General features: G+C 37.3%; 1 protein-coding gene across 1 annotated transcript; it reads right to left on the bottom strand.

The window, feature by feature from the left end:
• Nucleotides 1-19,505: 19,505 nt before the first annotated feature.
• On the bottom strand, nt 19,506-69,868 carry IL13RA1 (interleukin 13 receptor subunit alpha 1). Its single transcript, XM_011380188.2, has 11 exons — nt 69,681-69,868; nt 64,007-64,146; nt 58,007-58,145; nt 56,142-56,262; nt 48,183-48,370; nt 45,745-45,896; nt 39,774-39,821; nt 39,361-39,493; nt 36,533-36,629; nt 34,389-34,473; nt 19,506-22,132 (listed from the first exon to the last, which is right to left on the bottom strand). The coding sequence occupies exons 1-11, from the start codon at nt 69,757-69,759 to the stop codon at nt 22,040-22,042; spliced, it is 1,275 nt and encodes a 424-aa protein (XP_011378490.1). The 5' UTR covers nt 69,760-69,868; the 3' UTR covers nt 19,506-22,039.
• Between the last annotated feature and the right edge of the window lie 2,221 nt (nt 69,869-72,089).

Below are 72,089 nucleotides of genomic sequence, written 5' to 3'. Positions count from 1 at the left end.
GTACACAGGCTCTGCAGCACAACCAACTAGGTTCAAATTCTGCATCTGCCACTTAGTTTTTAGATTCTCAATCCTCCTGTGCCTCGGTTTCCACATTTGTAAATATAAATGGAGTTTGTAATTGCTTCTAGCGCAAATGTTATTATGAAAATTAAAGGAGACAATCCTTGTAAAGTCTTGAGAATGGTTTTTGACATATAAATGTTCGATAACTACCATATGTTATTATTTCTTCCTACAGTTCTTTATAAGGTACATTAAATTAAATCTGAGTTCCTCTTATATGTCTGTTATTGTCCTATTTTTCACTTGTTGTAGATACATGGAAATATTTAAAGTGCATTTTAAAACACCTACAGTTTTTACTCTCTGCAATTTTAGACTTGTTCTGGCTCCTCAGCCGAAAGGAAGTTGAAAGGTATATTTATGGAATATTCCAATGTGCTTGGCATTATGTCAGGTGCTTTACATACACCAAGTCCGTTAATCCTCAAACCTATCCTGTGGGTTGCTACATTTAATAGAAACTGACACTCAGAGAGGCTAAGTAAGAAGCCTAAGGCTGCACGGCTTGGAAGAGATGGGGTCATTTTTTGAAAACAGGTCCATTTAACACCAAAGACGTTGAACATAACCATTAATCCTAGGGTATCCAAACAATTTTCAAAACAAACACTGCTTTATTAAGCTATTTACATGTCTTAATATTCAGAAAGCATATCCAAAATCCTGTGTGCTTTATATCCTGGGAAAGTTCACACAATGGGAGTATACCATTTCAGAGCAGACCTAAATCTTCTTGTGCTCTGTAAATAGGTGTTCCTAGAAGTTACTTAAATTGCAACAATCTAGAAGTCTGGCCAAGTCTCAGGAATACAGTGGTAAGATTTCCAGGGTAAGTCTATTACCGACAGGAGAACACAGGCCATCAGATCTTAGGGAGCCCAGTGTCAAACTTCTGATGAGGGGCGTGACATCCAAAACTTATTTCACCAGTTCTTCTTGCTCTGCCCCAGGTCTCTGAACACAGGAAAGCACTCACCCAGTCTACCACCATAGAGGGTACCAGATAAATGTCCAACCACATCTGCACAGCTGCAACACCTCAGAAAATGTTGATCAGCCCCTCCTTGCTGGTCTGGAGTGACTGAGGTAACTGAGGCCCAAGTGGCCCTTTAGGACCTATTTACTATGAAGTCACAGTACTGAGCTCTTAGAAAATCACTGCTGCCTGATTGACTAGACTGTTGCAGTGTAGACTAGATCTAGAGCAAGAGAGGGAGGAGGGTGGAGTGCAGAGGCAGAAGGCAGGCTAGAAAACCCTGGGTGCCAAACTGGCAAAGGGAGGTTAGAGAGAAGTAGATCATGTTGAATCCATGCAATGAAGGGAGCACTAAAACACAGCCTGGAGGCCTAGGCCCAAATGTCAGCTCTGCCACTCTCAGAACAAGTAATCTTTGAGTGTGTTAGTTTCCTCATCTATAAAATGGAGATAAAAAGAATAGTATCTATTTCATCTGATTGTCATGAGGATCAAATGAAGTCATGGATATGACAGCACTGTGAAAACTCTCAAGGTATATAGAAATATGAGGTCATGTGTTTACTCGTTTCCTTTGTGTGTATATCCCTGATACCTGGGCCAGTGCCTGGCGTATAGCAAGTACTCACTTCATTAATTGAATGAATAAATAAAATATGTACTAGATTTTGAGTAATGGCTATTTAGAATATTAGGTGTTTGTGATAAGCAAAACTATGAGACAAGCAAAAGTAGGTTCTTGTACATTTCCACTCTGAGCCCTATTCTATGTCCCCTGACAGAGAGGTGCTCTGGAGGCATTAAATATCCAGCGTCCTCATGCTACCACGTTTTCCTTTACCTGGCTCAGTTGACGCTGATCGTGAAAAGGATAGCTGTCATTCATTGAGGGCTTATGTTCTCAGCCCTAGGCTTCATATGCATATCCTCAGCTTGATCTTCAAATTCACCGCCATATTTAATGGCTATTTTCTGTAGGGAAAAAAAATACGTTGATAGCTCTGAAGCTTAAGTTTTCTTATCTAGGCTTTAAGGCAAATCCTGTTGCAAAAACTGGCATGGTTCCTGTTAGAGTTGCTGTCCCCAGGATTCTTCTAGGCCCAACTCAAACCCAAGCTCAAAATTGTGTAGCAAGGGGCCTGACTGCCATAGCTGTGCCCTGTGCCATCAGGCATGGCTGTGATTGACAGGGATAAGAATGCGGGCGGGGTTGAAGCTGCAGTCTTGCTCCTGAGGTAGTCTCCAATCTTCTGAGAGGTTGAGTAAGGACTTCTACTGTTGATTGATTCCAACTTGCACCATGGCACTGAGGCTATTCTATTTCTTTCACAATCACATTGCTGGGACACAACAACTATCATTCAAATCCAGGTAATCTCTTTTCAATGCTCTGTGACATTTAAGGGAGCAAGTGGAACAACTTGTCAAATGCGCGTCTGAAGCTGCTCACCTGGGCCCACGAATCCGTCCCCTCAGCCAACAAATTTTTCATAAAGGAGTGCTAATCTCTCTGGCTCACTGCCCTTTGTACCCTACAACCTTAGATGCTTGGGCCGTTTGCTAGATTTAGAACCTTATGGTAGGCTTTCTCATACCACCCCACCTCCATTCTTCGATCATAATTCTATCACAGAAAGAATAGAACTATTCATAGAATGATTTGATGACATTTGGTCTTCCTTAAATGCCCCCAAGTTCCATGAGAGCAAATGGAATTGATTATTTTCTCTTCTGTATCCACAGTGCCCAGCTCTGGGCCTGGCACAAAGCAGATGTTCTATTAATCTTTGTTTAGGAATGAGTGAATGAGTGGACAAGTGAGTGAGAGAGAAAAATAGAATCAAATATATGTGGCAATTGTGTGTGTGTGTGTGTGTGTGTGTGTGTGTGTGTGTATACACACACTCTAATGTTTATTGCAGCATCATTCACGATGGCCAAGACATGAAACAACCAAAGCACCCTTCGATAGATGATTGGATAAAGATGTGGTACATATATACAATGGAATATTACTCAGCCATACAAAAAGATGTAATACTGCCATTTGTGACAGCATGGATGGATCTTGAGATAATCATGCTAAGTGAAAGAATTCAGACAGAAAAAGTTGAGAACCACATAATTTCACTCATGTGTGGGCTATAAAACTGAAAGCAACAAACGAACAAGATAAACAAACAAAAACTCTTAACACAGATAATAGTTTAGTGGTTACCAAAGGGAAAGTGGGGAAGGAGGAGGTAGATAAGGGTAAAGGAGGTCAAATATATGGTGATAGAAGGAGATTTGACTTCGAATGGTGAACACACAATGCAATATTCAGATGATGTATTATTGAATCGTACACTTGAAATCTATGCAATTTTATTAATCTATGTCACCCCAATAAATTTAATAAAAAATGAAAAGGAAAATGTTAACTCATTATGTCTCCAAAAACCTCAGGATGTAGCTATTATTATTACTTCTATTTTACCAATGAGGAATCTGATGTTTGGGTAGATTCTGATATCTTGATTTTGTTCAAGTCGAATATGTTAGACTATTTAAGACATTATGTTCCAGTTCAAGTGAATATACATGGAGATTAAAAAAATGGTTCAATTCTTAGAAAGAAAACTAAAAATGAAAGAAAGAACTAAAACATAGTATTTCAAGGCTTCAAGAAAATTAGTATTTCTTTATCTACTTGTATCTATTCTTTTTCAAAAGGGGCAGTCTAATTTGGAGTTTTTTTTCTGTACTCTATTTCTGTGTTTCCTGATTTTTTTATTGTTTTTGTTGTAAATATTTTTATTTAAGACACATTCTTTTCACTTTAATTGATGTGCCTAAGTATAAAGGTTCTCCTATGTACTGTGTGTAAAGCTGTTGAATCTCTCTATTGCACTATCATCCTAGAAGACAGAGGAACCAGGAGGACGGCTCTTTCTTTTCTTGGCCTTGTGGGTTTCATATTTTTCCAGAAGAGTTAACTCCTAGATAATTCCTACTAATCCTTTAAATGTCAGCTTAAATGTCACATCCTCAGAAAAATTTTTGCTACCCTTCAAGACTAGGTCAGATTCCCCTGTTAACCTGCTCTCACTGCATCATAACCTTTCCTTCACAGCAATTACCTACCACACTTCAAACGATTGGTTTTATGTCTTTACAGTTAGAACGTAATACAACTTTTTGAGGGACCCCATCTGTTTTGGCTCCCCAATATATCTTCAGTACATGTAGCTACTTAATAAATGTTTGTTGAAAGACTGAACAAAAAGATGAAGATCCAGGTCCATTTCAGAAAAGGAGGCTGGCAAAGAAAACATTAATGAGTAAGTGATGTCCCTGGAGGCAAAAAGTAGGATATTCTAGTATCAAAAGCCAGAGTCAGCCAGTGAGCAACTCAGTGAAAATGAGGGATTTGGTGGGTCCAGCAGGAAGTTGTGATCCAGGTCAGAACCTTGCTCAGTAGCTACAGGACAGCAGCAGCAGCATGAAAGATCTCAATTCAGTGCTAGGATGCCATAGCTGACCAGAAGTAGTCTGTTGTCAAGGATTAAACCCTTCTTGATAGAAAAGATACTACAGAACACATGCTCCTATGGTTTTCTTCACTGGGGACAGAGAAATAGAGCTAGGCTAATAAAAAGTTCAAGAAAGACCTATAAAAGTCTTTTGAGAGAAGGAGTCTTGCTAGTTCCAAAATAATATCCCCTCTCACTAAGTGGATTTCACAATGCTACCATTACAATTTTTACATGTAGTCCCCAGGTGGCAGCAGTGTGTTAGTCTTGTTACTCAAGTTCATAATAAGTGCTCTGCATTGACAACATCTCGCTTGCCATCCTATGACTGTTCCATAGCAGGCTTAGACTTGGGGTTTCTTCATCCTGTGCCAAGAAGCCTTTTAACGTGTCATCTTCTGGGAGTGACCCCATTGGTCTTTTCCTGGCAGCTGGCTTTCACGACCCTGACATTTGAAGTTCTCTCGTTGCCACCCTTGAGTGCCTTCCAACCCTGTTGGAAATCATGACCCAATGGTTCCCTCTAACAATCTGTGGTCAACATGTCCAAAATGGAATTCATATTTCTCATCTACCCATCCCCACCCCCACTGAAGCCTGCGCTTCTCTATATTATCTTGAATATCTCCCATTCATTCATCAGGTCATGGTGCACCTTTCTGCATCTTTCTCCCCAATTCGTCCGGTATAGGAGATCCTAACCACCACCCAACTAAGCTGCTAACTCAACTATTTATCTCTATCATCTTCTTCCCACAATCCAACCTGCCACCACCATCTGTGCTTTTACTCAAACTCTTCCAAGGACAAGAATGCCCCATGTTGTTAATCTATTCCGAGTTTACTCACATTTCGAGGTGCAGATCAACTAGCACCTTGTTCAAGAAATTTTTCTGGCTTTACTCATTCTCTCCACTGCCTGTCTGCAGCACTTTATTTGGACCTCCTTTTACAGCTCTAATTTTTAACACTCTGCCTTGAAGATTATTCATTATTTATGTATATGAATATCTCCCTCCATCCCTTATCTCAGGATGGCAATTATGTGGCACAAATGCTTCGAGTCTACTCTTACCAGCACCCAACGAGAGACATCAGTAATAGATCTTAACTATTTTCCTACTGAGCCCAAACTCAATCTCAGAATTCTTCTTGAAATATTACTCCAGGTAGACCTGGTACACAAGATGAAACAAATTTTCCATCCATGCCCTGGATTATAAAAAAAATAATAATAATAAGACAGAAGACATGTCCTATTCTTTAAATTTATCACAGCATTTTACATATAATCTATAGTCATATAAAGGCTTCTGGAATGAGTAAATTAAAAAGTAATATAAAATAGAGCATACCATGACAGCAGGAATGCTGTTCTCAGACTCCAATATATCTACTATATCCTGCTGGTGATACTCACATTGTGTATATCATTATTTCCCAATGGTATTCAAGACAGCAACTTACCAAAAGCTGCATGACTAAGTGTACACTCAGCAAGTTTAAGGAGAACATACTTAACCACACATAATTATTCTCAGTCTAACATTTAGACTCATAAGCCTATTTTTCTACCCTGCTTTTAAATTTTCAGTGCATTAAAAAAAATAAATAAAAATAAAGGAATTGCACCACTTTGGTCTTAATTAATACATTCTGAAGTCCTTGCTCAATATCACATTTACAACATACTTATGTTGGTCCTTATTCTGAGGGAAAAAATGATGCAGCACAAATATGCTTTGTACTACTATTTGCAAAAACATTCCTTGACATATTAAAAGTTGGCATTTGGTTGTGTGTGTTTGTGTGTGTGTGTGCAGGGATTTATTTTTCCAAGGAAAACTATGAGTCGTTTGAGTAGGAATTTTCAAATTTCAAGGCCAAATTTGAGATTTCACTTGTTTCACAGACGTCTTACTGTTATTATAAACAATTTCTGGAGTCCAATGAAATACTGAACTAATATTTAGCCACAGCAATCTGGAAGAGTGAAAAAGCTGCTTTGTGGTGACAAGGTTGTATTCATTACTAGATGTCAACATAGTATGGCTTTGAGGGCCAAAGAATTGTTCCCAAATCCTTACCCACTTATCGCAAAGCATTAGTATTCAAAAATCCATCATGAGAGTTGTTAGATCTTGATTCAAACAAATTATAGAAAAAAAATTTATGAGCTAATTGGGGATACGGGAACACTAGATATTTGATAATATTAAGTAATTATTCTTAATTTCTAAAGTGTGATAATATTATTGTAGTTATTTTTTAATAAAAATGTCCTTAATTTTTACTTTTTTAACTTTTTTTTTATTTTTTATTTTTTTAACATGTTATTTATTTATTTTTTCTTATTCCCCCTCCCCACTCCCTCCTCCCTTCTGGGAACCATTAGTCTATTGTCCATGTCCATGAGTCTCTGGTTGTCCTGATCATTTGTTGCTTTTAGGTTTATGTCCTACATATAAGTGATATCATGTGATTTTCAACCACTTCTGTCTAGCTGATTTCGCTTAGTATGATAATCTCAAAGTCTATCCACGTTGTCGCAAATGGCAGTATTTCATCTCTTCTTATGGCTGAGTAATATTCCATTGTATATATGTACCATTGCTTCTTTAGACAATCACCTATCGTAGTACACTTCAGTTGCTTCCATGTCCTGGCCACTGTGAATAATGCTGCTATGAACATTAGTATGCAAATATCGTTTCAGATATGAGTTGTCAAGTCTTTGGGGTAAAAATTCCAGTAGAGGGATTGCTGGATTATATGGTAGATCAATTCTTAGTTTTTAAAGGAACCTCCATACTGTTTTCCATAGTGGCTGTACCTATTTGCATTTCCACCAGCAGTGGATGAGGGTTCTTATTTCTCCACATCCTCTCCAACATTTGATATTACTTCTGTTGATTATAGCCATTCTAACAGGTGTGAGATGGTATCTCATTATGGTTTTGATTTGCATTTCCCTAATAGCTAGTGATGTTGAGCATCTTTTTATATATTTGTCGGGCATTTGGATGTCCTCTAGGGAGAAGTGTCTTCAGGTCCTCTGCCCATTTTTTGACTGGATCTTTTGGTTTTTTGTTGTTGAGTCTTATGATTTCTTTGTATATTTTGGATATTAGGCCCTTGTCGGAAGCATTGATTGCAAATATATTTTCCCATTCAGGTGGTTCTCTCTTTACTTCGTTGATGGTTTCTTTTGCTGAGCAGAAGTTTTTCAGTTTGATGTAGTCCCATTCATTTATTTTAGCTTTTACTTCCCTTGCCTTTGAGGTCAAATTCATAAAATCTTCTTTAAGTCCAAAGTCCTTGAGTTTAGTTCCTATATTTTCTTCTATGCATTTTATTGTTTCAGGTCTTATATTCAGGTCCTTAATCCATTTTGAGTTAATTTGGGTATGTAGTGATAGATAACAGTCTAGTTTCATTCTTTTGCAGGTGGGTTTCTAGTTTTCCCAGTACCGTTTATTGAAGAAGCTTTACTTTCTCCACTATGTTTTTGGCTTTTTTGTCAATAATTATTTGCCCATATAAATATGGGTTTAATTCTGGACTATCGATTCTGTTCCACTGGTCTGTGTGTATGTTTTTCTGCCAATACCATCTCGTTTTGATTACTGTCGCTTTGTAGTATAATTTGAAGTCGGGCAGAGTGATGCCTCCAGCCTTGTTCTTTTTTCTAAGGATGACTTTGGCAATTAGGGGTCTTTTGTGCTTCCATGCAAATCTGATGATTTTTTGTTCTATTTCTCTAAAAAATGCTGATGGGATTTTGATGAAAATTGCATTAAATCTGTATAATGCTTTAAGTAATGAGGTCATTTTAACTATGTGGATTCTTCCAATCCAAGAACACGGAATATCTTTCCATTTCTTTGTGTCTTCTTCGATTTCTTTTAATAAATTCTTATAGTTTTCATTATATAGGTCTTGACATGTTTCATTAATTTTATTCCTAGATATTTTATTCTTTTTTGGTTCAATTGCAAAAGGAGTTATTTTATCAACTTCTTTTTCTGACACTTCGTTATTAGAGTATAGGAACGTTATGAATATTTCAACATTGATTTTGTATCCAGAGATATTATTGTATTTGCTTATTGTTTCTAGTAGTGTTCTTGTGGTGTCTTTAGAGTTTTCTATATAGAGAATCATATCATCTGCAAATAGTGACAATTTGACTTCTTGGTTTCCTATTTGGATGCCTTTTATATCCTTCTCTTGCTTGATTGCACTTGCTAGGACTTCCAATGTTACATTGAATAACCACGGTGATAGTGGACAGCCTTGCCTTGTTCCTGATCTTAGAGGGACAGTTTTTAGTTTTTCATCATTAAGTATAATGTTGGCTGAGGGCTTGTCATATATGACCTTTATTATATTAAGATATTTTCCTTCTATACTGATTTTGTTAAATGTTTTGTTCATAAATGGGTGCCATATCTTGTCAAAGGCTTTTTCTGCATCTATTGATATGATCATATGATTCTTACTTTTTAATTTGTTTATGTGATGTATTATATTAATCTATTTCCATATGTCGAACCATCCCTGGGCCCCTGGGATGAAGCCCACCTGATCGTGGTGTATAATCTTTTTAATATGTTGCTGTATTCAATTCACTAGTATTTTATTTAGGATTTTTGCATCTGTGTTCATGAGAGATATTGGTCTGTAGTTTTATTTTTTTGCGTCATCTTTACCAGATTTTGGCATCAGGGTGATATTGGCCTCAAAATTGAGTTGGGAAATATGCCTCCTCTTTGAATGTTTGGAAGAATTTGAGGAGAATAGGTATTAAATCTTTGAATGTTTGGTAGGATTCACTGGTGAAGTCATCTGGTCCTGGACTTTTACTTTTTGGTAGGTTTTTGATGATTGTTTCAATTTCCATACTGCTGATGGGTCTATTTAGATGTTCCAGTTCTTCTTGATTTAGAGTAGGAAGGTTATATTTTTCTAAGTACTGGTCTATTTCTTCTAGGTTATTAAATTTGGTGTTATATACTTTTTCATAGTATTCTTGTATGATCCTTTATTCCTTTGTATTTTTGTGGTGTCTGTCATAAATTCCCCTCTTTCGTTTCTGATTTTGTTTATTTGTGTCCTTTCTCCATTTTCTTTAGCGAGTCTAGCCAGGGCTTTGTCAGTTTTATTAGCCTTTTCAAAGGACCAGCTCTTTGTTGCATTTATTTTTCCCATTTTTTGTTTGTTTTCAATTTCATTTACTTCTGCTCTAATTTTGATTATTTGTTTCCTTTTGCTGACTTCAGGCTTCATTTGTGCTTCCTTTTCTACTTTTTTAAGATGAAGCATTAGGTTGTTTATTTGGGCTCATTCTTGTTTTTGGAGACAGACCTGTAATGATATGAACTTTCCTCTTATGACTGCTTTTGCCATGTCTCAAAAGTTTTGTTATGTTGTCCTATCATTATCATTCGTTTCTAAGAATCTCTTGATCTCTCTTTTTATTTATTCTCTGACTCAGTTATTCTTCAGTAGTATGTTGTCTAATCTCCATGTATTTGTGATTCTTTCCACTTTCTTTTTACAGTTGATCTCTAGTTTCATAGCATTATGATCAGAGAATATGGCTGGTAATATTTTAACCCTCTTATATTTGTTGAGGCTATCTCTGTGTCCCAGTATGTAGTCAATTCTTGAGAATTTTCCGTGTGCACTAGAGAAGAATATATAAGCAGCTGTTTTGGGATAAAAGGCTTTGTAAATGTCAATTATGTCCCAGTTGGTCTAATGTGTCATTTAAGGATGTTATTTCTTTATCGATTTTCTGTTTGGATAATCTGTCTATATCCAACAGTGGGGTATTTAGGTCCCCTACTACGATAGAGTTTTGGTCTGTTTCTCCCTTTAGTTCTGTTAGTAATTGCTTTATATATTTCGGGACTCCCTGATTGGGAGCATAGATATTAATAAGTATTATGTCTTCTTGGTGCATGATTCCCTTTGTCATTATGAAATGTCCCTCCTTATCTTTCTTCACTTTTTTGATTTTGGAGTCTATTCTGTCCGATATTAGCACCACTACTCCTGCTTTTCTCTGAACGTCATTTGCTCAAAATCTTATTTTCCATGTTTTCACTTTGTGTCTATATTTGTCTTTGGAACTGAGATGTGTCTCCTGGAGGCATCATATAGTTTGGTTTTGTATTTTGATCCAATATGAAACTCTGTGCCTTTTTATTGATGAGTTCAGTCCACTTACATTTAGGGTGATTATTGAAATATGAGGCCTTCTTTTGCTTTCTGGTAGCTCGATGTTTCCATTGCTTCCTTATCCTTGTGTTTCTGTTTTCTTTATTTCTGTTGGCTTTTGTGGGCTTTCTCTCTGGTTCTTCTTGTTTAATGTTATATACTTTGATTCTGAATCTTTCGTGTGTGGTTACCTTGTGACTATGAAAAGGATATATATATAGTCGTCCATTTTCTTCTGCAAGTGCCTTATCTCCTTTCCCCTTTATGAATTTCGATCTTTGAATCCTCCCCTTTTCAGTCATTGTTATCTCATTTTGTCCCTATGTATGCTGAACATTCATTACTATCTTGCTATAGCAATTCTCTTATTATTTAAGCTTATAATTCACTGTTCTTAGTAAGGGTTGCACTCCTCTGATTCTCTTTTCCTGATAGTCACTTTACTCCTAATTATGGTTGGGGTTTTTTTTGTCATTTTTTTTCAGGTGAGCTGACCCCTTTCAGTATTTCCTGTAGTGCAGGCCTCATAGTGGAGAAGTCTCTTGATTTTTGTATGTTTGAAAAGGTGTTTAGTTCAACTTCATATCTAAAGGAATGCTTAGCTGGATACATTATTCTTGGCTGGTAGTTCTTTTCATTTAATAGTTTGAATATTTGATTCCGCTTCTTTCTGGTTTGTAAGGTTTGTGCTGAGAAGTCCAATGATAATCTAATGGGTTTTCCTTTATAGGTTACCATCTTCTTTTCCCTGGCTGCCCCGAGAATCCTGCCATTGTCATTGATTTTTGATAACTTTAATACAATATGTCTTGGTGAAAGCCTTTTTAGGGTTGAGATAATTGGGTGTTCTGTTGACTTCTTGAATTCCAAATTCCGGCTCATCCCTTAGATTTGGGAAAATCTCTTCAACTATTTGTCTGAAAATGCTTTCTAATTCCTGCTCCTTTTCCTCCTCTTCGAGAATTCCCATTATTCATATGTTTCCTCTCCTGATGGTATCAGCTAGTTCTTGAATTCTTTTTCATTATTTTTCATTCTTTGGTTTCTCTCTTCTTCCTTCTGATTTATTTCTAGATTTCCGTCTTCGATATCACTGATCCTTTCTTCCATTTTGTTTACTCTATTTTCCAAACTTGTTATTTCATTTTTCAGCTCTTTATCTCCAGAAGGTCTATTCAGTCCTTTTTGAGGGTTTCACTCTCCTTGCTAAAGAACTCATTCTGCTCATCTAGTTGTTTTTTTCAATTCCTGAAATTGTTGATATAATTCATTTCTCCTTGAGGTTTTTTTTTTTTTTTTCAGAAGTATCATCCTGAATTCTCTGTCATTCAAGTTGCATATTTCTATGACTATAAGCTTATTTTCTGGAGATGTTCTCTTTCTTTCTAAGATGCCTTGTCACCTTGGTTGTTCATGGTGTTTAATGTACTATTTCTCTGCCTGGGCATTAATAAAAGTGTGTTCTGCTTCTTCTTCTTTTTTTTTTTTTTTACCAGAAAGAAGATTTATTATACAATGGTCCCTAGCCTGTTGCAAAGAAGGTGTTTTTCTTTTGGTTTCCAGTAGATGGTGTCTAATCCTCTTGGATCTCTGCTTTATATAGTCTTAATAATGTGCTTTTTTCCCTTATAGATGTTTAATCATGTTCACTACCTTCAGTCTCATTTCCTGTCAGTGTTAGCGACATTTTAGGTGCTCTGCGGTGATCAGTCTCAGAGTGTATGGGGCTGCCCTCAGTTGAGGGGTGAGGGTTGGGGACTGCGGCTCAGCCTCAGTTTTGCAACCGCGCCAGTAAAAATCAACTCTTGTTTCTTTGCCTTCCCATCCCACTTCTCTGCTTTCTGCTCTGATGACTGGGCCCTGCCACTGGTTGCGTGGAACTCACAGCACTCTCAGGCAGTGCTGTTCAGGGAACTCAGCGCACCTTCTCCTCTCCCCTTCCCGCTACAAGAAGCTCCGGTGGCTGCAAGAGGCAGCTTCTTTATTTCTCCCAGTCCACCGCCTGAAACCCGGGGTTCTGACCTTGGTAGGTCTTGTGTGCAGCTCCCACACTCAGATGTGTTGGTGTGCAGTTTGGGTGTTTTTTGTTCAGTTTTAGATGTTCAGCTTATTTTTGTTTCAAAGGGAGAGATCTTGGGACGTCTCTTGCTCCGCCATGTTTAATCCAATTCCTCAATGTCCTTAATTTTTAGATGCATACTGAAGTATTTACAGATGAAATGATACAATCTCTGGGATTTGCTTCAAAATCATTCATTGTTTGGGGGGTAAGGAATGGGTAGAGGTATAAATGAAACAAGATTGTCTACAATGATAACTTTTGAAGCTGGATGATGGGTATATGGTTGGTCATTCATTGTAATAGTCTCTCTACTTTTATGTTTAAACTTTTCCATAATAAAATGATTTCAAAACCTACCATTGAAGTGGTAGCATGGCTTGGGGGTGTCTCCTTGTAATGTGAATCTTATCCAGGAATAATAATCCACAAACATCTTAGCCTTCCTCAACCACATTACCAATGGTGAACTGATCAAACGTCTTATAAGGAGGCAGAGGCCAAAAGGAAGAGGAAATGAGGCAGGGAAAATCTGAGAAGAGAGTAAGTTCAGAAGGTCTTGGATCATGGACTCTTGCCAGAGTAGACAAGCCACTGCCAGCCACTGAAAGAGAGCATTTGGGGGTGGTAGAAGCTTGAGAGAGAATGCTAAAAGAAAGTAAGAGACTAAAAAGGAGAAGATATCTTGAGTATGCATGTTGGTGGGGACTGGTGGGAGGAAGTTTGAATGGCAGAGGTGTAAAACAAACTCACCCATTATGTAGAGCTATCCTTCTCTCCCTCCTAGTGACTTTGAAAACATTGTGGAGATAAGACATTTAGAATTAATTCTTAGTCAAATTTTCAAGTCAAACAATAACTCATAAATTATTTTCTGTTTTTGTCAATATTTTCAAATTACGAGTCTTGGGTCAGCAGCTGTTTTTCTATATCTTCTTCCATTATTTTTTAAAAATAATTAAAAGTTATCATTTTATTGATTATGAATGTAAGACCTGAATGAGCCCCTGTAAACTTTTTTTTTATTGGTGAAAAAACTGAAACTAAGAGTAAGAAATTGACTAGCCCAGCATTGTATGGGGCGGGCATATGGTAGGCACTTAAGAAACCCCTGTTGAATCTAGGATTAATACATACTAGTATGACCCTATCAAGAAATTACAGCTGGTATCAGATCTGATTGGTAAGTGCCCATGTTATATAGTTTTAATAACACTCCTGGTTGGAAAAAGATTGAACAAATAAATAGCAAAAACAAAGTTAGATTGTTTCTGACTTAAGAACTTCTTCCTCTGTAATTCTAGTTCTGGTCTCCATGGAGCCTTACTTGCAGGCAGGGCAGCTCTCGACTGTGAAGCACATGGCTAATCCAGGCCTCCTTTGGGGGCTGAGGTTTATCTATTGTCTGTTAGACTCTTCAGTGGCCCCAGGTACTGGTCAACCTTATTTGGGCCTGCATGGCAGAATGTACATTAATCTTCATATGTTAAAGGTTTGCACTGAACTCTCATCCTGAGAAAATGGTTAATTTGGACTCCAAACTACTTATTTTACTGTCAGGGAGCATTATTTTTCCAGTTTTTAATCTACTCCAAGGGTGAGGAGAGAGTAGATTTATGTTTGTTTATTTGCTTGTTTGTTTCCTGACAACTTAAAACGTTTTTAAAAATAGGAAGAAAAATAAACTACTTTTGATTTTTGATTTGAAGCATTTTTAGAATCATAAATAAGAGTTGAGATTCAAATCCTAACATTCTAATATCGCTAACTAGATTTATACTAAAACAGCACAATTAGAAAATGTCATTCCATTATAAATTCAGTACAATGGTTAATGGATGGTATAGGAGAATATTGTAAAAGCTAGCTTTATTGCTGCCACCAAGATTGTCATTTTCACATAAGAAGAAAGAAGAAATTGGTGCCAGAATAACAGCATGTGCAATCACAGCTTCCATTTATTGAAGTTCACTTTACATGGTTTATTTCACCGATACCATGCAATAACCCTAAGAGGTAGGTCCTTTTATCACCATTTACAGATGAGAACTGAGACTCAGATTAAGTTAAGGAACCCTCCCAAAAAGTAGAACCCAAAGACGATTAAATGGAACATGAGAGAAAGAGATTAAAATCAGAGAATCAGTCCAGGATATCAAATATCCAACTAGAAGTTCGAGAGTTCTAGAATTAGAGCAAATAGAAAGAAAAATATTGCATAAGAAATAATACAAGGTAATGTCTCAAGAATGAAGGACAAGTTTTTAGACTGAAAAGGCTCACAAAAACTCAGCCAGTAAATGAAACAAAATGCACAAGAAGGAAAATCATTGTTAAATTTTAAAATACTAGCGGCCAAAAGAAAACCTTTAAAGTTTGCAGAGAAAGAAAAAGTTACATATGGAAAACTAGAAATCAATAGGAAATCAGAATTCTCAAAAGCAACACTAGGAACAAGAACATATTGGAATAATGTCTTCAAAATTCTTAAAGGAAATTGTTTCTAATTATGAATTCTTTATCTAATGAAAATTTTAATCATTATGAAGATATATTCAGACACAGAGGGTTTTATTAAAATTATCTCCCATTCAATCTTTTTAAGTTAGTGTAGGGTGTGGTCCAGCAAAACTAGGTCATTAAAGCAAGAAAGAGAACAACCTGAGATCTAGCAAATAGAATCTATTCAGAAGAGTATCAAGGAGAATTCCCAGGATGACAGCTGGGTGGCAGATCCAGAGGGCAACCATTCCAGAATGGATCAGGAGGGCAGCAAACTCCATGAGCATTGTCTCCAAGATAAAGAAATGTAACTCATAGATTACCTAACATATCTGACCATACTGAGTGGAGTTTTATGGTTCTGTCAGAAAATTTGGGGCTAAACTCATGACAGGTACACAGAAAAAACAATCAAACTAAAAAAGGGACAATTTGGGAAAAACAAAATAAAAGAAATATAATTAATGGTACTCTACATAGATCAACTGTGAGCAATAATTACATGGTATAATGTAGCAGTCCACTACCTTTTTGGCACCAGGGCTCCTATGAGAATCTAATGCTCCTATGAGAATCTAATGCCTGATGATCTGAGGTGGAGTTGAGGCAGTGATGCTATTGCTGGGGAGCGGCTGCAAATACAGATGAAGCTTTGCTTGCTTGCCTGCCACTCACCTCCTGCTGTGTGGCCCGGTTCCTAGCAGGCCACAGACCAGTACCTGTCTGCAGCCTGTGGGTTGGGGACCCCTGGTATAAAGCAAATGTTGAATATTTTAACCAAAATTTTTTGTATTTGTGGTAGAGAATTGTGACTGCATGTGACATATGCATGTGTGTTGGATAAGAAAGCTAGTTCCTCATCTTCTATAAATGTAAATAAAAATAAAAAATATCATTAAGTATTAGGGTGTTATTGAGAAGAGTTATACACTAAAATAACAGCTAAACACATTAAAAGTAGTTTAAAACAATACAAATTTATTATCTCACTTTTTTTCTGTAGAAGTCCAGCACAATCCAAATTATATTTCTTTTCCCAGTAATAAAAGTGCTTTTTTCAACTAGATTATTCATTTCTCACTCCTTCCTATTTCTTACCTATCAAGGATGTGGTGAGATCAAAATACTACTTTTTTTTTCTTAATAAAACCATACAAAAGTTTGCTTATTTGCTAAGATCTTAAATGTATACTATTGTGACAAGATTGAAAAAATGTTAAGATGTTGTTGAAGACTGTTAGTTTGTGCACGTATTATACTTTTATAGGTATTTTAAAAAATAGATTCTATCTTCCCAATCTGGCCAATAAAAATTCAATTAAAAAAAGGAAGAAGAAGTCCAGCACAGCATGACTGAATTTTCTGCTCGGATTCTGAAATCATGGGGTTGGCAAACTTGGAATTCTATCTGGAGGCACTGGGACTGATGCTTCCAGGGTCCTTCTGGTTGTTGGCAGGATCCCGTTCTTTCTAATACTTCCCACATGGCCTCTTTTATCCTCAAGCAAGCAATAGCACTTTGATGCCTTTCTGTACTTTGGATCTCTCCTCCTCTCCTTCCTCCAGTTAGAGAAATTTCTCTGCTTTTATGAGGTCAAGTAATTAGATGGGGCCAGTCCAGATAATCCAGGATAATCTCTCCATTTAAGGGTCTGTAATCTTAACCATATCTTAAAAGTCCTTTTTGCCATGTAAAATGACATTTTCACAGGTTCCAGGAATTAAGGTTTGGGCTTCTTTTCTGGGAGCAGGAATCAGGGCAAAGAGGGGTGTGGCAGGGTTCTTTTGTTTGTTTGTTTGTTTGTTTTTACAAGTTTCGTGGTACTCTTTGACTTTTTAAATTATGTTCATGTTTTTTTTTTGATCAACCAAAAACCACAAGGTTAAATTCAATAATCAAATTTGCAAGTATTGAAATCAAATGGACACCATTTTAGGTAATGTATCAAATGTAGTCATTATACAAGCAATCTATATTATACAAAATCCATTTTTATGTTTCTAGGCAAAACGACCTGCAAAACTTGTTAAGAAACATTTGTTAGGTACAACCTTGGCTGGGCCCTTGTGGAAACTCTAATTTGAATGGACCACAAGGTCATTCAATGTATTGATTTCTTTTATTAAAAGACCTAGTCTGGTTATTTTTGGCAGTTACTGCTAATAGCTAACTACTTCCTGTAGTAAGAGTAAGAGATGACTGTAAACATGTTTTCTCGATATGTAAAACAGAAGTCATCTTAGTTTTTGTTGGAAGTCAGAATAGAGCTAATCTAGTCCAATCTCTTCATTTTACAGATGAGAACACTGATGCCCAGAGAGAAGGGATCTTCCATGGTCCTCACTTCCAAATGAGCTCCATAACTTATGGTCACTGTTATGAGCCTTGGGCAGGATGAGAAATCGCTGAGTCTAACGTCTTCATTTTAGAGACGGCAAGGCAGATGCAAACAGGGAGAAATACCTGCCCAAAGTCCCTTGGAACTCATTAATTCTAACCTAGGTTTCTTTCCTCTGACCAAATAGCCTCCCCCAGACTAACTGCCTGATAACTAAGCTGAATCTTATTCATTTCTAAATTCTTAGTACCTAGCACATTGCCCAGCACATGGATGAATAAATGCACATACGAATATTAAAATACTATAAAAAGCTTACTTTGCAATTAAATGATTTAAATTCTCAAACAGTCTTCCAGTTAAAAGTAAATCAGCAATTTGGTAATACTGTGAAATGTTTCTACTTTAGGTAGTTGCCTCCTTAGGACAAATAAATACATCACTGGCTATATTACATAAGCTCTTAAGTCAGGCTGATTTACTTTCCAATTCCGTCTCAGTCATTTAGTAGCTATGTGATCTTGCACACATAAATCAATCATTTTGTCCGCTTCTTCCCCTATAAAATTAAGATAATAATGCAACCTATCTCATGGAACTCACATGAGAATTTAGTGAAATCATACATGTAACTTGGCACACAGTAGCTATTCAGTAACTATGAATTTTCTCTTTTTATGTAATGGTCTACCTAATAAATGTTGAAAACTAGCAGTGAATTGTTTACTTGTTGCTAACGGTAAACTAAAAGTGTGGCCATTAGGAAAGAGAGTTAAAGTCCAAAGAACCGTCAAGCAGAAATCACCGTGGGATTGATATAAAAAATAGCTAGCACATTCAAATGTCAGTAAACCTCCTTTGCTTAAATAAAAGCATGCCAAGATTTAGCCACAGTATTTACAAAAAAAAAAAAAAAAAAGTTGTTTAATCTAATCATTAGGGTTTAAAAGAAAAGAGACTCTGGAAATCAGTGTGCTTAGATCATTCTGGCTCTTTTCCCTCTGAGATAAGGTGAGCGTGTTTGTTGCTACAGGAATGTGTTTTCCATAGATCTCAGATATACGACCTCAAGAGTCCTGTTAACTGATTTCTGCCATAATAATCAGTGCGTTGACCAAAAGTTTTCTTATTAAAAATAAAACAAACTATACTTACCTGGAGGTAGATTTCCAGAATCTTCTTAGATAATCCTAGATAGTTAACACAAGTAACCTAAGACCAGCATCCACTACCCCTAGGGTTTGGATGCTGTAAAGACTTAGAGTAATTAGCAAATGTGGTCTTGCTAAAGACCCACTCCTATAATTTAACACAAATGAGAAAAAACCCTCTGACATTCAAACCACTTTGCTGTCATTATAGAAAATATGAAACTATATCACTGTCTCTTAGGAGGACAGCTATTGAGAAATGATTTTCTTAGTCACAAATCACATTAGTCACAAACGTAATTAATGTGTAAGTAGGGGTACCCTTTTGTGTATACCATGACGGATTCCTTAAGTATATTGTACTCTATTCTAAGCTTAATATTAGAAAGGACTAGTTCTCCATTTACCTTAATTATCATAATTACAATTTATCATATACTTATGTCACTTTAGGTGGTGCTTGCAAAGGCTGTACTAATATTAAACTAAGTGCATGCCCATATGAGAAAACATAGCCATACTGAAAACAGCAGAGAAGCTTATGATAAATGACTGTAAGATAAAATAGCTGTCTTGGAATTTTTCACATTTATTCTTTTAACTCCAATTTTTTTCTGCCACCCACTCCTCACAACACTTTCCCCAAAATAAAACCAAAGGAAAACATTTGGGTGACATACAAAAAGACGATATTTATTTTATTCAACTTTCCTATAAGAAGTTAAACAAAATGAGCCCTAATTGAAGGCATTACCAAAAATGTTCTTAACATTGTTTCACATATCCCTTTAGAGCCCAGAAGAAGAAAACAATATGAATGAAAGAATAAGAATGAGCATTCTTATAGCAGGGTCATTTAGGTATAAGGAGAAAAAAGTCTGTATAGATTAGACATAAAATAGTAAACGGACCTACTAGTTTCCTACAGGTGATGAAAATCCCACTAATGTATTAAAGACTCGGAGAGTTCCCAAGACCTGGGGATCACTTTTCAGCAATTATAAAACAGCCATAGCTACTCCCATGACTTACTGCCTCACTTCCCCTTAACTATTTTACTGCTAAAAGAGGAGGATGGAAACAAATACAATTTCCCCACTCCCAGTCTGCATGACTGTCAGCATCAGTAGTTCCTTGGGTAATGAGATTATCAAAGCATCCCCCCCCTCACACACACATACACACTCATTGCCATCTAAATAGGGTAACAGGAAAAATGGCCTTGGGTGAAGCATTCAGGTGTTTTGCTTCCCAGAATTATAAAACACCTGGCTAGGAAGTAACCTCATTCCTACAAATGAAAATTAAATTTTCTTTTTAGAGAACAGAACAAAGTGGAACATCCACTATACCTGTCTCGATCTGACCTCAAAAATAAAAGTGCGGGGAGGCAGCACCTTGATATCTATGTACCCTTGCTGTGAACCCCAATTTCCTCAGAAAAGTTGGGGCACAGTGCTCCCCTGCAGTGCGAGGAGGTTGCCACTTTTGCCCAAACCTGAGAAGAGCAGGGATCTCCCTTCCCCAAGAGCAGGAATTTCAGGGAGTATCATCTTATTAATACAAATGGGTAAATGTTTGGAGAACTGGTGATACAAATTTCTCAAGTTCCTACCAGTCATCCAAGTCTATATCTGTAAGGAGAGAATCTTGGGGGTGGAGTGGTAGATCTTATTTTCATACTTCTTTAAATTTGGAGGAAGTAAGAGTAGGGGAAATACATATGTTGTGAGGATGGGTGAGAATGGAACCCAAACATATGCAAAAAACACATACAAACATTGGAGCCCTGGATACTGGCTATCAATATAAGACACAAAACCTACTAATAACTATTTGTGGCAGTAGGGAGAAAGAGGAAAAGATATAACTACTCTTTATATCAAGCAAATAGCAAAGTTCTAAGTGAAGATAATACCTCCTTTCTGTTTAGAAAATATGTAGAGAAATAGTAAGTGCTGAAAATATTCAAATAAAAGCAAACTCACAAAAAAAAGTTACAAAATATACAAGAATTCATCACTGTTTCTTAGTCTACTCACACTTTACCTGAGCTGCAACTCACTCCCTGCTCCCCTAGATATTCTGAGCAGATTTATATTCTAATATATAATGAAAGGTGAAAGACTACAGTGAGGGAGAATGTAAAATGGGATATTAGTGTGGGAATTGGGGAGTTGAAAGGTCTGAAGAATGACTTGTGGAGAAAAATAAAGTGGTAAGAACTGAGGAGTCCCAATCAGAATTGTCAACCATTTGAGAGAGTCGGTGCCTCACACCTGGGTGCCTAGTACAATCTGGATACATAGTAAATACTTGATTTGAGTAACAGAAGTAAAGAAAAAACAATGTATCATTAGAGACTGCATGGTTCAAAGTCTAATACCCAATAAGTCATTCTGTCTTTGCTGCCTTCGAAGGCCTAGAAATCTAACTATGGGTGGTGAACACACATTGAAATGTATATATGGCATACTGTTGAATTGTACACTTGAAACTTATTGGATTTTATTGATCAATGTCACCTCAATAATTTTTAATTAAAAAAAAGAGAAGACAAAAAAAAAATGCCTGCAATGGCTTTGAAAGGTCTTGGCAAAAAGAAGCTGCCTCTTTTTCTGTAGTTATCATCATGGCCACCACTGATGTCTGGGCCTTTCAAAGCAGAGGAAAATGCTGCTGAAGAGATGATGATTCAGACTCTTAAGTTTTAACAGCCACAAACATTACTTAGTGGGATTCCAAACAACAGATTTTGTCAATTTTGTTTGCTAGATGTTCTCTGTGACTCAAGTTTGGCATTAGCATTTACACCCAAAATGAGTTCCCCCACAAATAAAATTTGTTGGTATTATATGACACAAAGAATACAAAGCAGACACAGATCACTCAGGAAGTTGTCACAACTCTTAAGATTAAACTCTACTGTGATCATCACCTTTTGCTTTGTCCCCTAGTTTGAAGCCTTCGTAAAAGATATCTGCTTTTAAAATTCAGTGAGAATGACTCCACTCTCTTCTCCAGAGTGCCATTAGTTTTGTTTTTTTGGTGCATGACTCAACATAAAGACCTGTGATTCTTATGAGCTGCCTGTTTTTAAATGGTCCAGTAGTTTCAGTTTCCATTTAATAAATTCCCAGTTAACAAATGGAGAATGGGATCAATCTTCACAAGGTCACATTGAAGGTTCAAATAAATTATCCCCATCACTGAGAGGCTCTCTTCAGGTTTTCTATCAGCACTACAGAGTCAGTTTCTTCTTTGGTTTGCTTCTCATAGATGTCATATTTCTTCCAGTGCTAGAAGAAAGAAAAATACAAGTATACAATTATTTTTCTAAATAATATTCTTTCCCTGAGTTCTCACAGCCAATGCTTATTTTTAGGTTTGCATGCATTGAACCATAAGTGTATGTTTCTTGTTATTTTTTTCTTTTTTTGAACTAAGAATTCTCATATATTTGAATACTTAATGATATAAAACAATCAGGAATTAACTCTAAAGAGGAAAAAAGCATGGGATTGTTATGTGACATTTAATGACTATCTTAAGAGATAAACACATTGTGACATCTCCAAAATTGAAAAGTCTTTTGAAGAATAAACGGTGGCATACTTTTCTTACTTTGACTATTTTTACCTTTATTTTCTTACTACTCAAATTTGACCATTGCTCCAGAGATATAAGAGGTTCAAAAAGTCAACCAGCATCTAGGTAAATGACAATATAAAATATCCCAAAAGTCTAGTGCAGCTAAAACTTTTGAAAGACCCTATATTAACAGCTTCATGTAACACCATTTACTAGAACAGGGAATTATGCATAAGTTCATCTCGAATTCAATTTAAGTGTACCTCTTCTGGTGAAAGCCAATATTCTGGTCCTTGCTTTCTTTACTTATAAAAAAGGAAAACGGTAAAACCTGAGCTCAGTCCCCTCATTTGTAAAATGAAGTTATTAGAAGAAACCAGGGGTTGGCAAACTATGACCTAAGGGCAAAATCCAGGAGGCTGCTTGTTTTTGTAAATAAAGTTTCACTGAAACACAGCCACATCCACTTGTTTCTGTATTGTCTATGGCTGCTTCCATACTACAACAGCAGAGTTGAGTTGAGTTGTGACAAAGACCAAGTGGCTTGCTAAGCCAAAAATATTTATAGTTGGCCCTCTGTATGTGCAAGTTTCACATCCATGGATTCAATCAACCACAGATCAAAAACAGTATTTTTGATCTGAGATTGGGACTCCGCAGATGCAGAGGGCCAACTGTATGCATTGTTTTATGCCATGTTATATAAGGGACTTGAGTATCCCTGGATTTTGATATCCGCAGAGGTCACTAGAACCAATGTCCCATGGATACAGAAGTATCTGGCCCTTTACAGAAAAACTTTGTCAACGCCTGCACTAGATTATTCTAAGCTCCTTTTCAGCTGATGGTTTGTGGTTCTATAAGCCTAGGAAAGGAAATGGAAAGGAAAAAAAAAAAACAGAAACAAGAGCAACAATGGCTACTCAGCTGTCTCAGGTTGAGCAACTGGAGATGGACTGAGCAAGTCAGGAGCAACCAGGCTTAGAAAGCCTATGGAAGGATGAGTTGGGAAACACTGCTTAAAACGTTCAAATTACTCTAAATAAATTACTTAACCCTGATACTCCTAATAGAATGCTAAAATAATAAATACTGACAATTCCAAGTGCTGACAAGGATCCAGGGTAACTGGATCTCTCATATATTGCTGATGAAAATGTAAAATAGTACAGCCACTATGGAAAACTGTCTCATGGTTTCTTATAAAACAAAACATACACCTACTGCATGACCCAGAAATCCCACTCCCATGTATTTACCCAAGAGAAATATGTACACACAAAGACCTCTACATGAATATTTTTTTAATATTTATACTTTTTTTTAAAATTAGAGTTGACATTCGATATTATTTTATATTAGTTTCAGGTATACAGCATAGTTGTTAGACATTTCTATAATTTACAGTGATCTCCCTGTTAGTCTAGTGCCCACCTAGCACTATACATAGTTATTACAGTATTATTGACTACATTCCCTATGCTGTACTTCTCTGCATGAATGTTTTAGCAGCTTTATTTATAAAATCCAAAAACTGGAGACAATCTTGATGTCCCTGAATAAGTCAATTGTTAAATAAACCATGACACAGCCCTATCATGGAATACTACTCAGTAATAAAAATAAAATAAAATAAAAAAAGAACTATTTATACATGCAACAACATGGATGTCTCTTAAATGCATTATTCCAAGAAAAAAGGAAGACTCAAAAACTCTGTGTACTGTATGATTCTATTTACATAACATCCTGGAAAAGGCAAAACTTTATGGAGAGAAAACATATTAGTGATTGCAAGAGTATAGGGTCAGGGGGTGGGGGACTGACTGTAAAGGAGCACAAGGGAGCTAATTGAAATGTTCTATATCTTGATTAGAGTGGTGGCTATAAAATTACATACATTTGCTAAAACTCTTCTAACTATACACTTAAAAACAATCTGAAAAAATTATATAATCTTGAAATAATGGCTTATGCAATACATGTCACTAAGACAACTGGCTAAGTATTTGAAAAATAAAGTTAAACCCTACCTCACAGCCTACATGGATAAATTCCACTCATAAAAAATAAAAAAAAAAATATTTGACTGCATAAAAAAGAAAAAACCTTTTGTACATCATTAATCACCTTAAATATAATACAAAAGCAAACACAGATGACAAGCCAAAGGATTAATATCTGATATATAAAAAGAGCTTTATAAATCACTAAGATAGAGATGACTATCGCAGGGAAAAAAATTGACAATGAACACAAATTGCACAGAATTAATTCAAGCCAATGAACATAGGAAACAATATATAAGTTGATATGTAAAAATAAAACATGTCCTTTCCTCATCTATCAAATTGGTGAGAATTTTAAAAATTAGATACATTCAGACAAAAGCATGCCAAAGCAACAATTCAGACATACTGCTGGTAGGTATATAAATTGGTAGCATCTAGTTGTAGTCTATGCTTCTTGTGAAAAGTTTAAGTATGTGTATTCTAGTGTTCCCATTTCCTTAATATGAAGGAATCAGACCCTACATATGTAACTAGAGTGTTTAACAGCATACGTTGTATATTTTTATACACCAGTAAAATAGATCTACTTCATTTTCTTTACCCACTGCATAAAATTTCATTGCATGAATGTACTATAACTTATTTAACTAGCATCCTTAATATAATAGGACATATATTTTATGGATGATGATTTGTCAGTATCAATAAAAGTGTTTAAAATGCATATAATCACTTTTGATCCAGCAATCTTATTTGTAACAATTTATCCCAAGAAAGTAATAAAATATATATGCTAATATTAGCTATGAAATGATGACTATAATAATGAAATTTAGAATTTATCTAAATGTCCAATAATAGGGACTTGGTTAAGAACACTATGACATATATACACAATGGAATACTATTTAGCCATTAAAAAGTATATTATATGACCAGGGTCAGCCAACTTTTTCTGTAAATTGCCAGATAATAAATATTTTCAGCTTTGAGGGCCATATAGTATCTGTCCCAATAACTCTGCTGCTGGCATGAAAACAGCCACAGATAATATATAAATAAATAAATGTGGCTGTGTTCTAACAAAATTTTATTTATAGACACTGAAATTTGAATTTCATATAATTTTCACATGCTATGACATAGTATTCTTTAGGTTTTTTCAACTATTTAAAAATATGAACACCATTCTTAGTTTGCAGGCTCTACACAAACAAGCAGCAAGCAGGATTTAGACTGTGGTCTGTTATTTACAGAGAACTCCTGGGAGGAAGATTCTGGTTGGCAGCACAGTTTTTTAATCTCCCCAAATGCAACCATAAAAACCACAAGTAGAAAAGATAAGTAGGAAAGCAAAAACAAACTCCATGGACACGATCTACAACAAAACAAAGTGAAAATGATTCTTCCATTAACCCTGAAATATGAGTGGATGGGGACAAATTAGAGATAGCTACAAGAGCAAAATGGTATCAGCTATGGAAAAGTCTGCAGTGAGAATCAGCATGGCATCTAATAGATCTGAGGAGTGTAAAATAACTCATTCAAACCTCAGCAAGCTCATTTATGAACAACTGAGACTGGCAGGGGTGAGTGACTGAGTTCCCTTAAGGAGTCTATGGTATAGCTGTGATCACCTGGGCCCCATGAATTCTCAAAACCATCCAAAGCTTCTTTCCAGAGTGAAGTCCCACTCTGAGGAGAAACTGGTTGAAATAGATTCCACATTGGCCAGGAAAGGGACAAAAGAAACAAAATAGAAAATCCAGATAAAAGTAGAGGAAGCAGAAAGGAATTAACTGTAATTTTGAACATTCTCAAAAACAACAGAAGATGGAACTTTACAGCCAAGAAGTTAGGGGGAAAAAAAAATCTACCCTAAAACAAGCCTAAACCTTCATGGAAACTAATTTCATGTAGAAAGAAGCAACGGAATATCCTTACAGAATTAAAACATGCCAAAAAGATATGTCCACCAAAAATAATAAAAATTAAAATCTAATATTATAAAACTTTATAAAATATATTAAGAAAAAGTTATATGATATAAAATGTATATGATATGGAAAATATGAAAATTCAGAGTATGACTAACTCAGAAATGACATGATAAAACTCAGGAAAGAATTACCAGTAAAAGAAAATAATCATTTCAGAAATGAAAACAAAGCTAAATGGAACACAGGAGCAAATAAACACAATAGATAATACCTTAAGAGAAATAGAAGATAAAGGGATGACTTTTTTAATAAAAAAGAAATAAAGGTAGATGAAGATTATTTAAAATTATTCAAGAGGATTTGACAAATACTGAAGACAGGCAAGAAAATATGGGAACAGGTACATTTCTCCATCAGGAAGGACACTGGTATTAAGGGAAAATATAACTACCAGGCCTTCCGGTGCTTTGAAGAAACCTCAGACACTTCTGGCCAAGTGTCTGCGATTTCATATTGTTGGAGCAGTCATTGTAACTCTGGGGGTTGCAGCATTCTATAAGTTTGCTGTGGCTGAACCAAGGAAGAAGGCATATGCAGATTTCTACAGAAATTATGATTCCATGAAAGATTTTGAGGAGATGAGGAAGTATCTTTCAGAGGCAAAGTGATTTTGGAATGCAAAGAATTTCTTTGAGTTGACTTCCATGGAAGTTTGTTATTGACCTGTGTTCTTGAACTATGAAACATGAATATTTGGACTAAGTAATAGTTTCTCTTGATAAATAAACAATTTAAAAAAAGGAAAAGGGAACAGAATAACTAAAATCTATCAGTGAAGAAATTTTTACAGAAATTTAAAAAAAGATCTGAAATTACATACTGAAAGGGCATACCATATACCTTGGGAAATCAACCCAGAATGACTAACTATAGCAAGACAAATTCTAATAAAATTACTGGACTTTGACAAAAAAAATATTTTGACAACCAGGCAAAAGACACCAAATGTTTTAATGCAGATCGAAAGTTATTTTATCAGCAGACTTCAACATTTTATGCCAGAAGAAAATGGATGACATATTTAAGATACCCAACACAAGAACGTGTGAGCCTTGGATTTCATATCTAGCTAAAATGATTTTCAATTATTAATGTATCAAACTCCATCAACGTATAAATAATTTAGGAAATATTGATCCCATGAATCCTTCTTGAGAAAACTTTTAGAGCTTCAAACAACCAAATGACTGGAGAGACATAAAGGCCAGTAGTGAGCATCAAATACATACCCACACAGAATTAAGCCTAAATGAGGGCTATAAGGGAGACGATATAGTATATAATGGCCTTATGCATTGACAATGTACTGGACAATTTTAAAAAAGGGGAGAAAATGGAGAACAAATGGAAAAATCGCTCTTTTGAATAATCATTAAACATTATAATTTGTCAGAAGTTCAGAAATTCCTTTAGTTTCATCTATTTCTTTCCTATCTGTTAAATTCAAATAAAATAAAAGAATATTATTTAAAACATATTATGTACTATGATTGCTTAAAAGTGTGGAGAGGCAAATCAGGATGTCTGGTTTCAGATCCGAATTCTGATACTCGTTCATTAAGTTTGGATTCTAACTCTGTTATGTACCAGCAGTACAATCTTGAGCAAGTCACACATAATCCCTCTAGTGCCTCATCTTCTTCATCTGTATAATGAAGATAATACTTCTTGCAGGATGGGGACAAATCGATGAGGGAAGTGCTTAGAAAAGTGTCTGATAATAGTAAAAGTTCGGTCAGTATGAACTATTATTACTGTTGTTATTGTTATTATTCCATTTACCAGTAAAAATATTTCCATTTCTCTATGTTGTTCACGTAACATTAAATATGGTTATTTCTGGGTGATAGGATTAAGATTGATTTTCTTCTCTTTTGATTATTTCTAATTTCTCTACAACAAATATATATTGCTTTTAAAACACTTTAATTTTAAAAAATGTACCCTGAGCCACTTTCATTGGTTTCTGTCATGAGACCCAATGCTTGGCTGTGTTGGACAGGAAAAAAGCTATCTGTTTTAATGAAGTGAACACTGTAGCAAAAATGGCTTCTAAGAATACATTCAATTTTTCAATTGCGTTTTTTCATTTCTGAAACTTGGATTGCTCTCATTTTTACCCATCATCAGCATCATGGCCTTTTCCCAAGCACTGCTTCTATGACTATGGCCATGTAAGGTAAAAGGAACAAATGGAAAGGCTCTAACCTATTCTTCAATTTTGTGAATTATATGTTAGCCTAATTTTAAAATTACTTGTAGAAAATAAATAAATCTACAAAATTACCAGTCCATAATTCAACTCTTACACTGCCAATTTTTTAAACAAGATAATCAACAACAGAATAATGGTCAAAGATGAAAAACATCATAGATGAAGAAACTCAGTGTTCAGGAGGCTAACACAACTGACTTTTATTTGTTAGCCATCTAATCCTGGAAAAATAGCGTGCTATACAGGCTGTTATATTTTAAAGAAATAAACAAATTTCAGGTATAATGGAACATCAAGTCTCAATTTAAGAGTACTTTCAAGATTTGCTTATTTCCCACAGTGAATATTCCATAGAAGTGAAGTGGATTCCATGCACCTAAACACCACACAAAACATTGGCCTTTTGTATACAAGTCAATCAATTACATACCCGTCTTCTTCAGATCAATATTCACAACAGAAAGTTGTACAATATGAATTGTAGATCCCTATGCCTTAAAATCATTGCAGCTTCAAAAAGAACTATTTGAATGTGGTGTGGCAGGGACTAACTTGGTGCCATTTGAGGTGGCTAATAATCCAACTCCTCACTTTAAAAATTGATAATTAAGGGGAAAGAATTAAACATGTATCCTGCCTTCCTAGCAGAAACTGAATTTCAGAACAACCGACGAACCTAGTTTTTTTTTAATTTTTTTTTATTAGTTTCAGGTATACAGTACATTGGTTAGACATTTATATACTTTACGTAGCGTTCCCCCCAATTACTCTATCACCCATCTGGCTCTAGACACAGCCATTACTATTCTATTGACTATATTCCCTATGCTGTTCTTTGCATTCCTGTGACTATTCTGTAACTACTAAATCATACTTCTTCATCTCTTCACCTTTTTCTTACAGCCTCCCAACCCCCTTTCCTCTGGCAGTCACCAGATTGTCCTCTGTATCTGTGAGTCTGTTCTCATTTAGTTTCAAAGAACCTAGTCTTTGGCTGGAAGAAGTACTGTATCAAAAAAAAAGCCATCTTATAAATGCAGATTAAATGATAGATAAGAAAAATCATCATTTTACATCCTTTAATGAAATTAGTGATCCGAGCAAGGATACCAACTGGCATAAAAAGCATTAGCTGAAGAGTTGATGGTGTGCTAACATAATCCCACACAGATTATCTGAAGGTGACAAGTGGGGAAATAAGTATAGATGGCAGGAGGGAATATACTGTTATCACTTTAAATACAGTGGTCAATCTTAGCCTTACTAACAGCAGAACAACCAGATATTATCTGTTTCTTGACAATTGGGGTAGTTAGAAAAAATTTAAATATGAACTGAGTATTAGATGATATTAAAAAATGAATAATTTTTAAACCGTCATATGCTATTTTCACCATATAGGAAAGCGTTCTTAGTTTCTAAATAGATATATTTTAGTAAAAAAAAAATCAGCAGTATTTGGAAGTCGACTCCAAGTTAAACAGCTGCTTTCCAATCAGGAATGCAAAATTGGCACAGTACTGAAAATATAATTGGTTTCCAAGAAGCAGGGGAAGAATAGATAATTTTTTATGGATGAAAAAGAAATGCAGATGTAAAGGAGGAGCAATTCCCTGTGTGCACCCCCTACACACACTATGGCCAGTAGCCCAATTAGTCACAGAGAACAGGCAAACAGCAAAGTAACAGGAAGAAATGCTGTTGGCCAAAATGTTACTACAGCAATGAACAAAACATTGTCAAAACACTAGAAATCTTAAGGAAAACTATACAGAAGATTTTTTTTTCTGGCCACACCTAAATGAGGTTTTTTAAGGACCACTACTGATGGTGTAATGTGAAAGAAGAAAGTGTTTAGAATGGGCAAGGATTATTTCTTTGGCTTGTGAGTCAGTAACTTGAGCTAAAATGGCTTCTAGTTCAGGTTCTGCAATTATCTCTCTATGTACTAGCCCTTCAGAAATTTTTCTGTGGCCCCCAATGTCTCTATCTCTCAAGTGAGTATGACTAGAATCTAGAGTTCTGAAAATTTATAAAAGTAAAGAAATATAATTAATCATGTAAACCTCCACCTCATTAGATGACCTCTAAGGCCATGGTCATTCTATAATTCAATTCTAGAAGTAAAAGATTAGTTTTTCTGCTGCATACACAGTTCAATTTGGGAGGATTACTGCCATGTAGAAAAAGAGAATTGTTCATTTGGTTAAAAAGGAAACATGAAAATTTGTTCTATTACCCTTTCCCCTGTCTGGGATTTTTATTATACTTTTAGTTTGAAACACTGATTTTATTTAATGGTCTGCAACCATCACAAACAAAAACATTGTATGCTTTTAGTAGTGCATTTTGTCAGTGTATCCGCCTCACTAAATTATAGAATTATCTGACTCATTGGGACAATGTATTATCCTCTAGACAGCAAATTGAAAAAAAAGCAATTTTCCCATCTCTGAGAAAGATAATTGATCTGATTGTGCTGCCAATGTTACCATCATTCACTCTATTACCCAGGCTTGAAACCTTGAAATTATTTTTTACTCTCTCTACCTTTCATTACCCACACAGGGTCACCAAGTCTAATAATGAGTTTCCTTTAATAATGTCTCTTGTATCAATTTACTCTGCTACCACCCAAGTTCAAGTCCCTGTTATCTCTCAGACCTAGATGACGACAATGTTCTCTTTCTCCTTAATAACTTGTATGGGTTTCTTTTTATCATAAAAGTAATACATGCTCATTTTAGGCAATTTGGAAATTGCAGAAAGGTAGAGAGAGAATGTCAATTATCCATAATCCTTCTACCCAGAGATGACCATTTTAATCCATTTACTGCCACTCATTGTTCTATGTATATATTCATTCATTTTTTTTACAAAATTAGGATTGTCACATACTACGCATTTATGACATGTTTCTTACTTTCACATCATAAATATTTTACTGTGACATTAAATGCTTTGAAAACCTTTTTTAAACTAATTTTTGATTGTTGATGTTTAATTGTTTTCTAATTTTTCATGTTAGAAATAAATGCTGCATTGACCATCCTTGTGCTATTATTGTTTCTTTAAAATAGATTCCTAAAATAATAATTACAAGATCAAAGATTCTTGTTACATTTTATCAAGCTGCTCTCCAACCAGAATTATATACCATTTTACACCCCCCTCACACACACCGGCAATGCATGAAAAGTGCCAGTTCCCCACCCACTTACTAACACTGGATACTATCATATGTATATTAGTGAGTCCAAAGATGTTTTCACAGATATCAGGCATTTGTACCATGGTACTTTGTCTGGTCTCCATTCTGCTAACAGGGGTAGCAAACTCAAATGCATTTCGGGGGTTTGGCATGTTAGGTCAACATGTGAAATCACAGTGGGAATTGGGAATGTTAGGATCTGAGATAAAATGAAGTGTCTGTGCCCTGCTTATGATTTGAAATAAAAAATTTTAAATAAACCACATTGTCCAAACAAAACATCTGTGGAACAAATGCAGGACCAGGTTCCCAGTTTGCTATCATGCCAGTGCTTCCCCTCTCTAATCCGTTCCCTTCGGACTATTGTCAGAATGATATCCCTAATACCTTCTCATATAAGGCCAGCCATAATGTGACCTCACATCTTTTTCTCAGAACACCCATACCCCAACCTTCTACTGCTATCACAAAGAAGAACACTTTGAAGAGAGTGAGGTTCTTGTGAACAAGCATTCTACCTTATAAGAGGTAATGCAGCATAGTGGAAAGAGGGAATTCTGGGATCAGACAGTGCTGGGTCAAAACCCACCTAGTAGCTCTGTGATCTCAATAAAGTTACTTAACCTCAGTGAGGCTCCATTCCCTCATCTGTAAAATGGTACTAACAGCACCTATACCACATAGTGGTTATTAAGATTTGATAAGGGAATATAAGCAAAGCACTTCGTACACTGCCTGGCACAGAGTAGACTTTCAATTGCTCTTTAGTGTTGTTTTTTGAGTACTTTCACAATTCCCAACCTCCAGGATTTATCATAGTAGCTGGTAAAGTGAAGAAAGAAGACAGGGTTAACCCTAAGACAAATATCCATAACAGTGATTTTCAAAAAGTCTGGTCCACAGACTATCTTGCCAGGATAGGAACCGTCTGTGGGCCCCTGTGAAATATGCAGACTCCTGGGCCCCAGGCCAGACCTGCTAAATCAGAATTTCTGGAGCTAAGGTCCAGTATTCTATATTTTTACAAGTATTCCAGTTGATTGTGATTCAACTAAAGTTATAGTATACTATATCCTTCTCAGGTAGCCGACTTCTTCCTAGTTGTACCCTAACCCCCAGAATCTGACAGAGATACCCACTGTCTCTAACCATGACTTGGTGAAAAAGTGATCCAGATGAATTGTCCTTGGCTAGTATGTCAGTTTTTCTACCTTCCTTCCCTAGCCATATCATCACTGCCACTGTGAACCACTCATTATTACAAGAATTGTTTGGAGCCTAAAGATGAATGGACAGTATTATCAATAGTAATACTAATCACTAACACTTACTAAGCACCTATACAATGTGTCAGGCACGCTAAGCAGTTTTTATGTATTAAATGAATATAATCCGCATAACAATACTATGAGACAGGTGTTATCATTACATGCAGTTTACAAATGGAGAAACTGAGGCACAAAGAGGTTGAGGAAGTTACCTAAGGTCAAACAGATGGTAAATGACACAGCAGAGATTTGAATCCAGACAATCCGACTTCAGAGCCCAGGCTCTGAATATTATCTACATAGTAGATAATATTATCATATTATCTACTATGCTGAACTACTTCCATAAATTAACTGTCCTATACCTATTATTACTCATTTAAGATATATATAATAATATTGATATTTATTTCATTTAATGTCTTTATCATTCTATTTGGGTGAATGTATTTATCAGAGAAACTTCAAACTCCTTTGTTCCCATAAAGTCTTAGGTTTCCTAGCCACAAATTCTAGCATGAGAGTCTGCAGCAAAATAAATGTAACGGGTTTGCTTTGCTTCCATGAATTCGGAGGTCAGCTTTCCAGGCAATAGCATGAACAAAATCTATTTCAATAGTTTAGACTATCTTTATATTTCCCCAAATTAAGTTGCAAAAATTAGCCAAGAGTCAGAAGCCCTGACTATTAGGCTAGTTTCATAACAGAGGCTCCGTCCCCCTCATGTTTAGATCAAATATATTCTTTACCCCACAGAGAGAATGAAGCCCAGTGATATGAGATGGACAAAGTGTTCTGGGGACTTCTTAAATGCTATACTTGGTCTTTGATACATTTTCAATGAGCTTTTCTTTAATCTTTAGATAAAATGTAGTTTCAGAGAACCAATTTTGAAATGAAATTTTGACACATGCTACAACATGGATGAACCTTGAAAACATAGTGAAAGAAGCCAGACACAAAGGGGCACAATATTGCAGGATTCTGCTTATAATGAGGTATCTAGAATAGGCAGATTCAGAGAGAAAGAAAGTAGAATAGAGATTACCAGGGCTGAGGATAATGGGGAGTTACTGGGCACAGTTTCTGTTTGGGATGATGAAAAATTCTAAAAATAGTGATGATTAACACCATTGAACTGTACAGTTAAAATGGTCAAAATGATAAATTTTATGTTATGCATATTTTACCAAAAATTGTTTTAAATCCCATAGCCTCAAAAAAATTTTTTTTTTAATCTCATGGAGTCAATGCTTACCAGGGTATCATCATTCTGGTCTCCAAACATTTCTTTAAAAATCTTCCCAGGATCAGGAATTGGAGGGAATATAATGATCTTGAGCCTTTAAGAAAACAGAGACATTTTTGATCAAATCTTCTACCAAACAGGAGCATCTATTAAAAGAAGGGTTGGACAAAAGACATGGCACATAAATCATCTTTAGTGATAGAGCGGTTGTGAAGAAATTTCTAAAGCAATCTGAGAAATCAATGTCCAAAGAGCATCAAGATGGGTAGAGCAAAAGAGCTCTTAGGATAAACAGACTACTTATATCTTATCATTTAAAATGTTTTGAGATATACCTGACAAAAATTGTATATATTTGAGGTATGCAACATGATGTTTTGATATATGTATACATTGTGAAATAATCACAATCAAGGTAATTAACATATCCATCATCTCATATAGTTATGATTGTGTGTGATACCCTATCATTTAAATAACAATAATGTTTTAGTTATCATAGACCAGATGGGAAGTTGCAGTTTATAATTTTGAAAATAATCTTCTGAGAACAGGGTACATTCCTATTTTTTCTTTTTTTTCTTTTTCTTACTTCTCAATTTTTAGACCCCTCCCTTAAATAAATCCCTAGATTAATGTATACAACTACCTATTTAACAGCTCTACTTGGATATCTAATAGGCGTCTCAAACTTATGTTCAAAACTGAAGTTCCCATCTTTACACTAAAGCTAGCTGTCCTCACAGTCTTCTCCACCTCAGTAAATGGCTCTAGCATTCACTCAGTTGCTGAAGCCAAAAATCTAAGAGTTATCCTTGAATAACCATTTTCCCCCACGCCTTCACAGAGAAGCAGCCATCAGCTAGTGCTATCAATTCTACCTTCAAAATATATCTCACATCAGACCATTTCTTACTACCTCCATTGCCAACCACATAACCTAGGCTACCCTTGTCTTCCCTACCCCTGCCAACACTGCAATGCCTCCTAAACTACCTGCTTCCATTCTTGCCCATTCTTCACTCAACAACTACAGTGATCTTTCATGACAGTAAATCAGATCACATCCTTCCCTTGCTTAAAACTCTTCAATGTCTCCCCATCATGCTTAGGATAAAATCTCAATTCCTCACAATGGCCTACATGATCTGACCCTGGGATCCTCTCCAGCCTCATCTCCTGTCACTCGCTCCCTTGCACACTCTGCTCCAACAAGACACAGGAAGATCATTCTAGCCTCGGAGCCTTTGAGCTTACTGTTCCCTTGGCCTGGAACATTATTTCTCTGAATATCTCACTCCTTTAAAGTCTCTCCTTACATGTCATTTTCTCAGAGAGGCCTTCCTTGGCCATCCTATATAGCATGAGTCTCATCTCACTTCCTAGCTTTTCTTCCCACAAACCCCCAAAGCTTTACTACACGCTATGTGAAGTCATAGTATTTATTGTTTGTTTAAAAAAAAAATATATATATATATATATATGCTCTGATATATATATATGACATAAATATAGACATAGATATATAGATAATCCCTCAAACTAGAACATAGATAGGGACTATGTCCTGTTCACTTCTGTAACGCCAGCAATTAGGATAGTGACTAGCACTCAAATGTATGTTGAACAACTATTAACATATGATAAAATATTGTTTCTGGGCCCAGCTAATAACTTTATTCCAACCACAGGTATTTACTGAAAGAGCAAATAATAGCAGAAGACCAGTCTCTATGGTGAGATAAAGTAAAGCATTTTCAAGGAATGAGTAACATATATCACAGACAATCTGGTGAAGTTCTCTTTCCTACAGCATTAAGTAACAACCTACTTTGCATTCATACCATATGGGTAATTTAATTATTAATGGTATCCATTTCTAACAATGGTCTCCAACAGTTACCAACTGCTGATAAATTAGGCACATGCAAAGAGAGCAGTGCCTGAGCATAGCTCTGGGAAACACATCCAACAATTTCCACACCAGAAAATGGGCACGATAATACTTCTTTGCCATGATATACCACCAAAAGTCAGTTATAGCCCAAATACTTCTAATGTACTGGGCAAACATAAAACACCTGTGCAAAGAGTAATAACCACAGTAACCAGGCTAACAGAAACTGTCAAACGTGCCTGGATAGCTGCCTTACCTTTTTAGATAAAGCAGAAGGGCTATGATTGCACCTGCAACAATTACTGGAATGATGAGTAACATGATTATGTAGAATGTGGGATTGGCCTTCTTACCTAGAAAATGGAAAGCAAACAGAAAGATATGAGAAATATAACTTTTAGAAATAAACCAAGCAATAGCTCTATTAGACTAATGAGGTCACAGATGTTTCTGCCCTCTACCCCAACCTATTTTCCAAAACTCTTCAATTATCCTATCTTCCGTTATCTTAATAGTAAAAAAAAAAAAAAAAAAAAAAAAAGCCCTGCTCTGGTGCCTAAAATTCCATGAGTGAATAAACATCTTAAGGATTATCTGAAACCAGGATATCTTAACTGGTTTTAGACACTATTAACAAAGATGTTATATCTGTTAAATACGTCATCTCATTAACAGTGACTATCATTTCCTATTGGTTACTTAATACAATTAGAACGCCTAAAATAATCCTAACAACTACCACTACTACTATTTTTAACTGAGCACCTACTATATGCCTGATACCATACTATGTGCTTTTATATGTTTTTATCTATGCTATAGAGATAGATATTTATCTCTCATTTATACAGTTGAGAAGGATAAGGCTCAGAGTGGTTCGCTGGCTTATCCAAAAGGGCTTAGTAAATGATGGATGGAGTCAGGCCTCAAATCCAGCACTGTCTAATTCTAAAACATTTCATTAACTGCCTTGCTACACCTAATACATAGAATGTCATAGGTCTATTTATTTGCTTATCTTTTCCTCTAGGGCATGAACATCTAGGAAGCATCATCAGAGCCTAGCATCATTGTGTCAGGCAGCCTCTAAGATGACCCCAAATGATCCCTGCCTCCTGATATTCACAACCTTGTGCAATCCTCTCCCCTTGAGGGTGGACCGACTGAACTAACTGACTCGTTTGTAAAGAACTGGATAGCAACAGTGATATCATTTCCAAAATCAGGTTATAAAAGACTGTGGTTTTCATGTTGGGTATTCTCTCATACATGCTTTCTTGCTTGGATCACTCACTTGGGGAAGCCAGCTACTGCCATGTCATGAGGTAGCCCTGTGCAAGGAACTGAGGGAGGCTTCTGTATTAATTTTCTAGAACTGCTGTAACAAATCACCACACACTGGTTGGCTTAAAAAAACAGAAATATATTCTCTCATAGTTCTGGAGGCTAAAAGTCTAAAATCAAGGTATCAACAGAGCCTCTGAAGGCACTAGAGAAGAATCCCTCCTTGCCTCTTCCTAGCTTCTGGTGGTTCCCAGGAATCTTTGCTGTTCCTTGGCTTGCAACTGCATCACTCCAATCTCTGCCTCTATCTTCACATGGTCTTCCCTGTGTGTCTGTGTGTCTGTTTCTGTATGTCTTCTCTTATTATAAGAATACTAGTCATTGGATTTAGGGTCTGCACTAAACCAGTATGATCTCATTTCAATTGATTACATCTGCAAAACCTCTATTTCCAAATAAGGTCACAGGAGTTAGGACTTGAACATATCTTTTGAGGGGATACAATTCAACCTGCTATAGCCTCCATCCAGCAGCCAGAGAGGAATTGTGGCTTTCCAGTGACCACATTAGTAGTGAGCTTGAGCTTGGAAGTTGATTCTCCAGCCCCAGTCAAGCCTTCAGATGAGACAGTAGTACCAGCTGACAGTTTGACTGTAACCTCAGGAGAGAACTTGAGCCAGAAGTACCTGCCTAGCTAAGCCATGCCCAGATTTATGAGCCACAGGAACTGTGAGATGGTAAATATGTATTTTTTAAGCCACTAAATTTGGGGGTAATTTGTTATACAACCATAGATAACTAATAAAACCATATTCAGCACATAGTTTGCTCAGTCTCTCAATTAATAGGGAACTGACTACCTTAACGACCTATCTCTCTGATTGTTAGACAGCTGTTAGAAAGTCCTTAAGTTGGTCCTATTTTGCTCCATGAAGCAACAAAAAAGATAGCCTATTCCCTCTTCTACCTGATAATACCTCAAATGTTGGAATTCAGCAATCATGACTCCTCAAGCTTACTTCATCAACTGTTACTCCCCAAATTTTGAGATTATTCAATACCCTGATTACCCTTTCAAGGATATATTCCAGTCTGCTGATGCAGCACATACAATGTGGTGCCCAGAATGAATACAGCACACTTCTGATGTGACCAGAACACTGCGCCCCAACCTGCAGCATTCCCTTGTTCTCGGTGCTGTACTATCACTGCTGCCTATGACTACATATGCCTTGGGGATGCTTAAGGGTCCAATATTGAGTCACTTTGAGTTTGCAGTCAAATAAAATCCTATACCCCAACCCACAACACACACATTCATAAAGCACAGATCTTTTCAATCCTATACTTGAGCCTGGCACATGGCTTATTCAGCCTCTCAATGTATAAATGAAACTGATTTTTTCAAACCTAGATACAGGTTTATGTCTATTAAATGCCATTAAGGGTCATTGTTCTACTCTTGATTCTGTCACCAGCATATAGGCTAGTCTTCTAAGCCTTGCATAATCTGCAGATTTAATTATGCCTGCCTTCTATATTTTTGTTCAGGTTGTTGAAAAAGATGGAGACAGAGCAGAAGAGAGGAAAACAGCATTTGGGTTGTGAATTTTTAGAACTGTATATTGCAAATTAATGCTGGGTGATATGACAGTAATTAAACAGAAAATAATTCAATTGTAATACTCTTTGATTGATATTAAGAATGCAGAACGGTCCTTTCTCCCCATCCTATGTTCTGCTTCAGCTTAGTTTCCATATATCAATGGTTTAAATTGTAATAAAATCCTCTTCTCTTACCTATACTCATCACTGGACTCCAATTACTCCAGAGTTTATCATCCTCGTAGCATAATTTATTTGTTTTGACTCTTATTCTGACTGTGTTCAAAGTATCAGGAAGAACACCAGGGACCCAGAAACAGATTGTACCCTTAGATATAAAATAAAAACACAAAAGGAATATTATCAGTTTTTTCTCTTTGCTTCTGAATCCTAAATATAATTATCTGCCAAATTCTGTATATGATTAAGACTTGGATTATAATCCAAGTTATCTGACTTTAATTCCTGAAAAAAAAATGGCAATAACACACAAAACAAAGTAGTTTGTTCTTCTCAAAGCAGTTCAAATTTAGGTTATGCTTGCCCTGCCCTACCCCCAATTATTCTTATGAGTTTAAGCCCAAATAGCTAAAATGAAATTTACTGACCTCCAGGTTTCCCTCAAATTCCAAATTATCACATTTAGGTTCTTCAACCTTGAAAATATAAAAAAAGAATAAATTCAAATTTAAAAAGGCCATACATACTTTACATTGTTCAACCATTTCTAACAAGGTTTCCTTTTATCCCATTAAAAGAGAACCAGGTGCAGTGAAAAAAGGTTGGTTTTTAAATAAATGGTTCTGAGTCAATTATATATCCATATGGGAAAAAGAATCTTGACCCCCACCTCACACTATTTACAAAGTTAATTCCAGATGGACTGAGGATCAATATGTGAAAGTTGAAATAAATGAACAAATAAATACATAAAGACAGCAAGCTTTTAGATGAAAAACACAGAACATCTTCATGACCTTGAAGTGGGAAAAGATTTCTTAAATAGGACCAAACAATATTAACCATAAAAGAAAAATTTTTATAAAGTCACCTATATTAAAATTAAAAACTTCAGTTTATCAAAACGTATCCTATTAAGGAAATTAAAAGACAAGGCATATAGTGAAAGAAGATATTTGCAATTTCTAACAAAGGACTTGTATACACATGTTATATAACATATATTTATATTTATACATAATACACACATATATACATATATCCTACAATTTAATAAGGAAAAGACAGAAAACCTAATTTAAAAACCAGGCAAAAGACTTGTATAGGCATTTTACAAGATGATATCCATATTGCCAATAAACATGAAAAAGTGTTCAACTTCATTAATCATCAGGGAAATGCAAATTAAATCCACAATATAACGATACACACATCTACCAGACAATACCAAGTGTTGGTGAGGGTGTGAAGGATCTAGCACTCTCAACTTCTATTCTTAATGGTGCAAATTAGCCCAACTACTTGGAAAAGTGGTATTATCCCCTATAGAGAATCAGATGTAACCCTGTGACCCATATATGCTCAAACTAAATGTATGCACATGTGCAACCAGAGGTAAGTATGCAAATGTTCATAAAAATTCTATTCATAAAAGTCTAAAATGGCAACTATCCAAATGTCCATTAATGGGAGAATGGATAAATCAAATGTGGTATATTGGCATGATGGAATGAATGTAATGAGAATGAACCATCTACAACCACAGGCAACAATATCAGTCAATCTCATAAACATAACACTGAATGAAAGAACACAGACACACAAAAAAGTAAATTCTCTATAATTCAATTATATGAAGTTTAAAAAGAGGCAACAAAACTAATCTATGGGATTATAAGTCAAGATAACAGTTGCTCTTTGGGAGGGTAGTGACCAAAGTCACGATGGTGTTTCTGGGGTGCTGGTTATATAAGTGAAAAATAATTTGTGAAATCACTTATGAAAAATTGTTGAACTCTATGTGATGATTTGTATAATTTTTCTATAGTACATTAATTGAAAGTTTAAAAAAAAGAAATAGAGAGACCGATCTTCCTTGTAGAGAATATATCAAAAATGACTGCGTTACATAAAAGGAAGTATAATGCAAAATTCTCCTCCACACAATTTAAATCATTTGCTGTCTGATATAAAGAGATAATCAGTTCCTGAAATGCAAATATTTCAAAACTGAGTAAAAATAATCAACACATGAAAATCTGTTACCTAATCTACTTCTGGCCAAGAGACACATGAAAAGATGTTCAACATCACTAATCATCGGGGAAATGCAAATCAAAACCACAATAAGATATCTCATACCTGTTCAAATGGCTATCATCAAAAAGATAAGAGATAACAAATGTTGGAGATGGTATGGAGAAAAGGGAACCCTTGTATACTGTTGGTGGGAAAGTAAATTGATGCAGCCATTATGGAAAACAGTATGAAGGTTCGTCAAAAAAGTTAAAATAGAACAACCATATTATACAGCAATCTTACTTTGGGGTATATATCTAAAGGAAATGAAATCAGGATCTCGATGAGATATCTGCATTTCCATATTCACTGCAGCATTATTCACGATAGCCAAGATATGGAAGCAACCTGAGTATCAATCAATAGATGAATGGACAAAGAAGAGGTGGCACATATATACCACAGAATATTATTCGGCCATGAGAAAGAAGGAAATTCTGTCATGTGTGACAATATGGATGAAACTTGAGGGCATTATGCTAGGTGAAATAAGTCAGACAGAGAAAGATACATTCTATATGATCTCACTTATATGTGGAATTTTAAAAAGTCAAATTCATAGAGGCAGAGAGTAGAAAGGTGGTTGCCAGAGGCTGAGGATAGGGAAAATGGGAAGATGTTGGTCAAAGGGTACAAACTTACACATATAAGTTCTGAGGAACTAATGTCCAATATGGTGATTGTAGTTAATAATACTGTATTATTTACTTGAAATACCAAAAAAGAAAAAAGAAAAAAGAAAGAAAAGGTTACTGTGTGAGGGAATGAATGTGTTAATTAACTTGAGTGTGGTTATCATTTCACAATGTATATGCATATTAAATCAACAAGTTGTATACCTTGAAAATAATCACATTGTATAAACTAAATATATACAATTTTAACTTGTCAATGATACCTCAACAAAGCTGGGAAAAATAGTCAGCTATCAAAGAGAGGTTTAAACATGGGTCATAGACCAGAACACATAACTATGAATTTTGGCATTCAATGTCATTCACTAAATGGTTTCTACAAGCATTTGTGAAGAGCTGAAAGGCCGACTGAATAGTGAAGGGCCATCCTATCAATACTTCATATAGGGGCAGAGAAAAAACCACTCAGGGGCTACTGTACCCCACTGCCGCCCATTTGGAATCAGAGGCCTGCTGAGAAGTCACAAGTGTCAACTAGTACTTGAGCAATCGGGTTGTAGGCTGATGTCCTCCTTCCCCTGGACCATCTCCTATATATAAATTTTTTTTTTAATATTCCAAAGTCAGCAAATCATTGTGTCAGTTGAAGGCTCTGGGAATTTGTTTAAATGTAAAGCCTCTTGGTTTATTCATCAGAGGCTCAGATACCTCTGTGGAAAAAGGAAAACAAGAGCACAGAGCACCAAGTAGACCATTTGCAGGGATGGGGTTGGTCAAGTAATTCCTTACTTTATGATTCTGTTATGAGCGACCTCTGACCACAGCCTCCATGTGATGGTACCAGTTCAAGTTCCAGCCTATTTCCCCCTCTTAACTAGAATACCAGGCAAAATAATTCCTCAAAAAGTTTAGCAAAAAGACAAAAAAAGGGTCTAACCAGCAGAGCTCAAGATCGGTGAGCACACATAAAGCTGATGACATTCTAGGGGAGGAAGCATCTGGTAACCATCAGCTAGGAGAGAGAACATTAAACTCAAGTGTATAAACAGAGTTAATTCCACATAGACTATAGTTCTAACTTAGGTGGATAAATTCCATAGTATGTGTGTTCTCTTTGGTTCAGAAATTTGTAAAAATGGTAACTCAATTCAACAAAAATTTATTAAGTGATGACTAAGCAAAGGGTGGTATATCAGATATTCTTGATCAAAGTTTAATACATGGAAACCAACCTTTGAAGTCATATTTATTAGCTGTGTGGCCTATAGTAGGTTACTTAACCTCTCTGAGCCTTAGTTTCTCAATAAAATGTAACCTTTTTCATGAATTATTATGACCTACTTTATAAGAAGTACACAAAAGAATATATTTGTAGCATATCATAAACAATAAACGATGGCTATAATTAAGAGGAAGTACTGAGGTGGTCCTCAGTGGTTAAGAACAAATGCACTAGAGTTAGACTTTTGCTGAAATTTTGACTCCACCACTTTCTAGAAATGTGATCTTAGAAGTAACCTCTGAGACTGAGTTTTCTCACCTGTAAAATGGAGACAAAACGACGGGATCTAGATCTTTAAGGTTATGAAGACTAAATGAGACAATTCAGATGAAATGCTTATTAAAATACCGACATAGTAGTAGTTTAATGCATGTTAGCTGCTATTAATAGCAGGAACAGCACAAAGTAAATACTACCTAACTCCTCCCTACAGGAGCTTATATTTTTAGTGGAGAGAAAAGGCCTACACATGTGGTCAGGGTATCTAGCAGGACATAATTCAGTGCCAAATGAGTAATACCAGCAGCATGTGTCTCAGGATTTGACAGAAAAGAACAGTAAAGGCTGGAGTAGTCAAGTATATTTCAGCTTTCTGATAGCTCACTTAGTTGGAAATCCAAGCTGCACCCCTTCCTCATTTGGAAGTCCTTTGCTTTTTCCCTTTGCAATACTATATGGGGACACCAGTTTCTGGTCCACATCATGGTTATTCTATTTCAGAAACAGATTCATCTGCAAATGCCCAGAAGAGCTCTGCTCAGCTGTAGACCTGGTCACTCCTTCTGGAGTTACAGCCTGTCAACACTGGCTTATTTTAGAAAGCACAGATGCTCCTCAACTTATGATGGGAGTGTGTACCAATAAACCCTTTGTAAATGGAAAATATCATAAATTGAAAATTCATTTAATATACCTAACCTACCAAACATCATAGCTTAGCCTAGCCCACCTTAACATGCTCAGAACACTTACATTAGCCTACAGTTGGGCAAATCTAATACAAAGTCTATTTTAGATTAAAGTATTGAATATCTCATATAATTTATTGAACACTGTACTGAAAGTGAAAAACAGAATGGTTGTATGGGTCCTCACTATTAATGCACACAGCTGAAAGCACACTGGGCCTGATGAACGTTTGAAGCATTTAACTAAAATTAATTACACACGAGAGAGTATCGTACTACATATTGCTAGTCCAGGAAAAGATCAAAATTCAAAATTTGAAGTATGGCTTTTACTGAATGCTTATCACTTTCACAACATCATAAAATTGCAAAATCATAAGTTGAAACATGGTAAGTTGGGGACCATCTATATTGTGAAACTCCCACGATGAGCTAAGACAACTGAGCCAAGGAATTTGCCGACCTGTGAGATGCTGGGCTTCTTTAAAAGCCAATATAAAACACTTGGTTTCTAACCTCTAAAACTCAAGTGCATACAAGACCCAGGCAGGTGAATGGCACAATCCCTGTGGTGTTGAGGCGCCACCTTATGGAAACTACACTCCTCAGGTACCACAGTTTTAAATCTGGGCAAAAAATTGAAATTTAATAAACAAACAAAACCCCACTTCATGGTCCATACAAAAATGTTTGAGGTCCGATTTGTAACCTGTAAAGTGTAACAATGAAACTGATGCCCTGAGGTTATGTCACATCCTGTTATGCCCCATGTTTTGTATTAGATTCCAAATAGCAGAACTGTATATAATCCAACCGATGATGACTACTCAAATTTGACTACTTTAGTTGCCACAAACTCCAAGAAAACTGAATGGCCATACCAGGGCCTCCAAATATCTACCTGATCTGACCCTAGTCTCATGCTTAGACATCTTTTCCTAATATATTTACGCCGCACCAGTTTCCATTTCTCACACACATCGTGTTCATTCCTGCCTCAGTCTTTGTACTTGCTGTCTCATCCAACCCCTGATCTTCACATGACTAGCTTCTGCTCATCATTCTGGTCTCATCTCAAATGTCATCACTCAGGATGACTAGCCTACCCAGTATTCTCTCAAGCCCTCCCATCACTCTACTACATCCCCCTGTTTAATTATCTTCATAGTATCCATTCTCTGAAATTAGCTTGCTCATTTACGTACTTTTCTAGTAGGTAAGCTTCATGGAAAAAAATTTTGTCAGGTGTCGCATGCCTGACACATGGTAGACACATAATAAAAATTTGTTGAGCAAATGCATTAATGTAGAGTTTGAATCTTGCAGTCAGTACTATCATAAAACCTCAAACTTTCCACCACCCTATTTCAGACAAGAAGTTTCATCATCATCATGTGCCAAATCCAAAGTATCATTTCACTGATACTTTATTACACTGTAAGAAATTCAAGGGAAAGAAAAATATTCAAATAAAAATGATCAAAAAAAAACTTACGGATAAAATATAATGTGTCTCTGTTTGGCTGTTATTGACTTCTATTTGATAAGATAAGCATCTGCTAACAAAATTCTGTGGAGTCTTCCCTAGCACGTACAAGTCACCATGTTGAAAAAAGAGATTTTTAATATGTGGAGGATCAGGTTGCACTGAAAGATAGAAACAGATGAATATAAATTAGCTTCCAGAGTTTATTTTAATGAGATATGTATATGGGCAGAAATAAAGAAGGTCACAAAGTTAAATCAAAATAGGACTGATACTTTTAATGGACTTACATGGTCAGATATATAGTTCTAGATTTCTGATTAACCACGATTAATGTAGGAAGTTTATTCTAAACTGCTAGAAAAATGGATCTAAAGGAACATCTTTGAGTTTCTGGCAGGTGACAGGAACTCTGACCTGCATCAGGTTAGAACATGATCAGGACATCCACAGCTGCAACATAGAGAATAAAGAAAAGAAGTGCTTGGGTCCAGATGTGCCTCCACCTGATGGGTAACAAGAGACACCAGGTACAAGGGGTTTTCTCAGCTGTCACTCATTTGTGCCAATAAAAGATCACAATTAAAACATTAGCCTAGTCTCTGTCACATGCTACAACATAGCTGAACCTCAAGGACATTATGCTAAGTGAATAAGCCTATCACAAAAAAGACAAGTATTATATGATTCCACTCATATGAGGTATCTAAAGCAGTCAAAATCATAGAAACAGAAAGTAAGAAAGTGGTTATCAAGAGCTAGGGGAAGTGTAAAGGGAGACTAGTGTTTTTGGACACCAAGTTTCACTTTTACAAGATGAAAAATGTTCTAGAGAGCTGCACAACAATGTGAATATACTTAACACTACTGAATAGTACACTTAAAAATGGTTAAGATGTTAAGTTTAATGTTATGTAATTATAATCATAATTTAAAATAAAGCAAAAAATTAGCTTAATAAATTTAGTTTTTTTTGGAAGTCAACTATGCTTACGACCATGTCAAGAGAAGAAAATGGGTAATTAACAGAAAATAACTTGAAGACGTCATTTAGCTGAGAAAGATCTCCTTTTATGTCACCACTCATCTCTGGGAAGAAAAGTAGCAAAATGAGCTTTAAAAGGTCTCTCAAGGACAACTTGCCAAGCAAGGAAGAGGAGGGCTTTGCTTCAGGTGATCCCACTTGGCAAGTTACTGAGACCTCACTCTCCTGGCCTACAAACTAAGCTGCCTTTGTTCACTATTAGAATTTACTTCCATGACTATCTGAAAAGGCAGTAAATAGTGCTTTGCTCACAGACTTGGGAGCCTTTGTCAATTCATGATTATTTGCCTATACATTTTCTGTATACCATTTAGCCAGAACCTGAGATCCCTGTTGGGATATTACGATAGATAAATAAACATGATACTTATAGTAGTTTGCTTTAGAGATTTACAAAACACTTTTATACACCTCACATCATTTATACCTTACTACAGTTGACCCTCGAACAACATTTGGATTAGGGGAGCCGACTCCCTACTCAGTCACAAATCCACATATGACTTTTGACTCCCCCAAAACTTAACTACTAACAGCCTACTATTGATCAGAAGCCTTCCCAATAATATAAACAGTCAATTAATGCATATTTTGTATGTTATATGTATTATATACTGTACTCACAATAAAGTAAGCTAGAGAAAAGAAAATGTTATTTAAAAAATCACACAGAAGAAAAAATGCATTTACCGTTTTTCACTTTCAGTATAGTATTCAAACCTGTGTTGTTCAAGGGTCAACTGTACAATCCCTTGATGTAAAGAGGGACTATGTAGCCCATTTTACAGATAAGTAAAAAACACTTAACAAGAGTATATGCCTTGTCCAAAGTGAAGAAGCTAAGACCTTTGTTTTCAAGTGGAGGGCTCTTTCTAATAGCTGATTCTTGGCTGCACTGGCCTTTCTGATTGATCAGTGCCTGGGCCACCCAGAATGTTGGATAATTTGAATATCAACCCAAGCACTCCACCTCCAATTTAAGCTTTTTTTCTTTTAACCAAAAGGTAGATTATTCAGGGAGTATATTTGATTATATTTATTCTATAGCATCATCCTGCAGATGATGTATTATAAGTATAAGAGAGTAGATCTTAAGAGTCAGAGACCCTGAGTTCCAATCTTGGTTCTATAATTGCCTGCTCTCAGTTTCAGCTTATTCATGAATAAACAAGGAGAAAGCATGTGGCACATGAGCTTAATATTAAAATTTCCAAGCTTGGTACTTTAAAAAAGATCAAAGAAAGGTATAGAAACTGTTTTGTTTGTTTGTTTGTTTGTTTGTTTTTGTCTGGAAAGACCTTAAAACCACCAAAATCATCATTTTTTTTTTTATTATTTGTATTGATTGCTCTAAAGACCTAACACTTTATCCACACTGGCAAAGAGGATTTCTAAAACTTACCATGAGAAGTTAAAGGCACTATGTTGAAGGATGGTCTAATTTTTCCTACATTATCCTTGACCATCACTTGGACACTGTGTTGGTCGAAATTGGAATCCTTCGATTTAGTCAGAGTAAAGGAACAACCAATGTGTTGACCTTCTTTATAGATATTTTCACATTGAAGAATTTTTCCCAGGCTGCTATGCCTACAAGATAAAATGAGACAATCTTCTGCATTATTTTTAACAAGATATTCAAAAAACAAAGGCAGAAATATTTTTGTTGTTTTGTTTTGTTTTTAAATACTGACGATGTCCATGAAAAGCGATGTTTGCAACATGTCAAGATAGCTTTTTCTAAAACTCTATTTTATGTGGCTCTATTTCATACTCTAGAAAGAAATAAATATTCCTTTTTTATGAACATTGGTACTTCCAATAGCTATGGAAAGTATAGGGGTCCTGACTCTTTTTCCTCTTTTGTATATGAGATGTTATGAGGCCAGGATGAGAAGTTTTATGCTTCTTAAACATATCCCATCTGCTGAATTCCATGGTTCTCTTCTGGTTCCTCTGTCTGTTCCTTCTTTGTTTTGTCTTGTTCCTCTCCCTTCTCCTCTTCTCAGAGGGTTCCCATCCAGTCCTCAGCTCTCTGCACATTTCTATTTCTTACTCCGTCATCTGTTCACCCACAGCTTATCACTTCCATCTCTTGACTAGAATTTCTACACTGGGGATACCCAGTCCTGACCTCTCACCTTTGATCCAGTCTCAGACTTCCAACTGCTCCATCTGAGTGTTCTATCTTGCCTCAAATTCAATGTCCAAAACACATGCCTCCTCTCCCATGACAAACTGCCTTTTCTACTAACCTTCTCAATTTCCATCAGAGTTCATTTTCTCTGGGCTCCTTGATTAGAGCCTTTGAAATCGCCTTTCCTCCTCTCCTTTCCCTATAGTCTATCACCAAATTTTGTTATTTCTTCCTTTATAAAGCTTCTTGGATTCTCTCCTGTGAAATTTCCATTGCCCTCACCCTGTTTCATGTCCTAATCACTTCAGGCTTCATGTTTTCTCCAGATTGACCTCTTGGACCTTCATTATCAGTTCCCTCTAATCACTGCCAGATCAAAGTTCCAGAACACACTAAGTGTCTTACTTCTAAGTGTGGCTTTAAATGCCTTCCATAACTAGTACTGTTGGTATCTTATTTTCCATTTTGAAAACTTCTACATATACCTTTCCCCAGTGATCATCAGCACCTGGCACAGTACAGGCAGACAGAATGTGTTCATTACACTTTTTCGTCTAGACTATTAAAGGACTCTTTTATAGTAACCAGCAGAAGACACAGTCAAGCCTTACATCATCAGCCACAGTGGGAACTGTGCAGAAGTTCTCCAGAAAAAGGGAAATGATCTAAAAAATTAACTAAGAGTAAAGAGTCCCAAACCCTTGATCTGTTACCTCAGAATCACCTGTAGTCATTTAAAATGCAGATTCCTCAAACCCTCTTCCAGAAGATCCTACTTAGAAGGCTTTGCCCATGACTTAGGAATCGGCATTTTGACAGCAATTCTCCAGGAGATTCTGCTGCAAATTGGGCTATATAAAACTCAGATCTACTCCCACAAATACAGTCAACTGGTCTTTGACAAAGGAGCAAAGGCAATACAAGGGAGCAAAGATAGTCTTTTCAACAAATTGTGCTGGAACAACCGGACATTCACATGCAAAAAAAAAAATAAATCTAGACCTTATATTATTCACAAAAATAAACTCAAAATGGATCTCACACCTAAATTCGGGACGTGAAACTACAAAACTCCTAGGATATAATATAGGAGAAAACCTATATGAACTTGGGTATAATAATGAATTTTTAGATATGACACCAAAGGTATGATCTATAAAAGAAATAATAAGCTAGACTTCATTAAAATTAGAAACTTCTGCTCTGCAAAAGACAAAATCAAGAGAGTAAGAAAACAAGCCACAAACCGCCAAAAAATATTTGCAAAAGACACATCTGATAAAGGACTATTATCCAAAATATACAAAGAACTCTTAAAACTCAACAATAACAACTCAACTAAAGAAATGGGTCAAAGATCTTCAGAAACCTCACCAAAGAAGATATAGATGACAAATAAGCATATAAAAAGATGCTCCACATCATGTCATCAGGGAAATGCAAATAAAAGCAACAAAATATACCACTACACACCTATCAGATGGTCCCAATCCAGATGTTGACAACACCAAACGCTGGTGAAGATGTGGAACAACAGGAACTCTCATTGCTGGTGCAAATGCAAAAATGGTACAGCCACTTTGGAAGACATTTTGGCAGTTTCTTACAAAATTGACCATACTCTCACCATACAATCCAGCAATCACATTCCTTGATATTTACCTTTAGGAGCTGAAAACTTTTGTCCACAAAAACCTTCATACAAATGTTTATAGCCACTTTATTTGTCACTGCCAGAGCCTGGAAGCAACCAAGATATTCTTCAGTGGGTGAATGGAAAATAAACTGTGGTACATCCAGACAATGGAACATTATTTAGCCCTCAGAAGAAATGAGCAATCAAGCCAGGAAAATACATGAAGGAAACTTAGATGCATATTACTAAGTGAAAGAAGACAATCTGAAAAGGCCACATACTGTATGATTCCAACTATATGACAATCTGGAAAAGGTAAAACTATGGAGACAAATATCAGTGGTTGTCAGGGGTTAGGGTTGGGGAATGGTATGAATAGGCAGAGAACAAAGGATTTTTAAAGCAGTGATACTGCATGATACTATAATTGTGGATACGTGTCGATTTACGTGTGTCCAAACCTATGTATTGCACAACAGCAAGAGTGAACCCTAAGGTAAACTATGGACTTTGGGTGATAATGATATTTCAATGTAGGTTCACCCTTGGTATGTAAAACTCTGCTGGGGGATGCTGTTAATGCGGGAAGCTATACATGAGTGGGGACAGGGCTATATGGGAAATCTCTGTATCTTCCTCTCAATTTTGCTGTAAACATAGAACCGCTCCCCAAAAAAGCCTTAAAAAAAAGAAAAGAAAAATTCAGATCTAATATGTTTAATCCTTCGAAGGCTGTGCAAAGAAATGTTTCAATGTAGAAAATGCTTTTGTCTATTAAGAAATAGTACATAAGATTTTTCTCCTAGTTGTAGGCCCCATTGGTTCATGAATGAAAACAGTCTTTTAAAAAATAAGTTACCGCTTTGGCTAGTTTTTAGATCAGACAGGCCTGGAATGTTTTCTGTCGACAGCCAGAAACAGAAACTGAAGACACTTATGACATTTTTGTTATATAACAAAACAATGTAGATAATTTTTGTTTCAAATAATGAAAGGAAATCCTCTAATGGGCAGTCTTTGAGATCCCTTTTTCATTTTTGGACCCTGAGTATTTTACATATTCTCATAGACCCCAGATACAAACTTAAAAAAAATTTTTTTGTTGTAATTTAGAACAAATAAGAAAAGGGAAAATATTGGTTTTGAATAGATGATATTTTGGGACTTGTGAAAGTTTGGATAACCTAAGATAGACAGCATTCAGGTGCTTCCTGTTAAAATTCACACACTGAAATCCTCCAGACTCACAATGCAGACATAAGGAGGAAATGGGCAAAGGAAAGACTATTTCCCAAACTCTGAAGATGATTAATGTGGTAAGAAAGTACCTAAAATTCATTGGCATGACTAGTCTGTAGCTATTAGGATCAGGCCCCTCCAATGCCAGACTATTGCTATAGTGCCACTAGTCACTGCCCTGGAACATCAAAATGACACTACACTTTTTGATTGGGGATTAGGGGAACAACTGGCAGTTTGACATAATTTAAACTTGTACATAAATCAATTCCAAGTGTCTGGTAATGAATGAACCATGTGTCTCCCTTTCTTTTGTGGTTTTGATTGGAAAGAATCTCTCTAGGGGAGAGCAGAGGAGGAGGAAGTATGGGCTATGTGCTAATCCTGCAAGGTGGGGGAAAAGGCTTGAAATTTATAGTGGCTACATCTGCAAGGGAGTGGGAATGAATAATAAAAAACAATATAACTATCATGTACTGAGTGCTTACTCTACACGTTAATGGTTAGGCATGATTCTAAACAGTTTTATACAATAGCAGCCCTCACAACAACCTTAAGAAGTAGTACTATTATTACTACTCCCATTTTACAGATTATAAAAAATAAGTCTCAGAAATAAGGTACTTGCCCCAAATCACACTTTAACCAGGATTTGAACCCAGGCAGTGTGGCTCCAGAAAAGAATAAGCTACAAGATGGTGAGGGCAGAAGATACAGACTCTTTATCAGCACTGTCCAACAAAATTTTCTGGGATTATGGAAATGTTTGATACTTGTGCTGTCTAATACAGGAGTCGCTAGTCACATGTGAAATTGGCTAGTAAGACTGAGCAACTTAAGTTTTAATTTGCTTTAATATTAATTGATTTAAATTAAAATATAAATAGTCACATGTGGTTCGTGACTCCTATATTGGACAGCACAGGTCGACGCTACACAAGAGTTCACACTGCTGACCAACTCTGGTAATGTGTATGACAAGAAGTGCTATCCCTGATCGTTTTCCCCTTGGGTGCCAGTGAACCACCACTCTCTTGGGATGACCTCTTGCAGCACCTCCAATGATGGTAGATTGTGCTCTGCACAAAGGCATCAACTGAGGGCTGAAAGCCAGCCCAAGCACCGTCTGCTGTCAGCTTTGGCAAGACACGACATCAGCTTAGAGGAGGAGGAATGCTTCAAGTCAGAGAAAGAAAAATGCTATTTCAAATAGGTCAGTCCAGTTTTTTTGTAATTTATTTATGGATGGGGGAGGCCTGACCCTTTTGCAATTTGCTCTAAGACTTGGTTTGTGCTAGTGTATGTCCCAAGGCACTTTCCTATTTTTGCATTATAAGAACTCCGAGGGCTAGGCCACCATCCACCTCTAGTGTCACCAGGATTCCTATATCTGGGTTACTTTCCTGAGCAGTCTGCCATGGAATAAGACACAGTTTTAAGACTTCTTTCCTTTTTTTCCCTGTCCACTCTATAGACATAGACTCTTTAAAGGTTTTCCCTGTGATTTTACCATAAATGACTCCAGGGAAAGCAAGAGGGTTTAATAGCATAATAAACATAAGGATGCTACCAACTTTAAGAATCTCTTAAAAGCCTGTAGTAACAGCTCTCTGTGGACTTCACTGCAATATCATCAGAGCCAGGCTACTCTTTTTAAGGTGTCGTTCTCTGGCCCCTTCACTAGCAATTATTTGGGAAGTCAGAGCAACTCAATTCTCCTCTCTTTTTATTCCTGAACTATAATGCTCCTGAATTGATTATCCCTTCTAAGTCCTCACCCAAGTTCCAAATATTCTCTAGCTTTGGATCCTACCATTTGAAACTTATTTATGGAGCACCTGCCATGTGTCAGGCACTGGGGAAAACAAGACACAGATCCTGCTCTCAAGGGAAACTGCAGTCTGGGGAGGGCTACCACTAAGTAAACAGGAAATGACAACACAATGTGCTTAGTACTGTCACAGGAAAGTGCAAGGTACCATGGGACACAACAATGATGGGGCCTCCATCTAGACCCGAGAGGTCAAGGAAGGCTTTCTGGAGAAGAAGTGATGTCTGAGCTAAGATAAGGACAAATAAGAGGCATCAAGGGGACAAGGCAAGACATGGGCTGCAAGGGAACATAGAATGGTTCCACTCTTCTGTTTGAATTCCATTATTCTGTTTGAGGGTTTGAAGAGTCAGTTTGAGGAACTGAAAGCAGTGTGGGCTGGATGGTAGGGTACAAGACGGGTGGGGATGTACATGGAGGGAGATGAGACTAAGCTAGAGAGACTGACAGGAGCCAGGCCATAAAGGGCTTTGCCTGTCATGCTGAAGGTTTGGACTTTATCCCAAAGCCACCAGGAAGCCACCGAAGAAGGTTTTAAGGAAAGGCAAAACAACAGGTACCACACGTGTGCAAGTGACATTACAAAACCTCAAAAGAGAATGATTTATGTAAGAAAAAAAACATTCCACACTCAACCACACAATCTCAGTGCTGTCTGGATTCACCTGCAGGGCTTTTCAACTTTGCCAAGAGTATCCTGTGGTACAAGTGAATGCAAACACCCAGGTAACTTTGGAGGTTTGCATTCGGAAATTCATGTGACTTTTGCATTCTATTCTATGACTTAGCCATGAGTTTTTAATATACCAAAAATAATTTTCATCAAGTCATCAGGCAAAATGGACACTCCAGGATGAAAGGCCATGTTTACCTTATAGCTTCAGAAGTCCCGGACATGGTCCTCCACACTCCAATCTCTCAGAAGTGTTTTGAATGAACAAGAGAAAGAGGAACAAGGCCATGTGGAGAGCAGATTGCTAACACTAGATATCCCACTTTACCAGCCTGCCAAAATATCCCCATTCCTCACAATACTCCTAAATGCCAGACTCTGAGAAAACCCACATCTGTGCTATTCACCCCTTCAACAAAGCCTCACAGCCTTCCCCTGCCACACTACCCTAAGCTCAACACTAGCTTCTCACAAGTTTGTCTATACTTCTGCAACAGCCTTCATCATACACTCTTCTTTTTATATAGGTAATTGTGTTGAGCTCTGTCTCCCTTTCTACATTTTAAGCTTTAGGAACATAGAGACATGTTTCTTATCTCAGTTGCTTATTCAGTGCTTTATCCACAATGTGTACTAATTAAAGTTTTATTGAATTGAATTGATTAACTTGGTCTTTTCTTCCTTGTTCTGTTGACAATAATTCTAGGCTTTAAAGGAAAGGAAACGATTAAAGATTAGTTTTAAAATTTAATAAATTTTGTAGCTATAGTCACAGATATCAAATAGAAGTTATTTTATGGGGAGCTAAATTACTTTTCAACCCTGGGCATGGTATAATTTTCCTTTTTTAAGGCAGACACCCATGACTCTTACAGAGCTGGTGGGAATGTAAATTAGTACAGCCACTCTAGACAACAGTTTGGCAGTTTGTTATAAAACTAAATATGCAATTACCATATGACCCAGAAAATGTACTCTTGGGCATTATTCCAGAGAAACGAAAAGTTATGTTTACATAAAAACCTCAACACAGGTATTTATAGCAGTTTCATTAATAATAACAAAAAAAGTAAAATAACCAAGGTATCCTTCAATGAATGAAAGTTTAAACAAACTGGTATAACCATATCATGGAATACTACTCATCAATAAAAAGGAATGAACTATTGATACATACAACAACTTGGACGAATCTTAAGGGTATTATGCAGAGTTAAAAAAAATGTGCTGTATCATTCCATTCCAGTAATATTCTTAAAACGACAAAATTATAGAGATGAAGACATGATTTGTGGTTGCTAGAGGTTAGAGACTTAGGGAAGAGGAGGAGGAGAAAGATGCAGAGGGGGAGGGGGTATAGAGGGGAGGTGGATATGGTTATAAAAGGGCAACTCAAAGAATCCCTGTGGTAATGGAACTATTTTATATCTACACATGTGATAAAACTGCCTAGAACTACACACACATACACATACACACACAAATGAGTGCATGTAACACTGGTAGAAGTTGAATAAGGTTGGTGGATTGTACAAACACCAATTTTCTGATTTTGATATCATACTCTAGTTATACAAGATATTACCATTGGGAGAAGCTGGGTGAAGGGTATATGGGATCTCCCTATACATTTTTTGTAACATCTCGTGCATCTATAATTATTTGTAATTTTTTTTTAAAAAAAGTAGTCCCCCAAAGTAGATGCATTTTCCACTGAAACAAACTGCCCATCTTCTTGGGTGTGCCAAAAATAGGCTGTTCTTTCTTTTTAACTAGGTCATATCCAAAGGCTCCCAACACCATCACAATCAGTCCTTCTCCTGTAAGTCTCCTGTCCATACTCACCAGTAGTAGAGGGTATAGTTAGTGTCAGGACTTGTGTTCCTTCCAGGGAGCCAAGTACACTTCATGTAGCTCAGGTTGTGCCAAACACATTGTAGCTCAGTCACAGCTGACTCTGGATCACCTAGAATGCCAGACAAGAGTTTAAGACCCTTCTTTCCTTGTCAGGCATACTAGCCAGTCACTCTGGGCATGGGGATGAGGAGAGTGTTTCATGATGCTTTACCCAAATCTAAAATGTTCACAACTTTCTCTCTCACTTCCTGATACTCAGAAAACATCTTTATCATAATGGAGGGGCCTCTAACTCTTATATTCCTAACTGGAAAGAGGCTTTAAAGGTCAAAAAATATTTCAGTAACAGAAAATGACTACAGGATTCAAAAATGAATGTGAAAATATAAACAATCCCTCTATCTACCTATATTTAAAAAAAATTTATTGAATTATAATTTACCTTCCCGTCTTTTGATCAATGCTGACAAATCTTGTGTTAAAAATTAAAAAAAAGCATTCTTCCTGAAGCAATTTGAGGAAACTGTAAGTATAACATAACTCTTAGTAGTTGCCTATTGTGTGTTATGACCTTAAGAGCCCTAAAATCTTCAGTCTCCACCTCTACATAGTATTGTGAGTTAAGGCAATGTGTCTCTAAATTAAATGTCTCTGTTTAAAATGCAAACCTATTCTCCCTCAGGACCCTTGAAGTAGAACTGTATTGAGTCATCATCAACCATTTTACTGTCATAATACAAATTAGTTTTTTTTTTCAGATTATTCGTGAAATTCCCAAAGAAATGAGAATAAGGGAGGTAAGTTGTTTTAAACTGTGCTCCCAGCCTCCTAGCAGTATGAATTTTATAATTTTACAAATATTACTTCACATACTTTTGATCAGTGCAAGACAGGTAGACAGAATGGTCTAGAGAACAAGGCATGTAGTGCTAAGATTTGGAGGTCGGAGATGGGGCCCTGAACAACCAAAAGGCAAGATAATTTTAATAGATAATAAGTACAAAGAATTTACTCTTTGCCAGGCACTATTCTAAGCACCTTTCAAAAGTCCCAGGAGGCAGGTACAATCATCATCCCCATTTTACAGATGAGGAAACTGAAGGGAGGAGGGGCTAAGTGATCTGCCTAGGGTCACACAACTAGCAGCTGGCAGGGCTGAGATTTAAACTTGAATATCTGGGCTCTGGTAGTCCTGCTTTTAATCAGTATACACTACTTTCTGCATGTAACATAAAAGCCAAAAGGACCCTGAGTGATGGGTGGGAAGGCAGTTGGGAGACGATGATCAACCTGACTACTTGACGTCTTTCCTAGGGCTAGTCTTGAATTGGAATCAGGCCAGCATGCCCATTTTCCCTTTTAAACATCTTTCCCCAAAGGTATCCTGTATATCAAACTAAGCTCTCTATAGAATGAGTAAGACAGTACATATTTTGGGGTTTTCTGAGGCACTGGACCTGGATTCTGAGTACTTACAGCAACTCACTCTGTTCCTTTCTTCCTTATAAAATGAATCAAGGTAATAATAATACGTGCCTTGTTCATTAAGTTTGTGAGGCTTGATTTAGGGAAAGTGCGTATGTATGTATGTGTCATTTTCCAAATTAATAAGTGCTATATAACTATTAGGCATTGTTATTCAAGGTATCTGTGAGCACCTTGAAGGCAGGGATGTCCTCATATAGATCACTGCATTGCCAGTACGTAGTACAAGTGCCTGGAACTTATTAGACTCAGCAAATGTTTGAAACTGAATGAATTAATGAACACTGAACATAAGCATATGTATAATTTCTAAATACCAATTTAGATTTATTCTCTAAATACCAAGAGAAATTGCTTTCAGTTGTTACCTTCGGGGGGTGAGATGCACTTTTCCACCAAAGTGCTAGGATTGTCACTTTCATTGGTGCTACACTGGGACCCCACTTGCAAACAAATCCTCTCGTTCAGAGGCACTTCTTTTGAACGATGAGTTTCTGGAGCGATTTTCTAAGGTTAAGAAATAAAAATAGGCATTGTTATAGCAAACACACAGAAATACACTTATATAATAAAACATCAGCATGTCCATATGTGCAAAAAATGGAAAGTTATTCAATGGTATAGATGAGTCATGTCAACTTGGGGTGATTTTGCTCCCCACCCCTCCCTGAGAGACATTTGGTAATGTCTAAGAATACTTTTGGTTGTCATAACTTGAAGAGGGCTGTTACTAGCATTTAGTGGGTAAAGGTCAAGGATACTGCCAAACATGCTACAATGCACAGGACACCCTTCCCTTCCCCCAACAAGAATTACTCTGTGTCAAATGTTGGTGGGGCCACCACGGAGAAATCTTGGTATAAAGACAACTTCTGACATTTTAGATATAGAAACATCATGACATTTACCTATAAACCCACCATACTAAAATTTTCAACTGTCTAAAAGCAATTCTAAAGGAAACACAATAAGATTATCACAATTCAATTCCAAGCAGACACCGTATGCCATCAAGATCAAGGTAAATGGGACTGTTTTAAGAATCCAGTGATCCTAGTCACCTCTGAGGAGAGGAAGTAAAGAAGGGGGACCTGAGGGTCAAAGAAAGACTTTTAATTAAACATCTTCCTCTACTGTTTGACCATTTTGACTATCTCACATACACATATACATTTTAAGGGTTGCTATATGCACTGAGTATTCCACACTCTTATTCTGAAAAGTAGATAAGCTTTGTGAAACCACAGAAAGCCAACTTATAGACAGCATACAGACATAAATAAAAAATCTGGTCATTATGATTTAGAATAATGAGATTAAAGGGCTCTTCAGGAAATAAACATTTCCCAAGGTGATAGAGTTGAAATAATTAGGAATGGAACTGCTTTTAATCAAAACTCCAAGGAGTTTCCTGTTTTGCAATAGTTTCTGACTCAAGTTGGAGACAGTATTTCCTTTTATATATGTGCTGATGGTCATAAAGAGGAAAATTTGTCAGTTATCTCTATTTACCACCCTAAGGGGCTGCTCTGCCATTTTACATGCATGTTGCCAGCTGAACATGAAGGCAACTGTGAGATACTCCCAAAACCAGGACATAAAGATGCCCTCGGCGAGGTAGCTAGCAAGTCAAGAATTCATGAATCATAGCAAAGACATGGAAAAAAAAATCACATTACAGAGGCTGAACAGCTCTTAGGCCTGAGCATGACAGCACTCTGAAAAGGAAATTAGTTGGTAAGCCCTGGAAGAAAAGGAAAAAAAGTCTGTGAGCAAAATTCTGGATGAGAGACAAAAGAGAGTGATTTGCTCCGTGGACATTGATTATTTCTGTCCCACCAACAAAGCTATGTGTACTCTCAGTGAGGACTCCAGCTATTCTTAGCCAAGTACATCTTCACAACTAATTCCTGATTCCTTGCCAAGAAACCTACGTATCATTTGGCTTTCCATACAGTTGCTGTTTATAGGAACAAAACACACCAGTTAGGCTGACAGAAGGCTTTCTAGAATATTTCATTTTTATAGTTTTCATGGCAAAGTAAGAAAGTACCCCTTGAGAGGTGAATATGTGCTGAAGAAATGAGGTTTCTCAGCCTGTGAAGTTGAAGACCAGCCCCAGGATCATGGTAAAAGTGGCAGGAGAGCTCCAAATACAAATTTCACCAACCTCACAATTTTATTAAGTACAAGTCCTACACAGTAAGTCCTCACTTAACATCATCAGTAGGTTCTGTGACTTTAAGTGAAATGAAATATAACAAAACCAATTTTACCAAAGGCTAATTGATATAAACAATTAGTTTAGTTCCTATGGTATCTCATTCACATTATGACAAAATGACATTAAATGAAAGGATGGAATTCCCAGACTTGTTGTGTACCCTAGAAGGAGCCACTCTGACCCAAGGATCCTTGATAATTCTTCTTTGGAAGTTGCATTTGCCCTGTGAGGACACGAGGGGCAAAAATGTATGGTCAAATGCTATAAGTTAGAATCACCATAAAAAAAATCTCAGTTCTCTTATTATATTAGATATTGATCCAGTGAGAGGGCTGAGGAGTTTTATTACACACATATTTTGATTATAATGAAATTATTTTAATTAAAAAAAAATTTTGTACCTAAATTTGAACCTTATGTTTTGGGCATTAGAATAATAAAATGACTTAGTAAAGAGACAATAGGGGAAAATACAGAATCATTTATTAAAATCTCTTTCAAAGCTCAAGGTAACTAATACTAAATTGGCATGAATAAAGTAGAAATCCTAATTGTCAATGACTGCCAAGTCAAGCACACCTCCCTCTATCAGACAAGGAGCTAAAGCCCTCCCAGCAGATCTTGATGAGGTATATATAATGGCTCCCATGTGACTTTCAGCTATGATGACTCATTCCATTGGTAGCTAACTGATGACATTATGCTCCACCCCTCAGGGAATCTGGCCTCCTTTGAAAATTTATCAATAACCAAGGCCAGAGCTCTGAACTGATCCCTCCCCCTCAGGAACAATGTTCATTTGGCTGGATTGAACCCTTCTCAGTTGCAGATTCCTTTCTCAGAAGTAACAGAGTGCCAGCTTCAGCTCTACCTCTTTGGATGCCTAGACAGAACAACCTTTTAATTTATTCACTTGGTGAGACTTGCCTATGTCTTGGATGAAACATATCTAAAAATCTAATGCCAGATCCTTCTTCTATTTAGGTTGGGAAACTATTACAGATTACTAAAACAGTGGTGGAAGACAGCAAATTAAGATAATTTTTTATTTTTAAAAAATCATCTATGAATCCTTGACTCGTAATGGTCCTCGAAACTCAAAATTGAAAATGACCTCAACGCTTTAGCAATCTGAGAACATTAGATGTTCATATAAGTCCCTTAACACATACAAACTATCATAATGCTACTTCTTCAATATGCTTCAAAGGATACATGCATCCCAGTTTTGTCTGGTGATGTTAATGCTGTGTCCAAAGAACAGAAAGAGGAAAGGAAAATCATTTCCACCATTCATTCTCAGCCTCAAGATTGTAAACTTCAAAAGATCCAGACAGGAAATCTCCCAGCACTTATTTATCACAACTGCAGTATTGATAGCCATGAATGCTGTCAAATAGCAGGGATAAAAATGGCTTTAAGCAGAAGTCACCCTTTATGGTCTCTTCAGAGGCAAAATGGAGGAAACAAGATTAAACGACAATATTAGGTTGCACCATAAGTATAACCTATAAAAGTAACGATCGCATTTGTAAAGATCTATGCACTCCAATATTCATGGCGGCACAATTTACAATAGCCAAGATATGGAAGCAACCTAAATACCCATCAACGGATGATTGGATAAAGAAATTATGGTTCATATATACAAGGGAATATTACTCGGCCATTAGAAAAATGAAATCCTACCATTTGCAACGACATGGATGGACCTAGAGGTTATTATGCTGAGTGAAATAAGTCAAACAGAGGATGATAAATACCATATGATTCCACTTATATGCGGAATCTAAGGAACAAGAACAAACTAATCAAAAACAGAGTCAGAAATATAGTGGACAATTTGGTGACAGACAGAGGGCGGGGTTTGGGGGGCTGGGAGAATGGGGTGAAGGGTTAAAGAAGTACAAATTAGTAGTTGATAGTTGATCACCGGGATGGGGAGCACGGCAGAGGGAATGCAGTTAGCATTAATATGTTGGCTAAGTGGAAAGCCAGGGGAGGGAGGAAGCAATTGGGGGGGATCGTTTTATGAACTATATGGATGTCTAAACAATGTACTGTATACTTGAAACTAATTTAAATAAATAAAAATTTTTAAAAATTGCCAATCGCTTCTGGTTCAACCTAACAATAATAATAATAATAAGAGTTAACAACTATTGGATACTAACTCTATATCATGTGTATTACAAACATTGTCTCCTTTTAATACACATCCCCTTCATGTAAAGTAGGTACAGGTGACCCTTGAACAACATAAGGATTGGGGGCACTAAATCCTCATGTAACTTTTGACCTATAGTTGACCCTTTGAATATACGGATTCAACCAACCACGGGTCAAAAACAGTATTTTCGATTCACAGTTGGGAAACCACTGTTGCGAATGAGAAAATACTGTTTTTCATCAGCGATTGGTTGAATCTGCAGATACTAAACTGGCACATACCAAGAGTCAACCATATTTATTGAAAAAATTCACGTATAAGCGAGCCTGTGCAGTTCGAACCCATGTTGCTCAAGGGTCATCTTTACTGTTATTAGATAATATCTGCCAGCCTTTTACAAACAAGGAAATGGAGGCTCAGAGAGGTTAAGTGACTTGTCTAAGATCACATAGCTTGAAAAGGGACGAGACAAAATTTCAAATCCAATTCTGATTTCACTACCTCCTAAAGTTACTTTTAAGTTTAAATTTCTGTAAGTATACTGAGGCATTAACCCTGTTTCTAAACTAAAATATCATGTCTACCTGACTGATCCTTAAGCATGGTTGACCTGTCAGAATAAAAGGTGACCTTCCCTCGGCGTTTCAATTAGATACTTAGGGAGACTTAAGGGTCTTTCCTGGAATTTCTCAAGACTGAACTACCAAAAGTTGCTACTAACACTCCAAATGCTTAAAGCCCCTCCTTAGGAACAAGAGGAAGCCAACATTGTGAAAAGGGGAACTTGACTACTAGTTTCACGTGGGAGAAGTATTACAGGCTTCCCCATTTAGAAGACCTCTTTTACAATGTACATGCTTTTGACTCAATTCTTTATCAATTAACACCTAAACCTTAATTAACACCTTAGCAAGAAAAGGGCCAAGAAGGCAGATTAGCAAATTTCCCTCCAGTGAAAGAGCTTGTTCCATCCTTACTTTATTAAGCCTTCACATACATTATTTTTCTGTGTCTCAGCAAGCCAGGGGAGTAAAGCCACACTTTACACACAAGGAAACTGAGGCTCAGAGAGGCCTTTTCAATCTAAGTAATTTACTCCAGGCCGCTGAGCTAGCTGAGTGGCACACCAGCTAGAATCTAATTCTCCTTAGACTCTTCCTGCCACTTAGCTACTTGAACATGGTGATTCACATTCACTGCTAATAACAATTTCTCATTTGGCTCCCTCAAAATCCTGGAAAAAGTCAACCCCAAACACTCCCCCTCCCTCACACACCCCCACTGAAAGAAGGTATAAAGATATGAGACAGATCTGAACAGATGTTACATACTTTGAAGAACCTGTCAATTAGAAGGGGCTACAAACCAATAAAGCCCAAGAGAAAATTCCATTGAATAAGATTATCATAAAGAACCCAAAATCATCCAATCTTGTTAACAAAAATTCACTTAAATCAGTCGACTATATCTCACTGGAAAGGCTGAAAGTTCCTCTCATTTTTCCTCAGGCATCAGGAAACCTAGTCGAACTCACCAACATCTTTTTTTTTTTTCACCTTCGATAGGGCCATTTGCTTTGAATCACATACTTCTTGCCTATCTGTGCATGTGATTAGCAAGATGGTGAATGTGAACATTCCCTGAGAAATTGAAAGTGTTACATAGATACAAGGTGACAGAGGGGAATACAGGAACCAATTTAACATAATTATTTGTTGAGTGCCTAATAAATAAAGATATCTAGTATTTCCTATCAGAGAATCTCAATTGCATTTTATTATCACATAATTAGCAATTATTTTCAAATGTGCAATTTTGTCAACAGTTGTTTCTGTAATTTTCCTAGTTAAAATGTGGACAGAGCCCTCAAATAAAATTTTTACTTTGAAGTAAGATTAGAATTTGGCTTATTCTTGGCTTCAATTCATAGTGTTCCCTTTACCTCATCAATGCCATATGTTCTAGAAAACTTACCTTATCCTGCTTATTGCCAAAATGACTGAAATACCACAGACTACAATTCGGGCTGGCTCTCTCAGGAGGATTCCATGTCCATATTACTGTGCAGAGGTTTTCAACAGAAACACTCAAATTCGTCACTGGTGGCTGAGTTTCTGTTCAAAGCACAAGAAATAAGTTTATCATCAGCCAGTGTTTTTAGTGATTCATTTAATTCATTCCTCTAAGTCCTAGAGGCCAAAAATAAGAACACTGAGTAAAAATATCAAACATTTATTTACACTCCACATATTCATCCATTGAATCCTCACAACTACCCAAGGGTAGTAAATGGGCGAGCTGGGATGCAAACCCAGAAAGTGTGGCTCCAAGGCCACATTCTTAACTACTTCGTATACTGTGAACACAGAGAAGAGTATATTCTTACATTGCTAAGTTTTCTTGCTGCAGGAATTTGGGGGCCCCTACACTTGGGACCCACTTCTCCATCAATACTGATATTTCTATCTCAGTAGTTCTGCCAGTGAGCTAAAGCAGCTCATTGCTAATCATGCTTGCTAACATGATATAGTAATCGTTTTTATAACTTTTCTTAAAAAGTACTGAGAAAGAGATTTAACAGCCCTTGCTGCTCCCCTGAGGTCTGACACTAAACAACTAGAATTGTAGCTTTAACTAATCTGAAGAAGGAGGAAAAGAAGAGAAACTGTGAACCAGTACCTTAAAAATGTTTCATTTGGAGAAAACCCCGCACTGTCTCCACCAAATATTTACTGACTATTATTTTGGACCCAGCTCTAAGATCAGGGAAAAGAGTTCTACCACTTCTGCCAAATACAGGGAAATACATTGGGGCATGGGAGAGAAAACATTTCAAACTTTTCTGAAAACTTCTCCTGAGACCAGGACTACCAAAACCATCCCCCAGACACTAGGTGAGGGGTGTATAGAATGCTCTGTCCTATCTTTGCAACTTTTCCGTAAATAGAAAATTATTCCAAAATAAAGTTTATTAAACTAATTTTAACCCCACCCCAAATTGTCTAATGTGGCAAACTTAATCATTATTAATTATTTGAGGACAACAGTTATATTATCAGTCGACAGAGTTATATTTTATACTCTATGACAACACTTTGGAGTGCACTGGGCTTCTTACATAATCTGAAATACACCATTTCCTTTCTCTTTAACTGAACAAAAAAATTCCATGTATCCCAAAATTATCAACCCCACAGGCCTATGTAGTTGGGATTTCCCCCAACAGTTAGTTTTATACATAGAAGCCTGCAAAAGCCCTTGACTCTCAATATTAATTCCCTCTGTCCTGACTACTACCATTAGCTTTTCTGTAAGATAGATCAGAGGCCAAGGTGTGAGGAGGAACAGCCTACAGCAGACCAAGTCCTTGTGGAAATAAGGAATTCCAATTGCACTGCATTCAAACCCAGCTAGTGCCAGGGAGCACCAATGGCTCAGGCAACAGTGCTAGTGTTAGAATTTTAAGTGATTACAGGAGTGTACAGCTATTCCGTTTTGGCCTTTCTAACATCACATCAATGATGTTTTTGAAAACAAATCATTTGTCAGGTATAGAGCCTCTAATAAAAACCTGCTCCTACTGAAGACTACTATCTACTTTAGGATTATCTACCTTATTCTGCCGGTTCCAGAACCACAATGCAGCAAACTTCCTAACACTACCTTCCCACCTACCTCCCACTCCCACATAAAACTTGAAGCCATGCTAATAAAATATTACCAATTTATGGTTCACATAAATCAGACCCCAATTTTCAAGGTAATTTAAGACCTTTCTAAGTCTATTTTTTAACCTCAGTGTTTTAATAGAACAGTAGCCTGCCCTGTTTCCAATCTTGCAAATAGGTTTAATTTTTTCTCCATCTGTTTTGAAGTATCCTTTAGTCAGATCTTCTCATTGTTTTTGCATTTTAGGCTCCTTGTGGCTATCTGTCAACCTTTTTTTCCCACCTAACGGTTCCTTCTATTCCTCTTGAGATTTTTCTACTTCCTATACTTTAACACACATGCGCACACACACACACACACACACACACACACACACTGAAACTTTAAATACAATGTCCAAATGTTTAAATATATATGAATACGTGTGTATGTGTGTATAATACATCCAGACATCTACATAAATAAGTGAAGACTGTACTTTTCGTAAAGGTCTCTAACAGCTGCCCCAGTATAGTGCAGTGACCAAGAACATGGACTCTGGAGCCAAACTGCCTGAGTTCATATGCCAGCTCTGCTACTTACTAGCTGGCAAGTTATTTAACCTCTATATGCCTCAGTGCTCTCATCTATAACATGAGGGTGATCATAATAACCTAACAATTCTTATGAATATTACATAAGTTAATACAGATAAAATGCTCAGAACAGTGCCTGACACAGAGCAAGTGCAAGATAAATGTTAGCTAGCTGCTTTCTTTCTTTTTTAAGAGACAAAACAGTTCTAAAAAACTGCTTTGGTTTTCTCTAGAAGTAATATGTGCCCGTGGCCTTTGAGACAGAATATGTATCTCTTGTGCCTGGTAAGCTTTCCTTAGGCATCTAATTTCACCTATTTCTTAGAGGTTGATCATTGACTTCAGAAAGTGAAATGGGAAGGAGAGAGGGACTCAAATAGCTCCCCTGACTGAACTTCAAACCTCAAGTGAGTCTGTATGGTCATCTAGCACAATATCCTATTCTAATTAGAAATCAACATGATCAAGGCTCATTCAAATAATAAGGCATGTTGCTTAGCTAATAGTTTTGCATGCATGTTTTGGGAAAAGTTAAGGAAATCACAAGAATCACATATGAGTAAGCCATCTCCTTCCCTTACATCTACTCAGTCATCAACCTCTGTGCATTTTTTCTTGCAACTGTCATCAATCACACTAATGTGCTCTGCTTGGCCCTGTTAAGCAGACAGACACCAGTAATTCATTGTCCAAGACAGGAAACATTCACAGCACATCTTTCTAATGGACACCTTCACACCTAGATTCAGGCGTAGCTTCCCACTCCAGCGATTCCCCTCACCCTATCAAATCTCTCTGATGCTTCTCCTCCAGTGTCATTTCCCTCATGCTTCCCCCTGCTCAAAACCTACAAGAGCAAATGAAGCTCTTCTGCTTGGACTGACTTTGCGGATGCGCCCTCCTGCCAAGCTACATTCTCTGTTGACCACAAAAGAACACTCTAACCCTCTCACTTCAAGGTCTCTGCTCCTGCTTCCTCAACCACCACCCTCGCCCCAGCTATGAGAATAACTTCTCCTCCACCTATTCAAATTCCACTCACCCTAAAGATCTAGCTCAAGTTTTACCTCTTCCATGAAAATACCAGCCCTTTTGTTTCCCCTCTCCTGAATGCCTATAGTACTTATTGTTTGGACCACACAGTCTGGCAAATATAAAGTGAGCCTCCAAGCTATGATCGTTCGTTTCTTAACAAATGGCCTGTACATACTTTCATGGGTCTCAACCAGTCCTGCCCTGCTACTCTGGGAGGCTCCCAGCTCCTCTCTCAATCGAGGACTTCCCTCACTTCTAATCAGATAGGCACTGAATACAGCGGTAAGGGCCTGGCTTATGAAATCAGGCTGCCCAGGTTAGAAGCCTGGCTCCTCTAGTCTACTAGCTATGAGACTTCAAGCAAGGCTCTTAGCCTCACTGTGCCTCAGCTTCCTCATATACAAAATGGAACTAATAACAGCACCTACAGGATAGATTTTATTTAAAGATTAGAGTACAAGGGGAAAAAACTTAGAACACTGCTTGGCATAGAGTAAACACTACATAAATGCTAATTGGTGTTACTAAGACATACCACAATGTGGATTACCAACCTAACCAGAGTAAACTAAGCTGGTAACCTAATCATTTTATAAATTCTCAGATTAGAGCTAGAAGAGCTCTTAGAATTTACAGAGTTCGACCTCCTGCTTTCACAAATGAGAAAACTGCTGTACAAGGGAGGGGAAATGATTAACTCAGAGTCTCACAGCTGGAAATGTGAGACCGCTAAAACTCAAATCCCTTGACTGTTTTTTTTTCTTCTCCATGCCTCAATGCAATTCTATCAATATTTCTAATAGGAAAAAGTTTCCGTATTCTAAGTAACCAAGCTATCAATGAACCTCTGTGACAAAACTGAGTAAGTTAGAGGTTGCAAGTATTATCTAGAAGGCCAGCTGTTGTTTCAGGTGTGTGGGAGTCTCTAGGAGGGAGGGTGCTGGAGCAGCACTGTGATAATCAGGAGACTAATGAGATGGGTGACCCTAGACAAGTCCTTTCCCTTCTCTGGACAACAGTTTCCCCAAATTATTATGGGAATTGTATCTCCCCCACTGAACTAAAGGCACCATGGAGACAAGAATGATGCTGTAACATGTTCAGGTTCTAAATGAACCTATAGAGCCTTGCTCAGTACTAAATAAAGCAGACATTTGAATTATTGACTGACAAACTTCAAACCTCCTTCAGGTCTCAACTCAAATGCCAACTTTTCAGTGAGGTCTTCCCTTTTTGCAATGGCAAACCCCTTCCTGGCTTTGTTTTTCTCCACAGTACATACGTAGGGCCATCTGACACATCTTATATTTTACTTTTTTTACCCCTGTCTGACTCTGCCAATAGCAAGTAAACTCCACAGGGCAGGGAGTTTATCAGTTTTGCTCACTGCTGCATCCTCAGCCCCTAGAACACTGACTGACACAGAGCAGAATCCACATACCTTTTGTTTACTGAATCATTAGTGGACGTCAAGGTTTCCTAAGCAGCATTTCAACTTGGGTTTCAAAGCACAGCACGCTAATGAAATGCTATGATCAAATTGTGGGTGTTTGTGTCAATGTGATAAAAACCTATGAAATTTGGAGCTCCTATCATCGCCCAAAATGTCCAGAAGGCCACTCATGGCAGGAATTGTCCATGAGGAAGTCATTAGCCCAACTTTTCACAGTAACTCTGACTGGCTAAATAAAGTTGACGCACACGGTGAGGGGTATACGCGATCTCTCTGTACTTTCTTTGCAAGGTTTCTGTAAATCGAAAATTATTCCAAAATAAAAGGGGGGGAGGGGAAAGGCATCATTCTGGATGCTACTCTGGGTTTCCCAACGGATTTCTTAGATGCCAGAGGAGGCCGTGATCGTCATGTCCTTATTCTATGAGGACTAGGCTCTTTAGAGTTTCCCTTCACTCCCACCCCTTCACTGGGCCAGGCTTGATCGGACCTCAGTCACTGCTCCCACTGGCTCCTAGCCCCTCATCTCCTCCTGGACTCATTGGCCACATTCCAGGTCCCAAGCAGCACCCACCCCCGACTCTGTGGGCATGTTTCGGTCCCGCGCCCCAGCTCCAGGTTCCTTGAATCTTCCCTTCCGCGCAAGGGAAGTACGCGGCTAGTCGTCCTCCTGCGGCGCCGCCGCCGCCGCCGCCGCCGCCACCACCCAGGATCCAGGAAAGCCCCGCCGCTCCTGGGTCCCCCACTTCGAACCAGGCTCCGGAGGCTGCCGTCGCCGAGCGCTGGGCGTCGAGAAAACAGCTTCCGACACCCACCTCTGCCGCGGCCCTCGGCCCCGCGGAACCCTTACTCGCCTCTCGGCCGAACCCCCACCGCCCCTCGGCTGCCGCCCCTGAGCCCGAGGGTCTGCACTCACCCTTGGGCGCCGCGTCTCCTTCACTGGTGGCGCAAAACAGCAGCGCCCACAGTCCGAAGAGCCGCACCGGCAGCTCCATGCAGCCCCTTTTTGCGTCGGAGCTCGGCGGGCGGTGGCAGCCTCGCCAGTCTCCGCCTTCTTAGCTCCTGCTCCCACTTCCCGGCTCCGGCGCCCTGGAGACTGGGGGCCGGCGTAGACGGGAAGGGCCGCCCCGCCCACTGGCCGCAGGTAACCCGAGTGGGCGAGCGCGGGCGGGGGCGTGGTGCCGGGGCTCCCGGCCTCCCTGTCCGACACCTGGCCCCGCCGCCCCTGGCTCCTCCCGAATGTCTTCATGGGCTAAGCAGAACTTCCTCGGCCACGTCGCGGCCCAGCCAAGCGCCTGCGGGTCCCCGCCCCGGCCCCAGTTGTTGCGGACCTCGGGGGTGCCAAGGGCTGTGTGCCCTACTGGGCACCGGAGCAGGGACATCTACGGGAAAGAGCCTTGGCCTGGGAGTCTGGAGACATGGTTCCCAATCATTGACCTCTGAGCCCTTGTTGCCTAAACTGTGACTCCAGGCTTAGCAATCCCAGATGGACCTCGCAGGGTGGATTTGGAAGACTATGGAGGGGACTTGGCAGGAGTGGCTTTGTGAAAAAGACAAGAGATGTATTTGAATAATACGTAATGTAGAGGGGAGAGGGACACGACTCTGTATATGAGGGACCGTGCCTTACTATGTACTTGTATTTTTAAAAGCACACAACTAACTTTCCACATATTTCTTTTTTGTAAGTATACATTGAGAGGATGGAAAATGTATCAGAAGGATACCTACACATTGGTCATTCAGGCTGGGGATGGAGGTAAAACGGGAACACTTATTAGTTTCTTATTGCTGCTGTAACGAATTACCATGAATTTAGTGACTTCACACAATTTTATTACATTAGAGTTTCGGAGGCCAGAAGTCAGAAGGCTAAAATCCAGGTGTGGGCAGAGCTGCCTTCTTTCTGGAGGTTCTAAGGGAGAATTTGTTTCTTTGCCTTTTCTAGCTTCTAGAAATTGTCCCACATTCCTTGGCTCGTTGCTATACCACTCAGACTTATACTTCCCTTGTCAAATCTCCTTCTCTGATTCTAACCCTCCCGCCTCTATTTTTTTATTTATAAAAACCCTTGTGATGGGGTTGGACCTACCAGGTAGTCTATGATAATCTCCCCATCTCAAAATCCTTGATTTAATCATATCTGCAAAGTCTCTTTTGCCATGCAAGGTAACATATTCACAACTGTCTGGTATTAGTGCATGGACATCATGTGTGTGTGTGTGTGGGGGGGGCATTAGTCTGTCACCAACCTCAAAAAGAATCGTGTCTGGATGGATGATAAGGCCCACTAGCTGAGGTATATTTTGGAAGAATCTGTTGCAAAGACTATAACTATAAGAATGCTGATAATATATCTAGTCTAGACCTTCCCCAAAGTGCGTAAGGATGTTTAATCTATTCAAAACTAAGGCCTTGCTCTTGTAATTAAGTCCCTCAAATTTAATAAATATTGTCCTTCCAGTAACTGTGGTAGACAGTCCTTAAAAGGTGCAACTAGTGCAAAGGGCTATAATAAAGGCAAGAACAAGGAACTGTATGGGACACAAAGAAGGGACGGACACCTTATGGGAGGGATAAGGCAAGGGAGGCTTCCAGGGGGCAGGCCTGCCTGTGCTGAATCTTGAGATATTGAGGCCTGCAGTTCAAGGTTCAGAATAAATCCTTGCCTGCACATATTATTGAACAAAATAATGTTTATGAAAACACTTTGTAAACTATCAAAGCCTGTATAACTGAGAGATTATTTCCCAGTTATTTCTTATACTGTAATTTCTAAATCCCCTTGCAAATAGACCAACCACTCTCTAACTTAATGCCCCTCCCCATCACCACATACGTGCACTTATTGACATTTGCCATAAACATTATACAATAAGTTCATAATAATGTTTCCAAAATGATTATGTCACCTGCCTTTAAGAAGTCTCCAGTTGGGACAGGAGCCCCTGAGGACTGGCTGAGTGCTTTGAGGATATTGTCTTAATAGACTGAGAGAGTGCTTGATGAAAGAACAGTAATGGCAGCAAATTATTAGGAAAATAGGGTCACGACTTGTCATTAGCCTCTAGAAAAGACCCTGAGAATTTGAACATTGTGAACAAAAAGACAAAAGGCAGTGATGTGGCCGCAAGAGTTCTGGCCTGTTGTCTGTAAGACTGTTGTAGTCAGTTGCACTTCCTTTTGACCCTAAACATAAAGCAACATGTAAAAAAATTTTTTTGAAGGAGGTAGTGAGGGTTCAGAATGCTATTTCTTGAACTTTTGTTTGTAATTTCTGTGTATGTTTACTCAAAGAACATCTCGGATGAAATTAGGCCACTGT

This window comes from Pteropus vampyrus, unplaced genomic scaffold, assembly GCF_000151845.1.
Source record: "Pteropus vampyrus isolate Shadow unplaced genomic scaffold, Pvam_2.0 Scaffold390, whole genome shotgun sequence".
In the NCBI taxonomy this organism is placed as follows: Eukaryota; Metazoa; Chordata; class Mammalia; order Chiroptera; family Pteropodidae; genus Pteropus; species Pteropus vampyrus.
The sequence above is the reverse complement of the archived record's forward strand: the minus strand, read 5'-3'. Positions and strand labels throughout refer to the sequence as shown.

Coding starts and splice junctions, on each gene's coding strand:
- IL13RA1 (XM_011380188.2), bottom strand. CDS start 69,759: ATGGAGCTGCCGGTGCGGCTCTTCGGACTGTGGGCGCTGCTGTTTTGC. Junction 58,146..64,006: donor TTGGCAATAAGCAGGATAAG/GTAAGTTTTCTA, acceptor TCTTAACCTTAG/AAAATCGCTCCAGAAACTCA. Junction 34,474..36,532: donor CTTCTGCTTTATCTAAAAAG/GTAAGGCAGCTA, acceptor GTTTTCTTAAAG/GCTCAAGATCATTATATTCC.